This window comes from Lygodium microphyllum, chromosome 22, assembly GCF_053477565.2.
Source record: "Lygodium microphyllum isolate KBCC chromosome 22, Lygodium_microphyllum_v1.1.10, whole genome shotgun sequence".
Taxonomy (NCBI): Eukaryota; Viridiplantae; Streptophyta; class Polypodiopsida; order Schizaeales; family Lygodiaceae; genus Lygodium; species Lygodium microphyllum.
The window spans coordinates 66,915,906-66,987,994 of NC_141156.1; positions in this window are offsets into that span (position 1 = coordinate 66,915,906).

Genomic DNA, 72,089 nt, shown 5'->3' on the forward strand with positions numbered 1-72,089 from the left:
AGTCAAGATTTTCAAGAGAAGAGAAGATTAAGAGTATGCACTTGAAGCATTGGCAGAAGAAGAGCAGGGAGAAGAAAGTCTAGCAGAAGAAGCAGAGAATATGGATGATGAAGCTGATGGAGAAACAGGTCTACCAGAAACGGATGAAGGACTGGACCTGTTTGTGGACTTGAATGATCCTGGATAGTTGGCTCATCCAAAGGATGTGCATGTTTAGAGGGGGTGGATGTCGTGTTGCTACGCATCCGAGCTGTAAACACCTCCATTTTTGTTGTGCATCTGTGTTATCTTTTCGCGTGTGTTTCATTGTGTGTGATTGATGCATTATCTTTCCGTCCTTTTTAGTAACCACATCCAATGTACATACTCCACTTGTGTGTTTGTGTGTATTTTAGTTTGTATGCATGTTGTGTGTGTCAAGATTGTGGGAGAGAAGGAAGGAGTCTCACTTGTAGCTTTCTTGCTTGCACAATGGGGGAATACACACAAGGGTGGAGGCTGAAAACAGTTTTCCTCTTCTTAGTTGTGTAAGCCAAAAGAACTCAAGTACAAAGAAATAGAAGAACCCTATATATGGGTCTCAAACCAAACTCAACTAACTAAGGTGGCATACTAACTGAGCCACGAACTAGAGTAGATAAGGATAGCTATCATGTAGCTATTATTCATGGGCGGTCTACCAACCGCGTCTGCAACTGACACGTCGGTGACATAAATACACAACGGTCACCCTGGCGTATCACGAGTGGAGCTCGATATCTCAACACTCCCCCTCGAGCTCAATCCCAATTCCTGTACACCAAGCAGGTCTCTGAACTTGCGCAGCTTCTTTGCGCCCAATGCCTTCGTGAATATGTCAGCTACCTGATCCTCTGTGCTCACATAAACTAGATCAATAAGACCTAGTAAAACCCTCTCTCGCACATAGTGATAATGCACCTCAATGTGCTTTGTTCTAGCATGATAGACTGGGTTATTTGCCAAGTGTATACTACTCATGTTGTCACAATAAATGACAACTGGCCCATCTGTAGACTGATGCATATCATAAAGTAGCTTATGCAACCAAGCTACCTCACATGCAGCCATTGCTGCACCCCTGTACTCAGCCTCTGTGCTCGACAAGGCAACTGTAGGCTGTTTCTTGCTGCTCCAAGTGACTGCAACACTCCCAAAAGAGAACACATATCCATTGGTAGATCGTCTATCAGAAATACTACCAGCCCAATCAGCATCAGTGTATCCATGCAACTGTATCTAAACCCTAGTCTCATAAAATAGTCCATACTGCAATGTGGACTTCACATACCTGAGTATGCGTCTAGTCGCATCCAAATGTGGTTTCCTTGGAGCCTGCATAAACTAACTTACCAATCCAACAGCATAGCTCAAATCTGGCCTGGTAATAGTCATATAAATCAAACTTCCTACTATGCATCTGTACATAGTAGGGTCTTCTAGAAGCTCACCTGCATCTGTGCTTAGCTTCACATTCTGCTCCAAAGGAACTGAAATAGGCTTACAGCGTGTCATCCCATATTTGGACAGCATGTCCAATCCATACTGTCTCTGCAAGAGCTGTATCCCACTTGGTGAGCTAATCACCTCAATGCCCAAGAAATAACACAGCTCTCCCAAATCCTTCATCTCAAACTTCTGCTTCAATAGCATTTTCACATGAAGGATATCTTCATCACTGTCACCTGTCATAATCAAATCATCAACATAAATGACAAGTAGAATAATACCTTTCTCTGTTTTTCTCACATAAAGTGAGAAATCTGCCTTGGAAATCTGAAAGCCAATAGTGACAAGATACTGTCCTATCTTGTCAGACCATGCTCTAGGTGCTTGGTTCAAGCCATACAAGGCTTTCTTCAACCTGCAAACAAACTCAGGATGAACAACATGCACATAACCTGGTGGCTGCTCCATATAGACCTCTTCTTGCAAATCACCATGCAAGAAGGCATTCTTTACATCCATCTGATGTAAAGGCCATCCCTTTGATGCAGCCATAGCAATGATTGCTCTTACGGTTGCCATCCTTGCAACTGGACTGAATGTTTCTTTATAGTCAATGCCATATGTTTGTGCATACCCCTTGACTACTAATCTTGCCTTGTATCTGTTCACAGAACCATCTGCATTGTGCTTCACCTTATAAACCCACTTACAGCCAATTGCATTTTTACCTTTAGGCAAAGGTACCAATTTCCATGTAGCATTTGCTTCCAAGGCATCCATTTCTTCATCCATGGCTTTCTCCCATTTTTCTTTTCCCATGGCTTCCTCAAAAGAAGTGGGTTCTGGTTCCTGTATCACTTTAACCATATATGCATAGTGAATGGCTGTAAATCCATCATATTTCAGCTTATCCACAGGATACCTAGCTCTCGTAGACCTGCGCAAAGTAGGTTCACTCCCAGGTGCTCTCAAAACATCCATGGTCTTCCTTACTCCACGTGTAACAATAGAAATACCCAACTCATCATCAATGCTCTGTTCTGAGCCACTGGATTCACCATCCACATAAGAGTGACCTGCATTCACATCAAACATGGGCTGATCAACCTTTTCTTTTCCTTTTCGTGATACCTGCATACCACTATCTGCATTGCTTTGAGAAGATTCTCCTGATCTCAATCTGCCTATCCATGGCGAAGAATGTGAACCACTGCTAGAGGACGCTCCAGGTCCACTAATATTTTGTGACTGCTGTTGTGAATTCTGTGCAGCATTACCATTTTGTGCATCTACATCATCAATCACATTTACTGGTTTATACCAGCTACTCATCTCATCAAAAACATCTCTGCTCACTGTAAACTTACGAGTAGAGGGGTTATAGCATCTATACCCTTTTTGCTGCAGAGAGTAACCAATAAAGATGCACTTCTCAGCTTTTGGATCCAACTTGGATCTCAACTCATCTGGCACATGTACATAGGCAATGCAACCAAAAATTTTCAAATGAGAAATATCTAGTTTCCTACCAGTATACCTCTCCTCTGGAGTCATTCCATGTATTGCTGCAGTGGGAGTCATGTTCATTATGTAGACTGCTGTAGCAACTGCCTCAGCCCAATAAAAATCTGGCAGGTCTTTTTCATTGAGCATGGCACGAGATACCTCTCCAATATGCCTGTTTTTCCTTTCTGCAATTCCATTTTGTTGTGGGATATGACTGCATGAATATTGCTGCTTTATGCCATGCTCCTGCAGGAACCTTGCAAACTCATTTGAGAGGTACTCTCCGCCTCCATCTGACCTTAGGCATTTTATCTGCATGCCTGTTTCTTTTTCAACCATCGCTTTAAGAGTTTTGAAATGCCCAAAAACTTCACTTTTCTTTTTCATAAAATACACCCAAACTTTTCTGCTATAGTCATCAATAAAACTGACAAAATAATGACAGCCTCCAAGAGATGCAGCTTTAGTTGTCCACACATCAGAGTGGATTAATTCCAATGGCTTCTTACTCTCTTGAACATGTCTAGGAAATGGTTTCCTTGCCTGTTTTCCAAACTGACAGGCTTCACATACCTTATGCATTTCTGCAACCTTGAATTTTGGCAAACCTGCAACAATATTTTGGGCCTGCATTGATTTAAGTCGTTGTACATTAACATGACCAATGCATTTATGCCAGATATCAATATCTGCAACTACACCGGTCCCATGTGCAAACATTGTTGCACTCAATTCAGACATGTCTGCATCCAATGTAAACATTCTGCCCTTCTTCTTTCCTTTTGCTATCAAGCGACCTTTATTTTTCATATCCTCAACAAAGCATCCATGAGGATTAAATCTGACCTGCAAGCCCTGCTCAACCATTTGACCAATAGAAACCAGATTCTTGGTGATATTCGAGACATGAAATACATCGGTCAGGTATTTCTTTTTCCCATCCTGCATAGACAAGGGAATTTTTCCAATTTGCACAATAGGATGTGCAGTATCATCACCAGTCTCCACAAATCCTGGTTTTTCCATTTTTCTTGCATCCTCCATCCATTCTGCATGACCTGTCATGTGGTTTGATGCACCTGAATCAACATACCATACATCATTGCTTTCTTCTACACTTGTCACAGAATTGTTCATGTGCTACACCATAAACAAGTGCTCATTTCTGTCATCACCCTGTCTACTAGAAGATGTATAATTTCCTTGTTGCAGTTTTTCATTCATGATGTCATTCTGCTTTTTATAGCAGTCTTTAGCCATATGACCCATTTTACCACAGTAGTAGCATTCAACATTACTGTTTGCATTTTGGCCTCTTTGCCATCCACCACGACCTCTTTGGCTCCCCCAGCCTCTAGAATTACCACGTCCTCCTCCACAGGACTGGTTTTCTTGAGTTTGCTGCATATTCTGATTTCTGCCACGGCCTCCAAATCGGCCTCCTCTACCTCTGCCTCTACCTCTTCCAGCATTTGAGTAGAAGACAGCTTCTTTTGAAGTTCCTCCTGAAGAAGATGCACCACCATTTCTCTGCTCCTCAGAAATTAGAAGAGCAATCAACTCCTCAAAATCAGGAAATCTTTCACGGACGGAAATGGATGTTCGGAACTGTGCACAATCCTTTCCTAGACCATTCAAGGTCACGGAAACTAAATCATCATCTTCCACTGGCGACCGAATGGAAGCAAGTGCATCTGCAATCTTCTTCACCTTCATGTGGTAGTCGTTGATGCTCATACTTTCTCTTTACACATTATGCAACTCTTGCTTGAGCTGCATTTTCCTGGCTTGCGTATTTGTGCTATACATTTTTGACAAAGTATCCCATGCCTCCTTTGGCATACTTGCATCCTGAATATGCACAATCATAGAGTCTGAAATACTGATAGACAGCCAATACATAACTTTCCTGGCTCTCTCATGCCATGTTTTGAATGCCTGCATTTGCTGTTGATTGGGAACATCAGGAAGAACTGGTTCTTCTTCATTTCCGGCAACAAATTCCCAATATTCTTTTCCCATAAGGAAATTTGTCATTCTAAACTTCCATGCTTGGAAGTTGTTCTTGTCAAGCTTTTCAGTTACAATCTGTGAAAGAGAATCAGATGCCATTACAGAACACTGTAAAAAATTCTGTCACTGCAAAAACTCAGCTTCACCCTCACAAGGGCAAATCTGCAAAACTGGCTAAAGTGGTATTTGACCACACAGTCACTTCCTAGTGACGATTTTGCATAAACAAGAACCAAGGATGATTCTGAAACTCCCAATGTCTCTGCGCACAAGCATACGATGCAATTTCTACAGTAACTTTTCACCAACCTGTAGAACAGTGGCTGCACAGCATAAAACTGAGCCTTTTTCTGAGTGCGTGCAGAAAAATTCCGTCTGCAAAACAGGCCCCGAAATGGCCTCAAATCAAAAAAACAAGGTCGCCGAGGGCTAAAGCCCTCGCCCGTAGCATATACTGCCCTCTTGCTTCACCGCGAAGGGCGTCTCAACCTGAGACAATGCACTCTTGCAATTTCCGGCTGTGCTACCTACAGAGATCTGCTCCCAAAACAGAAAATGAAAGCAGCACTGCTCCTCTTACCAGAACACCGCGAGCTTGGCTTGCTTTCTTGAGCTCCTTACCACGAACAAGGCTCTGATACCATGTCAAGATTGTGGAGAGAAGGAAGGAGTCTCACTTGTAGCTTTCTTGCTTGCACAATGGGGGAATACACACAAGGGTGGAGGCTGAAAACAGTTTTCCTCTTCTTAGTTGTGTAAGCCAAAAGAACTCAAGTACAAAGAAATAGAAGAACCCTATATATGGGTCTCAAACCAAACTCAACTAACTAAGGTGGCATACTAACTGAGCCACGAACTAGAGTAGATAAGGATAGCTATCATGTAGCTATTATTCATGGGCGGTCTACCAACCGCGTCTGCAACTGACACGTCGGTGACATAAATACACAACGGTCACCCTGGCGTATCACGAGTGGAGCTCGATATCTCAACAGTGTGTGTGTCAGAAAAATATGAAAAAATGATGCCAAAAAGTAATATTATGTTGTCAATTTCAATGATGAATTCCAAGAAAAGTGCAAGATATCGTGGAATCAAAGGAAGCTTTGTAGAAGCCAACATTTTAGCTATGAAGATCAAGGTTGCACGTGAACAAGGCCAACGTAATATGCGGGATAAAATATTTTTGAAGAAGATACATTAGCACTATCTCCCATGGAGGAGAAGGGTTCATATGCCTTTGCCGTAGACTTTTTGATGGGAGGAGTCTCTGCGGCTATCTCAAAGATTGCTTCTTTCCTCCTTCTTGTGTATTCCCTTGATTATGCTAGAATTCGCCTTGCTAATGAAGTCGAGACTGCAAAGAAAGGAGGGGAACATCAATTCAATGGACTCTTGGATGTTTACAAGAAGACTCTTAGAAAGTTTCTATAAATTTGGGGTTTTGATGGTAATGTCACCCACAGAGGATCTTCAGATTATCGACTTAAAGGTGCCCATCTGGATGGATCTAGGAGAAAAGCCTAAAGAGCCTGCTATTTTGAAAGAAGGCTTTTTGTTTCGAAAAACTGCCCAAAGGAACATAATATTGTTCCAACATTGAGATCCAGGAGGCAGTAAGTTGGAGGGAAAGTTCAAAATCTTCGCATCCTCAATATAGCCTCTTTCCTTGTTGAATCTTGAACCCTGTGTTCAGCAGCTCTTACACAAACTCTACTACAACGTAACTACCAGAGAAGAAGAAGAAGAACAAGACCGAGAAGGAGGAGGAGGAGACTAAGAAGAAGAACAATGAGATAGGGAAGCTAATGCTGGTATTTTCCTCTATTTCATTCAAGGTCTAGGCCAGATTGTGCGAGCTACTTTGATTTCGTCTGTAGCTCCGATTAGACATAGAACAAGACAAAAGGAGAAGAAGACAGACAAATAGACATGTTGCCCTTCCATCTACGTAGAATCAGTCTGGGTAGTTTTCGATGAGTAGTGCCTTGTTGGATGCCAAACCTTGGTGATGAACTGCATTTTTGGCAAGATTCCTAGGATCGATCTCCACCAATTCCTTCTGCACCCAGGACATGTCCAGTATCCTCACGACCTCATCCACATGGCAGCTTGCAAATCAGTCCTAGGAATCTTGAAAGGTCCTTGATGTTAACAAAGTTTGTAGTGTATGGCGGGAGACTCTGTTCGTAGTGCACCTGTTTGTGGACTTGAATGATCCTGGATAGTTCTCAGAGGCCTGCACAATGATGAGAAGAGAAAAAAACAGGAGATAAGGTTTTGAAAAAAGAAATAAAGATAAGAAAAGAACCCTAAGGTTTGATATTGAGTCGCTAATGAGATAGAGTATGAGAGCATGTGCCCAAGCTTGTATCAACCTCTACTCTTGCCATTATGTACTCATGGAATGCTACATAATAAAAGAGACTCACTCATAGCTTACCTCAAAGAGATGGACTAGCCTGAGGGTGTTCTAGAGTGCTCTCATGTGCTTTTCATTGTGTTTCTTTACATCTCCATGGACACATTATATATCTTCCATGATGGATTAGATTAAGCTAATATTCTTGATTAACATAATCCTAGATTATATATGGCATCTTTGAAAATATGGAGAATAGTGGATGGGACAAGTCCCCACCTTGGTCATCATGCAAGAAGCTAAGAGTGGTGGTAGACAATATAGAGAAAGGGAGCTAGATTACAAGAGGTGGATGCCCAAAGTAGATTATTATAATACATTTACAAGAAGGATAAAATGGGAAGTTGATATGATAAGGTGAAAGAGAGAAGCAAATTGTGTGCAGCCAATAGTCTGTGCCTTGGTAACTTCAAATCGGTGAAGAATCTAAAAAAAGTTTCTTTTGCAACTTTGTAGACCAGGTCGAAAATGGTTAAGCTACGCGGGAATTTTCTTGAAATTTACTCTTCCCTAGGATTTATTGAAATGATAAGAAACGGCTTCCAAAAGCTGCTTTGACTTTAGTTTCTTATATATATATAAATACATATAAGCATATGAAAGAGGGGTTCCATGCTTGTAAGCTTTTGTATAAAATCCAAATGACACCATGATGCGGATATTGACTTGTGCATAAGGGTGAGGTGTCCTCTAATGATGGTGATAGATTCCAAATCTTGGTGATACAGGTGGAATCCACGTGTAGTCGGAGTCTAGTCCTTTGAAAAAATCTATGTACTCACTCAACCCCTAGGTGTAATCCATTTCCATCTTTACTATGATAACACATCCCTTTTACCCTTTACATTGACATCCCTCCCAATAGCTTATTCCCCCCACTTGCTAGAGTTTTCATAACCGAGAGGCAATGTAGCATATCTAGTGCTTAAAGAGTAAACCCAAAGTGATAAGATGTCGGGTTTAAGCTATGGGTAAGTCTCTTCATAGGGGTTTTGGCCAAGTTTTGTGGTAGAAACCCGGTTTTAAAAAACCCAAATCAATATCATCCCATTCTTGGGAGGATAAGATTGGTAGGATAGACATTTAGCCATTAAAGCCAAAAATGTTTCAAAAAGACACTTGTAAGAAAATGGTTAAGTTGCTAATTAGAGGAGGTTTTGAAAGAAAAAACCTCCAAATTTGGCTACATGGATGTGATTAATGAGAGAATATATGATTCATTAAAGAAGTTGGCCATTAAATATTTTCATTCTTTAATGGACGCTAAGGGTCACCTTTTTAATCTTATTCTCTTGGGACTCACAAAATTTTGTATTTTTGAATTTTTGCACCAAAAGACACTCGTTTGTTCCTCGACATTCATTTTTTGCGCTTCTGTTCTTTTTCCTTCTTTGCGACATTGTTGCCCCATTAAGGGTTCTCCATCAAAATGTTTACTAGTACCTCTTCTAGCAACACAAGCAAAGCCCCACTATGCAAGTATAAACTTACTATTCAACTAGATCTTGTTTATTCATATTGGAGAAGTATACACCATCAAGCATTATTGGACAAGGACAAAGCTAACAGGTCACGATTACAAGGAAATAAGCATATAGACTTATGGGTGGATGGAAATATTTATCCATCGAACCCTTCTTTAGGTAAACATCCTCCTTTTTATAATATTCATGACTTCATAAGGTACATTGGAGATGGTTGTGATGGGATTCTTGGCTATTGTATGAGGTTATATTCTACATCTTATGCATTTAGAGAATAGGCACAAAAAACTATTTCTAAGCTAACAAACATGAATGATGTTCCCAAAAATTCTAACAATTCACTACAAGAAAAATTATTACTCTTGAAGTAAACTCCAATAAGATTTAGACAGAGAAAAAGATCGCTAAAAAATATAATTTACATGTGTAGTTGGGTGAAACAAAGGAGACTAAATCTTGCAAAGAGATGTGTCTCTAATATTTCAAGCATTAATATTCGAGAGAACGATGAGAGAATCCAGCTTATTAAAGAAAGCATGACCAAGAAGGACGTTTTAGGGTTCTAAAATCACATGAAAATGTAGACTTGAGAAGCCAAACTCTAAAAGAGTTAGTGCAAGATTTAAAAGGAATAGTCAAACCGAATGAAATAGTGGAAATGTGTGATAGTCTGGGTATCAACCGTTGAGCATACCAAGAAGCACAAAACCAAGGTACGGAGTAGCAAAGTATATGCTTGGAGCTTTGCTCCTCACCATGAAACCTACAAATATACCTCTCTTGCCATGAATACACACACACAAAAGGCCCAAGACACACCCTCACTGATGATCAAGAAAAAAGATCAGGAGGCTCCTCTTTCCAATACACACACCAAGAATCCATAGTTTTTTGCACAAAGAAAGAGTAAGAAGAAGGATGGACAAAGAGAGTTTGGAAAAAGAGGGAAGAAAGAAGTTAAAAAGGCACCACAATCTGATGTGCTCCAACCTCCTCAACCACTATTTCCCAAGAACCCCAATTGTACCCTTTTGAATCTTTATTAAATCAAATATTTTTTACCATACAAAAGTAAAGGTTGAAGGCCTTATGTTTTGCATGCATTCTAGGCAATATTCCTAAGGTTTTTAAATAGAGAAGACATATGCAATGGCTCTTATAGCTCCAAGCCAAGCATTTACAAATGACAAAAATATATATCAATGAAATACAACTTAGATGCAATAGCACAAACATTTTTGATAAAGTGAATAAATTGTCGATGTAGAACCCCAGAGCTTGTAGCCTTTTTTTGACAAAATTGGAGGCTATCATTCCTCCCACACTTAAATTGGTGAGCTCCCGGCAAACAAAAGAACCATGGTACACTTCCCTTGTAAGCTTCAAGAAAAACAACATATCCTTCTTCTCATTTCTTCTCACTTCCGTGGATCATTTGTCCACTTCTTCAACCACCACTATCTCTTCACATCAATATTTTTTCTTAATTCCAAACACCCATCACTGACTAATACAGTGGTAAGGATGAATACCACAACACTTTGGTTTTGGGAGACACACTATCTCTGTGAAAAAGAAACATTGAAAATCAACCAATTTGACACCAAAAAGGTGAAAATCCGAAAAAGATCATCAAAGTAGCACTTCCACTTCATCAGATTTATCTTTAAAGCACTCCCACCCATGTTACTTGAAGCTTGGATTACTCAAATAAATGAACATGAAGCATTTGTAAGATAGTTGCATATGAACATGCTATTTTTTTGAAAGGATAATCAAACATTAGGGTTCTTTTCTTATCTTTATTTCTTTTTTCAAAACCTTATCTCCTGTTTTTTTCTCTTCTCATCATTGTGCAGGCCTCTGAGAACTCGTCTCCCGCCATACACTCGCCATCTTCTTTCTTATCCATTCTGCTACTACGAACTTTGTTAACATCAAGGACCTTTCAAGATTCCTAGGATTGATTTGCAGGCCACCATGTGGATGAGGTTGTGAGGATACTGGACATGTCCCGGGTGCAGAAGGAATTGGTGGAGATCGATCCTAGGAATCTTGCCAAAAATGCAGTTCATCACCAAGGTTTGGCATCCAACAAGGCACTACTCATCGAAAACTGCCCAGACTGATTCTATGTAGATGGAAGGGCAACATGTCTATTTGTCTGTCTTCTTCTCCTTTTGTCTTGTTCTATGTCTAATCGGAGCTACAGACGAAATCAAAGTAGCTCGCACAATCTGGCCTAGACCTTGAATGAAATAGAGGAAAATACCAGCATTAGCTTTCCTATCTCATTGTTCTTCTTCTTAGTCTCCTCCTCCTCCTTCTCGGTCTTGTTCTTCTTCTTCTTCTCTGGTAGTTATGTTGTCGTAGAGTTTGTGTAAGAGCTGCTGAACACAGGGTTCAAGATTCAACAAGGAAAGAGGCTAACAAGAAGAAATCGAATTTTTGATGCCAAAGTTCACTATATTCCTTGTCAAGTAAATTACATTAAATCCATACTATATAATCAAGAATTATGTTAATCAAGAATATTAGCTTAATCTAATCCATCATGGAAGCTATATAATGTGTCCATGGAGATGTAAAGAAACACAATGAAAAGCACATGAGAGCACTCTAGAACACCCTCAGGCTAGTCCATCTCTTTGAGGTAAGCTATGAATAAGTCTCTTTTATTATGTAGCATTCCATGAGTATATAATGGCAAGCTTCCTCTACCTCTTCTCCTCTTGTCTCCCTCTCCTCTCATCTCTTTCTCTCTCTCTCTCTCTCATATTCTAATATGATGTCTAGATCATATGTACTCTCTTCTAAATCTCCCTCTACATTCATAAACTTATTAATAAGTAAGAATTGCCATATGCTCTATTGGTGGGGAATCCTTATTTTCTCATGTTATATATATGTTCATGGGAGAATTTAGGAGCCATCACCTCTGTTAACCTTCTATAATCTTCGTTTCCATTAAGATGGCCTACAAATTCTCTCTCGTGAAGTTGTGTTTTGGTTCATCCCATTCTCTTTGAGGAAAGGGATGTCCTAGCTCATCCTCCCTTTGGCTAGGTGGGGCCTTCTTTAGCACTCTTAGTGAGGATTGGAGGTTGGATGGGTGAGAGGTAACCCACTCATCTTTTCAACTCTCAATATAATTTTGTATGCTTAGGCTCTATCTCAAGGCACACCAAAAATTCATATCAAGAGTAGAGGTTGATACAAGCTTGGGCACATGCTCTCATACTCTATCTCATTAGTGACTCAATATGAGACAACAAGATCCTCCCCCTTAAAGAAAGGGTTGATACAAGATTGAGCATGGCTGAAGCTTCCTAGTCGGGACTCTTCTTGTTGGCTGCAAAATACTCCATTCTTTGGATCTCAAACTCTCCATGCAATAAAAACAAGGATATTTTGCATTGGCCCCATTACTTACTCCAAGCATACATTTGATAGTTTTCAAGTCACCACTCATATGCCACTCAACATTAAAACTACCAACACCATCGACTATTAACATTTTTCCTTCACTTTGAGACTTTATAGTATTAGAAATACCTGTATGAGAGAATAACCATTTAAGGATTTCATGCCTTTCAATTGGTACTTGGGCCGCACCAATCTACCGAAGTTCCATATGGGATTGTATCTTAAATTTTTGTTCTTTTCCCTTACCATTACTATAATCCAATGCAGTATTCATGATACAAATGATGACTCTTTCTATATTTTCTCCCCTTTGAATCTGTGCTTCATCCAATTTTAGTGCAAACTTCAAAATACCTTCATATTGTTGAAAACTAAATGTATGTATACATACCATTGCAATTTGGACTCTTTTAATATCAATCCAAATATTATTAAATGTCTTGTATTCAAAAAAAAACTTTGTTTTATGCTTTTCATAGGGCATAGATCCTTCTATATGAATATACTTCCCAAAGACATTTGGAATCCTATGATTCATGACTGTCCTAGAAATTAAAACTGTAAAAGGTCAAGGCAAACCAAATTCACTTATTCTATTATATCTAAGATCTATAAACCACAATTTTGAGAGAGCATGATAACCTTTACAAATGATACCCATACTGTCACATGTCTTCACTATTTCATTTGGTTTGACTATTCGTTTTAAATCTTTTACTAACTCTTTTAGAGTTTGGCTTCTCAAGTCTACATTTTTAGGTGATTTTAGAATCTTAAAAATACCCTTCTTTGTCATGCTTGCTATAATAAGCTTAATTCTCTCATCGTTCTCTCGAATATTAATGCTTGAAATATTAGAGACACATCTCTTCGCAAGGTTTAGTCTCATTTTTTTCACCCAACTACACAATCACATTATATTTTTTTGTGGTCTCTTTCTCTCTCTAAATCCTATTGGAGTTTCCTTTAAGCATAGTAATTTATTTCTCTTGCAATGATTTGTTAGAAATTTTTAGAATATCATTCTTATTTGTCAGCTCAAAAATAGTTTTTTGTGCCTATTCTCTAAATGCATAAGATGTAGAATATAACCTCATACAATAGCCAAGCATCCCATCACAACCATCTCCAATGTAACTTATGAAGTTGTGAATATTGTAAAAAGGAGGGCGTTTACCTATGGAAGGGTCTGATGGATACATATTTCCATCCACCCATACTTCTACATGCTTCTTTCCTTGTAAGTGTAACGTGTTAGCTTCTTCCTTGTCCAATAATGCTTGATGGTGTACTTATCCAAGATGAATAAAGAGGATCTAGTTGAATAGTAAGTTTATACTTGCATGGTGGGGCTGCGCTTGTGTTAATAGAAGAGGTACTCATAAATATGTTGATAGAGAACCCTTAATGGGGCAACAATGTCGCAGACAAGGAAAAAGAACAAAGGTGCAAAAAATGAATGTCGAGGAACAAACGAGTGTCTTTTGGTGGGAAAATTCAAAAATACAAAATTTGCATGTTCCAAGAGAATAAGACTAAAAAGGTGACCCTTAACATCCATTAAATAATGAAGGCATTTAATGCCCAACCTCCTCAACCTCTTCAGTTAATCATTTATTCTCTCATTAATCACATCTAGGTTGCCAAATTTGGAGGGTCTTTTCTGTTGAAATCTCCTCTTATTAGCAACTGAACCATTTTCTTTCAAGTGCCTTTTTTAAACATTTTTGGTCCCAATGGCTAAGTGTATATCCTAACAAGCTTATTCCCCCAAGAATGGGATGATATAAGTTTGTATGCTCAAGCTCTATCTCAAGGCACACCAAAACCTCATATCAAGAAAAGAGGTTGATATAAGCTTGGGAACATGCTCTCATGCTCTATCTCATTAGCAACTCAATATGAGAGGGGGGAGAATATCTCATAGGGAAAGGGAAAACTATCTGGACAAGATGCTCCCCCTTAAAGAGAGGGCTGATACAAGCTTGGGCATGGTGACTGAATCTTTGTCCCAAGAGGTACACATATAAAAAGAGATGGTTGAGCATGTGCTCAAGATATTTCTCACTATCTTGCCAAGCTTCCCTACCCCCACCCTAGAAATACATGGGTAATATAGACTCTTGCAAGTGCTCAATCTTTGTCAGAAAGACACCTTAAAGTCATATCAAACAAACAAGCTTGATACAATCTGTCTCAAAGACATCTAAAAGATCAATGAGAAACTAGGAATCTATCTTCCAAAGCTCCTTCCCTAGAAAGGAAGGATTGATATAAGCTTGAGCACATACTCAAGCTCTATCTCAAAAACATTTCATAAATTCATATATAAAAGAAAATATTGATACATGCTTGAACATGTGCTCAAGCTCTATCTCATAGACATCTCAATTAGACAATGAGAGATTAAGATAATATTATAATCAAAGATAGAGTGGAAACAATGTTTCCAAGATCCTCCCAATAAAGAGAGGGTTGATGTAAGCTTGAGAAAATGCTTAAGCTCCATCCAAAAGAGATCTCAAGTAAGGGGGTCTATATAGGTTTGAGCATGTACTCAAGCTATGTACCACTATCTCTCCAAGTTTCCTTCCCTCCCCCCATGTTGAGTGTTGAAATGACTTGTTTTTTGGCTGATTTTTGTGGTTTTTGAGAGCTGAATGGTTGATTTTATGAGATGATTGATTGATTTGGAAGTGGTTTGAGAGTGTTTTGGATGATAATGATGGTGTTTTGGAAGATCATGATGTTTATTGGTGGTTCTATGATGTTCTGATAGGTTCTGATTGGTTCTGTATACCTTCTGTTTTGCTCTGTTTTGTTCTGATTATCTTCTGTAAGGAGGGATGGAGTATTGATTGATGAAGATTGAGATCTTGTGAAAGCTTATTGAATAGTTTGTGAGAGTTTGGAATGATTTGAGAATGAGTTATGAGGTTTTGATGACCTTCTGTAACCTTCTGTAGATCTTCTGTAGAGCTCTGTTCTGTTCTGTTCTGTTCTGTTCTGTACTGTAGCTGTTCTGGTACTGTTCTGTGACTGTTCTGTATGCTTCTGTATGTGTTTTGATGGATGAGAGTGTAGCTTGGGAAAGTTTTCTAGCCTTGGAAAGAGGTGAATACAAATGCAAAAGAGCTGAAAGAAGTGGAAGAAGTAGCTGCTGAAGACTCAAGTGAAGACTAGAGTGAAGTGACAGTAGTGAGCTATGAAAGGACACTTGTAGTGGTTCTGGTGACTCTTCATATCAGACATACCTCTTGGGAGGGGTATCCACGACCTAAGAGGGATTATTGATAGTGATTTTGAGAGATTGTAGTGAGGATATGATGTATTATTGATGGAGAGAGAGAGAGAGAGTCAGAGATAGCCAATTCTACTGAAACAGAGTGATTGTATATGAGAGATTGAGAGAGAAGACTATGAAGATATTGAAGATGAATACTATGTGATGTATTTCCATTCAAAGATGGTGTATTCCTTTGCTTTCTTTGTTCTATTGATGGATTTTATGAAGATATTGAAGAGTATGGTTGATTCTATTAAAAACCGTGGGAGATCTACATGATGCTGTATGAAGATTTGTTGTGCCTGGTGTTCTTTTCTTCATTGTGATCATATGAAACATGATAAACAAGCTTGTTGATGTTACAAGATATATTTTCCTGCAAGAGAATTCCCTTTTCCTTGGTGTTTCTCTCGGGGCACCATGTTTTTGGTGCGCAGCCGGGGAAACTTGCCATCAACAAGTACCAGAAGAGGCTGAAAATGAAGGAAATGGCATTGCCAAGAAGAGAAGAATTCAATGGATGTTTGTAAAGTTCCTTCTTCCACTGAAGAGTTGGAATTCCTCATAATCAAAGCCACTTTCCACAAGAAGTTCATCCCACAATGGCGGAAACACATCACCATCATGATGCATACTCTATGTGGTGGACAGTTTCCTCTTCCTGTTGAAGCAGCAGAAACTTGCATCTTGGTGGCAAACTGTTTGGGAACAAACTGAAGAGCAGAAACAGAGAGAATGACCATCCATGGAAGATTTGGTATTCATTGAGAAGTTTCCAGACAACATCAAGTGGGAGATTGTGAAGAAGCTTCAGGAGTCTTGGTCTGTAGAGGTTCACAGGGACAAGAAGGAAAAGAGTTGGAATTGGTTCGTGGACGCTCAACATCAAGATACATGGGATGCTTGGTGTACTGATAATCTTCTGTTTGTTAAATTAGCAACCCACTGGAAGTTGGTAGACAGAGTGTTTTTCACAACATACACTGTTGAGACCATCAGAAGCTGGCATTACTATGATGATGGCACTACCACAATGCTCAGACGTATGCATTTTGACACCTTCAGAACCGAATATCTTCCCCTGTGCAGTGGCATGAAAGCAGAATTCAGGGACGTTGAAAAGAAAGAAGTAGAAGAAATGTTGGCAAGAGAGTCCTCCAGAGACTGAAGTCTTCTGTTAACCCTATGCGGAGCACTAACAACATAGTGGAGCCACACCCCTGATGAATGACGCAATAAAGAGGCAAGCGTTAGAACGAGTCCAGAGATACGTGAGAAGAGAGAAAGTAAAAATCAAGGCTGAGAACGAGCTAGCAGCAGAAGCCGCCTTTGACGCCCTTGCAGAACTCTTTACAGAAGTCCCAATGGCACATCAAGCCCTTCCTCCTGCTGGAGGTCCACTTCCAAGCCAGATCCGTCCTGGAAATATTGATGACAGACCAGCGAATGTAGTCCCATTGCCAGTTTTTAAGGGAGAGTACAATGAAGACCCCGATCTTCATGTAGCAGAGTTTATGGTAGCGTGTGTGGCTAACAATGCCAGAACCCCTGAGCATTGGTTAGCAATATTCCCCGCCACTTTCAAGGGCGCGGCGTTTCAGTGGTATGAGAGACAAGCAGCAGGAACTTTTGGCACATGGGACGACCTGAAGTTGGCCTTCCTCACTAAATTCAGGCATGAAGGTTTTGAAGAGCGGATGAGAGAGGAATTTATGAACCTAAGTCAATCCTCTGGAGAAAGAGTAGAAGCTTATGTCTCACGAATGGAATCCATCCTGAAGAGATGGACTAACCATAATCTAGATGATGGCATTTAGAAGGGGGTGTTTCTTAGAGGATTGCAACCAGAAGTCCGTAAGTTTGTGGAGCTACAAAGACCAGCCACCCTGCAAGCTGCAACAGAAGGAGCAAGACTGTACAATGAAGTGAAAGCTAGATTAGCGATGAATACAAGAAGAGGAGTCCTACCTCCTCTAATGCCAGGAATGATGTACCCACCAAATGCAGTTCCTGGGACTGTTCCCTACCCCTACCAACAGATGTCCCCGGTATCACAGTACAGTGCACCAAATCCACAGTGGCCACAATCCATACCTCAAATGGTGGTTCACCCACAACAACAATGGTCCCAATCAATTTCCTCACTACCAAATCAGCAGCAACAGTGGAATCCTACCAACTGGAGCCAACAGCCAACAGTTCAAACATGAGCTCTGAATTAGAACCAGAACAGAGACCCCTCTGTACCAGCCCAACCCGTTTATGCAGTGATTACAGAGACTCCTCAAAACCCTCCTGCCAGTGCCTCAGGAGGAGAAAGCTTGAAGGACTACTTATCCAACTCAGTTGCAAACATCAAAAAGGAGTTGATGGATGTGATTACAGAGCAGCTACAGACGCTGAAAGTGAACACCGCGAGCATATCCAACGTTGCAGGAGCAGGAAGAGATGTGATGCGGTCAAATACTTGGTGTGGTAAGTGTCATCAAGCAGGCCATTTAGCCACTGAATGTACACGAAAACCAACCATCCCTGGAGCCTTCTGTTCCTACTGTTTGCGGAAGAACCATACCGAGGACATTTTCTCTCTGAAGGAGATGCATGATAGGAGAAGAAAGGAAGAAGACGCAAGATTTAACTTGCTGGAATCCAAAATGACAACACAGGATATTGGACCCAAGCCTAGAGAGTTTGGTCCTAATTTTGGACCCAGAAGATTTCCCTCTCAAATTTACAGAGGAAGACAGTCTGGCGGTAGTCAGAGATCAGAAGTGGAATGTTATAGATGTGGAGAAAAGGGACACATTTCACCAAATTGTCCAAATCCTCGAAGGTCAGTGGATTACAAGCCCTTATGCAGTCGATGCAAAGGAGAAGGCCACACTGCAAAAGACTGTCCAAGCCCAGCCCCAGTGAAAAACAGTGCTACTAATAGTCCGGCCAAGGCCCAAGAGCCTACCTCCAATTTGGTGGAATTGGAAGTTGCTGCCATCATGCGTGCAAAGTAGAAGGAACCACCTGTCCAGAAAGAAAATAACCCTCCAGCCAGAACACTGAAGTTCAATCTTCCATCAGAAGAACAGAACAGAACAGAGCCTAACAGTGCCGTACAGAGCACTACAGTGCCACAGAGAGTTACAGAGACACTTACAGAGACAGGACCAGAGGTCCAGGATACAGAAGAGGAGGAAGTGCCACAAGTGGCAGAGGAAGTTCCTGTAATTCCTCTGTTGGAAGAAAGAGGGAAAATGAAAATGGGTGTTGCCCCATTCCCTAACCGGTTAGAGAAGCCAGTGGATCCTATTAAGGAATACGATCTAGTTAGAGATCTAGATACCTTTAGACCAAACCTCACATTCCGACAATTATTGATGTTGTCTCCCAGTTGCCGGAAAAGGTTCAAAAGTATACTGACAAGAAGACGTGGTTTAAGGATTGCTCCCTCAACAGCAACAAAGTCCAACAAAGCTACAGAGCCTGTAAAAGAAGTGGATGTGGTTAACGCTTTCCTAGATCCGGGTACCCCAGAGACTGGCGTGTGGATAGAAGGTTCCTTTATTGCAAATGCATTGATTGATGGAGGTTCATCAGTGAACATTATGACGGATGTTACAATGAAGGATCTAGGCTTACAAGGCGTGCAACCAACCCAATGGCTCATCAGACTGGCGGATCAGAGTAGAATCAAGCCTTTGGGCATTCTTCCATATGTGAAGACTACAGTGGCTGGAAAAGATTATTGGCTAACCTATTTGGTGGTGAAGCCAAACTCTTATGGTACATCCTATCCTCTGTTACTGGGCAGACCATGGCTTTTTGAAGCCAGAGCAAGGACGGATTGGTTCAAAGGAACCTTGACCTTGGGTAGAGGACCCAACAAAGTGGTGCTGAAACTGTTTGGTTCTCAAAAAGGACATGGATCCACCTCCTTGGAATTATCTTCGGACTCCCCTAATGAGGCTACAGATGGAACATCAGCAGACAAAGATGCTGTCAAACAGATCCTTCCCAAGAAAACAGTGGCACGTTCCTTAACAGTGGATACTGTAAGCTGACTTCCAAAAGATGCAAAGCCATTATCAATGGGTGAATACTTCCTGCCTGAACCAGGAATGACTTCTGAAATCACTTCTGACAGTGAGATAGAAGCATGGATGTACTGCTCCCCCTGTTACATGGCCATAACAGAGACAGAGACAGAAGAGGAAACAGAGAATCTGTTCTTCTGTTACAGAGCTCCTACAGAGACAGAGGCAGAAGCAGAGACAGAAGCAGAAACAGAGACTGAAGCAGAAGCAGAAGCAGAGACTGAAGCAGAAGCAGAAGCAGAAGCAGAAGCAGAAGCAGAGATAGAGACAGAAGAGGATGGATATGATATGGACGAAGAAGATTATGAAAGTGAAATGGAAGAGTCTATCCCACCTGAAGAGGATACATTTGAAGAAGAAGTTCCAGAAGCATCAGAAACAGACGAGCTTATGCTATGGGACAGAATGGCAATGGTACCATTTGGTCTGGTAATTGGATCTTCTCATATGCAAAATCTTTATAAGAAATGGATTAAGAAGAACGAGCCGTCTTTCAGCAGTGGCTCATGCCGTCCTAACCCATCCTTGCCAAAGAAAGATGATGATGTTGCACCATGCCAACGAGCACCAGTCCCACAAACCCAACAGGCATCAGAGGGTCCTTGTTATGTGACGTTCCTGGATGCGTTATCAGAAGATGAGTCTTCAAGCCAAGAGGTAATCAATCTTGAAACCAAGCCCGAAATGGCTCTTATCCCATTCCAGCATCTCAAAGAGCAACCTAAGTCTCCACCAAAAGAAGAAGTTGGTTCTAGTGGGACATCAGAAGAGGATATCACTCCCTTGAAGGAGTCAGATCTGTATCCAGAAGCGGTCCGCGGGACCTTCATCCGTGAAGTAGAAGGTGAAAGGCAGTTAACCTTTGTGGATGCAGAAGGCACTGAACGCCACTTGAAGGTGGGTAGCAGCCTCCCAGAAGAGGAGTTGTCAACTTTGTACAACTTGTTGAAAGAAAATTTGGACGTGTTTGCGTGGTCCTACAAAGACCTAAAGGGGATTGATCCTACAATATGTCAACATCATATTGACTTGGAGCCTGATGCCAAGCCAGTACGGCAACGGCAGAGGCGAATGAACCCGAATTATTCCACATTGGTGAAAGCGGAGCTGTTGAAGCTTCTGGAAGCCGAGTTCATCTATCCAGTGGCAAATAGTGAATGGGTTTCACCCATCGTGGTTGTACCCAAGAAGAATGGAAAATTGCGAATATGTGTGGATTTCCGAAAGCTTAATTCCAAGACAAAGAAGGATCACTTTCCTATCCCTTTCACAGACCAAGTATTGGACACAGTGGCAGGACATGAGCTTTATTCTCTTTTGGATGGATTCTGCGGATACAACCAAGTCCAAATGGCAGAAGAAGACCAATCCAAAACAACCTTCACCACAGAATGGGGGACCTACGCTTACCGAGTGATGCCGTTTGGGCTCTGCAATGCCCCTGCTACTTTCCAACGAGTCATGATGGCCGCATTTCAAAATCATCTGCATGACTTTATTGAGGTATATTTGGATGACTTCTGTGTCTATAGTTTGATCCGTGAACACTGGGAACACCTGGAACAATGCTTTGACCGATGCCGAGAGTATGGGATTTCCCTCAACCCCGACAAATGCATCTTTGGGGTCTCTTCTGGAGTTCTGTTGGGCCACATTGTCTCTGCACAAGGGATATCAACAGACCCTGCAAAGATTGAAAAGATCGCAGCTCTGACAGCACCCACCAACCTCAAACAGTTGAGGGGATTCCTAGGCCATGTGGGTTACTACAGAAGGTTTATAGCCCATTTTGCGACAAAGGCAACTTCCTTGCACAAGCTTCTGAGGAAAGATGCAGAGTTTACTTGGACGGAAGAATGTGACAAAGCCTTCCATACTCTGAAGCAGTGTCTGATTGAGGCACCCATTCTGCAACCTCCTGATTGGACGAAAGAGTTCCATGTACACACGGATGCATCAATTGAAGGCTTAGGTGCTATCCTTTTCCAGAAGGGCTCCTCGAAGTTGGATCAACCGATCTACTACGCAAGTCAAAAAGTCACTGATAGGGAACGAAACTATATAGTGACAGAGCTAGAGTGCTTGGCAATGGTGTTTGCCCTGGAAAAGTTTCGCCACTACCTCCTATCTACCCACTTTAAATTTTATGTGGATCATGAGGCCCTGTCCTTCTTGATGAACAAAGCAGATGTGAAAGGACGAATGATGAGATGGCTCCTTTTATTTCAGGAGTTCGACTTTGAGGTGATTACTAAGCCTGGTCGTTCCCATGTTCTGGCTGATCATCTGTCGCGTATCCCACAAACTACAGATGAGGAGCAGGATGATCCAGACCTCCCTGATGCTTCCCTATTTTTGGTAGAAACTGTAACTCCCTGGTATGCAGACATTGCCAATCTGCTGGCAACCCAACAGTATCCTCCTGGTATTTCTAGTCGGGAAAGGAAGAAGCTCATGCTAGAATCAGCCCCCTACACCCTGGTGCACTGTACAAGAAAGGCAAAGATGAAGTGCTCAGAAGATGTGTTGCAGGAGAAGAGATTGGGATTGTTCTGAAGGCTTGCCATGACGAGCCATGTGGAGGTCACTTTGCAGGAGAAGCTACAGCCAGGAAGGCTCTACTAGCAGGTTATTGGTGGCCTACCATTCACAAAGATGCCTATGATTACTGTAAAAGATGTGATGCTTGTCAAAGAATGGGGAAATCCACGAAGACAAGTGCCATGCCATTGCAACCTATTCTTCCTTTGAAGCCGTTTGAGAAGTGGGGCATCGACTTCGTAGGTCCGATCGATCCTCCTACCAGAAGGAAACAGAACCGATACATCCTCGTATGTACGGATTATGTTACAAAGTGGTGTGAAGCTAAAGCCCTAAAGCGGGACAATGGTAACAGCGTGGCCCTGTTCATGTACGAGAATATCATCACCCGTTTTGGCAGTCCCTTAGAGCTGGTCAGTGACAGAGGCACTCATTTCCTTAATAAAGTCATGGAGGAGTTGACAGAGTTGTATAAGATCCGCCATCGCAAGTCCACTCCTTATTATCCCAGAGCCAACGGCCAAGTCGAAGTCACGAATTGCATCCTCTGCTCGATTTTGACAAGAACAATTGGCGCACATCATCGTGATTGGGATGATCAACTTAAGAGGCCCTCTGGGCGTACAGAACCTCCCATAAAGCAGCAACAGGACAGACACCCTTCCAGCTGGTGTATGGTACAGAAGCTGTTTTTCCTGTTGAACTGGAATTACCCTCTTTGAGAGTGGCTATCAAAGAGCGTTTGGGAGACGATGATTCACTGCAACGCCGTCTCCTGCACTTGGAATGTTTGGACGAAATTCGTAGGATGGCTCTCCAGTGCATGGAAGCCACACAAGCTCGACGTAAGGCTTACCATGATAGCTTCATCAAGCACAAGGAGTTCAAAGAAGGTGATTTGGTCCTAACCTATGATTCACGATTTGGCAAGTTTCCTGGCAAGATTCAACAGCGGTGGATGGGCCCATATAAGGTACTTGTCGTCAACCCTAATGGTTCTGTCCAAGTGCAGACCATTGATGCCTCTGATGATCCCTTTCTGATCAATGGATATCGCCTGAAGAAGTACTTCCCTCCTTGGGGATCTTGACAATTACGGTCACTTGATCTTTTCCTTCCTCTCCCACGGGTGGCGGCTCCTTGACCGCGGCCTGCACCTTGGAAAGGCGTTTGACGATGTCCCCCGCTGAGCTTGGGACATTGCCTCTTGAAGTGACCGAGTTCGTTGCAGTGGAAACATCGGAGGTTTCGGCCATTACTTTGAGTAGGAACAAAGTTGTTGACGTTATTTGTCCTTGCTCTCTTCCTTTGTCCCTGATTGTGACCTTGAACTCTCTTTACTTGAGGTCTGAATGCTCCTCTGTTCGGGTCACTATAGGACCAAGTTTTGTTACCCCTTGGTCTAGCTGTACATCTAGTTTTACTTCGCAAAGAGAACTTGCTAAATCAAAATCATGATAGGTAGCCAAAGCTCTCTTTTCTTGCCAAACCATTCTTTTCTTTGGTCTTGGGACCGGCTTTGGGGCTTCTTTCTTGGCACTTCCTCATCCTTCTTAGGATCAACTTTTTTGTCAACAAGCCTTAGAGGTCCACCTTCTATGCTAGGATTTAGGACTTGCGTCCCCTTATCCCCTTGCTTAGGGTTTCCAACCCTCTGTCCCCTCAAACCCCCCTTCCAGCCTTGATCTCTTATCCTCTATTTTCCACCAGCGATAGTGGCGAGGTTGGTCTTGATACATGGTCTTTTTACCATTCCCTTGGTTATTTCAAAGAGAAAGAAAAGAAAAGAAAAAAAAAGAGAAAATTATACATATCGGTCATGGGAGAAAATGACTTAGGTTCCTGTCATGCCAACCTATTCTTCGAGAAAAGGTGGAAACACCCTCGGGAATAGAGGAAAACAAGAAAAAGAAGAAAAAAAAAAACAAAAAGAAAAACAAATCTGTTATGAGAGAAAAGGAAGCAATTCCCTGTCATAGTAGGCCTCGTTCCAAGAAAAGGTGGTAAACACCCTTGGGCGAGAAGCTGGCTGTGGAAAAGGTGGCAACACCCAGCAGTCCAGAAAATGGATTCATTAATTGATATTCCCAGGATCCAATTCCGAAGCTGCCTCCCTTGGTACGCTGTGTCCTGGGTTACTCTGCAAAGCGTCTAACTGTCCTCTAGCAGACGACATGTTCCTGTCCAATAAAACGTTCGATTTGATAGCTACCTCCCTGGGTACACCTCTTCAACAACTGACGACGCGATCTTCATCGACAAACAATCGAGTGACGTGAGCTTTCATCCTAACCGGATGGGGAAGTGAGTATGGTTGCCCTCTGTATCTATCAACAGAGAGTGAGACAGAGGGTGGGGCGAGAGACCAGTCTTTTCCCTTCAAATCAAATGAGAGGTGAGTAGTGTGAATGAAGTGTTGCACCCACGGGATGGGCCTCTCAATGCACAAAGCACAATTTGTTTCTGTGCACTGCACCATAAGGCTCCCTGGCCTTCCTTTTCGCACCCTATGCCGGCACAGGGCGGGATGCACAGTTGCACCATCAAATGCGCACACGGCATACAACCTTTGCACAAGTGATTGTGAGGATTACATCAACGGGTTTCAGGAAAGGCTGCCCTCCTGTATCTATCAACAGAGCGTGAGACAGAGGGTGGGTTGAGTGTGACTGGAGTTTCTTCAATCAATTACCGAGAGGTGAGATTGAGGGACGTTACGACACTTGGAGTCAGGTATGTTCTAGTTTCCCTGTGCACCCATGGGATGGGTCTTTACCGTCATCACAAGACACATCACCCTGTTCTGTACATTGCACTGTAAGGCTCCCTTGCCTTCCTTCTTGCACTTATGCCAGACGGGTTGGACGCACTACTGCACCATCAACTATGCACCCTGGCATACTCCTTCTGCACCATTCCCCCTTGTTGATTCCTCAACCGGGTATGAGATATGGGTTTCAATCATTCTTCCTCGAGTGATATTAGTCATGGGGCGAGTGACTGTTCTTTCATTCCAATTGAGTGACTGTGAGTTGAGTGCAATATCCCTCATCATCGACAATGCATTTCCTGAGATTCCTTCCATCAGCTACCTCCCTGGGTGCTGCTGCGTGGTCCCTTCCATGACGGACGTGTACAGCGAAGATGCCTTGGTACCTCCAGAAGCCGACTACAACACTGGACGTGCCATCGACACTCACCCTTGCTTCTTGACAAAATGGGCCAAGTTTTTCTAACCCTCCCACTTTGGTTTCTCAGTGACGGTCATGTTTTAAGTGTGGGGACGTTAGTGGATGGTCTGTGGCATGGTCCTAGGTCCCTGTTGCTCGGTTAACCCTATCCGTTAAGGTCTTAAGTGTGGGGACGCGTCCCTACGCGTCTACAGTGCATACCTTTCTGCATATGCCTTACCCTATTCATGCATGTATGCCATGACTTGCTTTTACCCTAATGGGATCCCTTCCCACCCATCCGGTTATGTTCCACCCACCTTTGGGGCTGTTCCCCTGCAGTTTTCCTTCATTCCCTGATTTTGAGGTCCTGCCATGTGAATGCATCCTACATTCACCAAAGTCCAAATCCAACCTTATTGCCCTGTTCCTCCCTTTGAACTAACTATTTTTCCTTTTTACCTACCCCTATTCCGGTGCACGGTTTTTGAGTTATTAATTTTTGAAGCATTTTGCGTAATTTAGCCGGTTTTCCATGTGAACGCGCTTTTCTTGCTTCGGAACCGTGATCTGACGTCATAGCCCTGACAACCACTTTTCCCCTGACATTTTTCCTTTTTCCTCCACATCATTCCGATACACGGTTTGTCCACTATTAATTTTCCGGTTTTTTTAACGACTTTTTCATGCGTCTTTTTGATATTTTTCCATGTGAACCTGCCCTGTTTGCATCGGAATTCCAATTTGATTTGATAACCGTGTCCCCTATGTCTTCCCGCCCTTTTTCCTTTTTCCTCTACCCTCTTTCGACTTTCGAATTTTTACTTATTAATTTTTAAATATATTTTCGGGAGTATTTTTGGTATTTTTCATATGTGAACCCTTCCTACTTCCACCGGAACTGCGGTTTAACATGACCATCCTATGCCATTCCTTCCTGCGGACATTTTTCCTTCTTACTGCATGTTATTCCGGTGCACAGTTTGTCCGATATTAATTTCCGATCCCATTTTCGGGTTTGTTTTTTGGGTTTTTCCCATGTGAATGCGTCTTATCTCCGTCATAATTATGTTTTGATGTGATAGGATTGTCGGGTACATCTTTCTGTATAGTTTTCCTTTTTTCTGCACCTCATTCCGGTGCACGGATTTTTTGATATTAATTTTTAATTGCGTTTTTTTGGTTCGTTTTTTGTGTTTTTTGCATGTGACCGCCCTTTCTCCCCCCCCGGAACCTCTGTCCCGTATTTTCCTTGTTTTCCCCCTGTCGTCCTGCCCACTTTTTGTTTTTACGCTATTTCGTTTTGACGTCCGGATTGGGAGTTATTAATTTTTTTTTATTTTTACGTGTATTCGCGCGCCCGTTTTGCGCGTGAACGCACCCTTTTTCGATTTTACGCGTCGCCACGCGCCCCGGTTGTGTCCGCATGACCCGTACCGTCATCCCGGTGCCATTTCAATCCCGTCGTGGCAAATTTTTTTACCCCGGCCCGCGCACGTGCGCGGGACGGGGGTACGCGCCCATCCCTTCCCACCCTTACCCTTCCCTCGGGCACCCCCTATCCCCCTTGGGCCCCTGCCCATCCACCCTTTCCCCCGGCCCATTGCCCCTGCCCATCCACCCTTTCCCCCCGCCCATTGCCCCTGCCTACCCCCCTTGGCCCTGCCCACCTGCCCACCCCCAACCACCCGACCCCTTCCCTTCTAACCACCTTCCTCCCTCCCCTTCTTTCCCCTTTCCTCCTCCCTCTCCACCTGCTTCTCCATCCCCTCCCTCTCCTCCTGCATTCCTCTTCTTCCTCCCTCCTCCTCCTCCCCTCCTCTGCTCCCCTCTTCTTCCCCTTCCCTTCCCTCTTCTCCCGCCTACCCTCCCTCCCTATTCTTCTCCTCTCCTCCTCACCCTCTTCCTCCCTGTCGCCGCCTTCCGCCCTGTGGCCGCCGTGCAGCTTGCAGCTCCTCCCCACCGTCGATGTCATCAGCTCGCCGCCTCCTACCCTCGACGCCTGCAGCCCTGCCAGGTCGCCCTGTGGCACCTCTGACGACACCCACGCCTGCCACCTCGTGCCCTACGCCGTGGCCACCACTGATGTGGTGCTCGCCTGGACGCCCGCACACGTGCCCCGCGCTGCCTCCTGCCTTGGACGCCCGCACACGTCCCCGCGCCACCGTCGTCGACGCCCTTCAGTCGCTGCTGCACGTCCGCCGCGGCCGCCAACCGCCGCAGTTGCCGCCCGCCGCCGACAACGCCCACTCCTGCCACCTCGTGCCCTGGCCGCCGTGACGACCGCCTCCACGCCGCCGCTGACGTCGGAGCCCGCCACGGTCTCCTGCCCCCTCACCCGTTGACTTTTCCTTCTCCACGTGGCGCTCTCCTGCCCGCCCTCCAACCGTGACGTGGTCGTGTGCCATGATGTGGGCCTCCCCACTTCCTCCCGGGCGCCCCTGTTTATCCCCTCCACGTGCCCACCCTAACTCCTTCTAAACCCCCCTTCCCACCCACTAACCCACCCTTCTAAACCCCCCTTCTCACCCACTTTCCCCCCACCCCATCTAAGCCCCCTTTCCCCCATTCCCCACCACACCCTCCCCTTGCCTACCCAAGAATACCCACCCCCCACCTAGCCCCCTGTTCACACCCCCCACCTACACCCCCATTCCTCCCACTAAGCCCTTCTTCATCTACTTTCCCACTCCCACTAACACCCAACCCCCCAACCCTCTCTAACCCCATTCCCACCATTCCCTCACTTTCCCCCCTTCTAAACCCTCATTCCCCCATTACCCACGTGCCCCCCTAACACACACTCCCCTATACAGCCCCATGTCCCACGCTGCAGCCCCGTTGCATGGCGGCACCACCGCAACCCCCTCCATCAACCCCCGTCCCACCTGTCAACACCCTCGTGACATCGACATACGCATCGGTGTGTGCGCACGTGCGGGAGCTGGTGATTGTTCATGATTGATCGTGCGTGGGTGCGGGACGTTGTTCGTCCGTTGCTGCCACGTAGCTGCCACACAGCCTGTTGCTGGGTATTTTTCCCAGATTTTTAATTAACACACCCATCAATCCTTTTTCCATTTCAATAACAAATAAAAAACACACAAAAACATTGACAAATACAAAACAACTCATTAAAAACTCCTTTCAATTCTGAAAAAATCCAGAAAAATCTCATAAACTTTCCTTTTATTTTTGCAATCCCTGGCCATATTTTTCTCAACCTGTAAATTTCCGAAAAAACTATTTTTGCCCATTTTAAACTTCTAAAATCTTTCAAACTACCCAAAAATATGATAAAAATTCATTAAAATACTAAAAAATTTCCACTTCATTTTTGAAAAATTCCTAACCCTTTCCTTCCCATTTTTATTTATTTTTGGTATCTTTTTCTCAGCTATCATAATATTTCATTTCACACCTAAATTCCTTAGAAATAAACCACAAATCAATAAATTAACAAACAACCTTTTTCATCCAACACCCCCACTAACCGTCTCGAGAAAAAATCCAGATATTTTTGGATTGCGGAGAGCGCATTTCTGCATTACATACACACCCCTTCCAGGTATTTATTTTATGTGATTTATTTATTTTCATTTCCCCCTTAATCACAAATTAATTGTTAAAATGAACTATTTATTCACCCACCATTTCCACACGCATTCGCGCTATACACACACATACTTTTTAATTAAAATCAATCCGCCGTTCACTTAGCATGCGCTACGTGTGCTACAGAGGCACTTTAATTTTTAATTAAAATGAACCAGCCGTCACAAGAGCACGCGCTGGCAAAAAAGCGCTCCACATCACCTTAATTTGTAATTAATGAACTTGCATTTAGAGACCCAGTCGGGTATCGCAGTCCGGGATTCGAATAAAAGCACCGTCTTAACCTAATAATTGGTAATTAAATTTATAATAAGGAACCGCCGTTTTCTTGCTAAGGTTTATCACCTAATAAAAATTCACCCATTCTTAATAATTTATTAAAATCAACCCTTCATTAAATTAATTCCCCCTCACTGCACTTAATTCCCCTTTTTAATGAACCGTTTCGTGGGATGGGTATGCGCAGTCCTTAGAGTTATTTTCCTGGTCCAGTCTTGGTTTATCAATGATGTAGTATTGATATGTGTCGGATATGGTATTGTTTTGGTTTACTGTCTTTGCTATGGTTACGGGTACGGTATGCAGTTTTCTTTTCTTTTATTGCCTGATACGGGGTTCTGGGTGTTTGTCTGATGCATAGCATGAAGCTTTCGGTCGCATATGTCTCAAGGTCATGTCAAATTTTTTCTAGGATGTGGTTTGCTTGGGGTTAGTTGGTCGAGTCACATTTTCTTGTTTGGTTATTCTCTTATCCTTGGTTTTTTGTCTGTTGCTTTGCAGGCATTCTCCTTGATTGTCTGTGTTTGTGGTGTGTGTGTAACCATCTGAATGGTGCCTTCTCATGCTCCTCCCCCTATCCAGTACGTCCCACTAGTTAGTAGGGATTACTCTTCCCTACTTACTTTTGAGCCTCTCACGAAGGCGGGACTTGCTGCTTTTGTGGCTACTTCTTTTCCATTGCTTCCAGAGGATCCATCGTTATGTGATGAGTTTCTGGCCTCTTACAGCAAGAAGACAGGACTAGTCCAAGGAATTTCTATGACTTTGACACCTCGAGGCTTAGGGAAGGCTATGTCTCTTCCCTTCAAAGGTGAACCTTTTGTGACCACTCGTCAGCTTTTCTCTAATGAAGAGATTCTGAAGCTGTTGCAAAAGCAGACAAGGAAAATGCTGGATGTTAAGAAGGTGATCAACTCTTCAGGAGTTTCCTTTTCTATGATCACTGATCCCGTATGGAAGACGATCTGTCAGTTTCTTCAGGACAGGTTTATGCCTGCCAAAACGCCATCCCAGTACTTGTCCAAAGAGCTTTTCACAGCTTCCAGGATGGTGCTGAAAGGAGTTGCTATTGATTGGAGCACTTACCTCCTCACTAAAATGGATCAGCACTTCGTTAAAGTCACCAGGGGTAATGTTACCAATGTCACATATGGATCCTATTTGTCTGCCTTCTTGACCTATTCAGGTTTATAGAAGACTGTGCCTCCACCTCCTCCATCAGATCCAGTACCTCCTCCTCCACCTTCAGATGAGTCAGAACCCATTGACATAGAGGATGATGATTCTCCGCCTCCCCTGGTCATACAGCGCAAACGCTTGAAGAGGGTAGCGGATACAGCTCCTTTAGTACTTCCTTCAGTGTCCATTCCTGCTACTTCTGGTAGTGAACTCCCTGGGTATCTCACTTGTACTAACCTGTTCAGAGCACATCGAGAAGGATCATTGGACATCTCAGTTCCCTCCCTGAACAATCTAGTCTCAGGAGATGCCATTCCTTTCCTCTGTAAAGATATTCAAAGTTCCATTGAGTTGTTAGTGACAGCCTGTGTTCAACAGCTGTACGTATCCTTTTATGAAGAGCTCATGCAGTCTAAGGACCAGTTGCATAAGGCAACTTCTGAGTTAGCTTATGCTAAGGATACCCTAGCAGATTTATTTAAGCAAATGGAACAGCAAACCCAACTGGTTGCCACCCAAAGCGATGAGATTTCTTCTTTAAAGATCCAGTTATTAGAGGCTTAATCACAGGTTACTAGCATTTTCGAGGAGAAGGAGAGGATGTCCAGAGAAGCGAAGGAGTTCCAAGCTATCTTAGATGACAAACTTTCAGCTTTACAGATTGCTAATGACACAATGGCCAACCAAGCCTCCCAAATCCAGCAGTTGCACGATCAACTTGCAAAGTCCCGCTCTGTTCCTCCAAGCCCTAATGTTCCCTTGATTCCTTCTCTTTCACAGCAGGACTTGGTTGCTCTTCAAAGACAGGATACTTTGTGCCCTCTATTTCAAGATAAAGTGGAAAGATTGTAGTCCCGAATAGACTTGTTATGGTCTACCTTTGAGCAGTTTCAGGAATATGTTTCACCAGACCATTCTTTCTTTGTCCACTACTACTTACATAAGTTGGTCTTCTACATGAAGCTTTCCACGATGGATTTACCTTTTCCAGAGGATGGCTGGAGTGGGGCTTGGTCTGCTGAGTTGTTGACACAGGTTATAAGTTGGGGTCGTGGTGGATGGATTCTTTTTAAGGAGATATTGAAGATCAAAGTTGAGCTTTTCCCTGAACTTGTATTCCCTTTTTCCTGGGTCGCGAGGACGCTTCCTTATTAAGTGTGGGGATATGTTGAGTGTTGAAATGACTTGTTTTTTGGCTGATTTTTGTGGTTTTTGAGAGCTGAATGGTTGATTTTATGAGATGATTGATTGATTTGGAAGTGGTTTGAGAGTGTTTTGGATGATAATGATGGTGTTTTGGAAGATCATGATGTTTATTGGTGGTTCTATGATGTTCTGATAGGTTCTGATTGGTTCTGTATACCTTCTGTTTTGCTCTGTTTTGTTCTGATTATCTTCTGTAAGGAGGGATGGAGTATTGATTGATGAAGATTGAGATCTTGTGAAAGCTTATTGAATAGTTTGTGAGAGTTTGGAATGATTTGAGAATGAGTTATGAGGTTTTGGTGACCTTCTGTAACCTTCTGTAGATCTTCTGTAGAGCTCTGTTCTGTTCTGTTCTGTTCTGTTCTGTTCTGTACTGTAGCTGTTCTGGTACTGTTCTGTGATTGTTCTGTATGCTTCTGTATGTGTTTTGATGGATGAGAGTGTAGCTTGGGAAAGTTTTCTAGCCTTGGAAAGAGGTGAATACAAATGCAAAAGAGCTGAAAGAAGTGGAAGAAGTAGCTGCTGAAGACTCAAGTGAAGACTAGAGTGAAGTGACAGTAGTGAGCTATGAAAGGACACTGTAGTGGTTCTGGTGACTCTTCATGTCAGACATACCTCTTGGGAGGGGTATCCACGACCTAAGAGGGATTATTGAGAGTGATTTTGAGAGATTGTAGTGAGGATATGATGTATTATTGATGGAGAGAGAGAGAGAGAGTCAGAGATAGCCAATTCTACTGAAACAGAGTGATTGTATATGAGAGATTGAGAGAGAAGACTATGAAGATATTGAAGATGAATACTATGTGATGTATTTCCATTCAAAGATGGTGTATTCCTTTTCTTTCTTTGTTCTATTGATGGATTTTATGAAGATATTGAAGAGTATGGTTGATTCTATTAAAAACCGTGGGAGATCTACATGATGCTGTATGAAGATTTGTTGTGCCTGGTGTTCTTTTCTTCATTGTGATCATATGAAACATGATAAACAAGCTTGTTGATGTTACAAGATATATTTTCTTGCAAGAGAATTCCCTTTTCCTTGGTGTTCCTCTTGGGGCTCCACCCCATCCCCCTTTCCTCCTGAAAAAAGATACGCTTGATACAAACTAGGCCACATATTCATTCTCTTTTCCAAAGTTACCTAAAAAATATTAGAAAAATGTGATGATGGACATAAGCTTCCACAAGTTCTCAAGCTCTGTCTCAAAGGCATCTCAAAGATAAAGTAGGAACAAGGAATTTATATTGCCAAATTCCACCCCATGAAGAGAGAATTAAAACAATCTTGAGAACATGCTCCAAGATCTATCTCAAAGACATGTCAAATAGTCATATGTATTCAAAAAAATAGAGTTGATACAAGCTTGAGCACATACTCAAGCATTATCTCATAGCCATTTCAATGAGAAAGGATAAACTATGGTGCCATGCCCTCAAAGGGAGAGTGATACAACATCATGATAAGCAACTTTCCCATAAAGAGAGGGTTGATATGACACCTTAAAGTGACATGATAAAGGAGAGGGTTGATACTATCTTCCAAGCTCTATCATCTCACTTTCTTGCCAAGCTCCTTGCCCCCTAGTGAAATAGAGGGCTGATACAAGCTTGAGCACATTCTCAAGCTCTAACCTAGAGAAAGTGAAATAAAGAGAGAGAGAGAGAGATAGAGAGGGTTAATAGTGCTTGAGAAAGTGTTCAAACTATTCCTCAAATATGCCTAAAACATAGGGGAGAAATCTATCTTGCCAAGCTCCTCCCTAGATAGAGAGGTCGAGACAAGATTGAGCACGTTCTCAAAGCTCTATCTAAAAAAATATTAAAAATCGGTATGAAATAGCAACTGTTGATGTAAGCTTGAGCATGTGCTCCAGCTCCATCTCATAAACATCTCAATGGGGGAGGAGAAACTACCTTGCCATGAAGCACGTTCTCAAACTATGTACCACTATCTTTCCAAGTGCTTCCCCTCCCCCCTCCCCTGCCCTCTCCCCCCCTCCCAAAGAAAGAGAGGCTTGATATAGATTGGAGCATGTGATCATGCTCTTTTCTAAAGTTATCTCAAAAGTCTTAGTGAAAAGAGAACATTGGCACAAGCTTGCACCCATTCTCAAGTTTTGTCTCAAAGGCATCTCAAAGATAAAGTAAAAACATGAATCTATATTGCAAAGCTCCTCCCCCATAAAAAGAGAATTTAAAAAATCTTGAGCATGTGCTCAAGCTTTATCTAAAAAATATTTAAAAAATCATATTTAATCATATAGTATAGATACAAGCTTAAGCACATGCTCAAGCACTATCTCATAGCCATCTCATTGAGAAAGGAGAAACTATATTTCCATGTTCTCAAAGGGAGATTAGAAATCATCATGCGAGCTCCTTCAACATAAAGAGAGGGTTGATATAAGCTCAAGATCCATCCATAAAACATCTTAAAGTGATATAATAAAGGAGAGGGTTAATGTTGGTGTGAGCATGTGCCAAGCTCTATCATTTCATTTTCTTGTCAAGCTCCTCATGCCTTAGGGAAATAGAGGGTTAATACAAGCTTGAGCATGTGCTCAAGCTTTATCTGAAAGAGATCTCAAAATCACATAGAGAGAGAAGGGGGGGGTTGATATGGGCTTGTGGACATTGTCGTGATGCTATGCAGACACAGTGTGAAAAAGCATGGAATGCATCATCATCCGACTTCTTTATTGATGTAGAGAGTTAATGTGATCTGAGTCATTAGTGCTAGTGTGTGTGGCATTTATGGTCCAAAATTACTAGATTTCTTGATAATTTTAGCCTATTATTTATTGTAAATATCCAAAATAGCTAGGAAAGCTTCTAAATTAGGATGGCATGCAAAAATCAAGTTTCTTTCTCTAATAGTTATGAGATTTTTCATAAAAAAGAGAGTTTGGCAAAATTGTACGCGTTGCAATCGCTATTAACATGTTGAAAAATGCACTTTGAACTAGAAGAGGAAGAAGGAGTGATCTAAGAGATCCTTGAGCAGGTGTTTTGGGGTTTTACCCCCCTTCCAAAGCCAACAGAGCCATTCAAATTTGGGTTCCCAGCAGCAGAGAAGAAGTTGTTATTTTGATGCACATTTTGTTCTACGAAGAAGCTCCAGGAGATCTAATGCCCGGAGATTGCTTCTGAGAAGTGCAAGGATTCCAAGTTCTTTCAATACATATTGATTCAATTTCTTATGCTTTTTCTTTGTTGTGTTTACCTCTTGTCTATTCTCTTTCTTCTCTTCCATCTCCTATCTCTACTTCCTTCTACCTCTCATCCCCGGTGGATACGACATTTCCACAAAAACCCCTCCGACATTAGTGAACCCGATGTGAAAGGTCATCAAAAGAAGGAAAGAAAAGATGGGAGAACCTTCAAACACAATCTCCAGTGATGTTTTTCAAAAATTGGCACAAAATATGAATATGCTTATGAAGGTACAACAACAACAACAGGTGATGCAGGTTTCTCCTCATAGAGAAAGTGTTGTGATGAATGCTCTGGAAGCAGTTGAGCCTAAGATGAAGTTGTTCAATGGCAGGAATGTATCTGCATATGTACATACCTATACTCAGAAGATGGAATTATTTGGGGTGGCTCAACCTGCATGGAGCTGGTATTTTGTACGTGTTACTATACATGAACTGAAAGCACGAATTACTGAATTATATTTACAGGATGCTAAATAGGGTACCTTTCAAGAAGACACACAGGGAAGAATTTTACATGGAAGAAGAAATCATTGGGCCAGAACTACCAATGAAACGGTAGTGAAAATAGGAGAACGTGAAACTCCTTATGTTGCTTTAATTGACCATGGGTCTGAGATAAATGTCATTGAGATTGGATTGTATAAAAATGGTGCATGGCCTATAGATAGTGATCATGGTTGGCATATAAGGGCTACAAATAAATCTTTGGGAGAGATTTATGTTGAATGTCCTGATGTGAAAGTGATGATTGGTGATGTACAAGAAGAGCAAAAATTCTTTGTGCAATATAATTCCTCATATGCAGTGATTTTGGGACAGCTCTATATTACAGGAGTGCATATGGAAACAAAGGTGCTTGATGATGGTTCTGCTTATGCAAGAGTCAGAAGCAAGGATGGGAGGAAAGTAGTCCAATTTCTTACTGTTTGTGTTAATCATCCTAAAAATTCAGATACGCTTCGAGATTCTTCTTTGGCTCCAAATGCAAGGGATTTCAAAGACCTGGATTTTCATTAAGCACTGCTATAATGCAAGGCTACAATAGTGTTGTTCAGAGGGTGCACTTGCCTCTTGATGAAATGAAGCATGTATTTTCTATTGTTTATTCTCAATTTACATCAAACAGTTCATATTGTTGGTTTAAGCTTATGGAAGCTATGTGCAAGGCTGAACGCATATCTATGAAATGGGCTACTAAGGAACTGAACGCATTGGGTTTGTTAGCTGAAAATGAAGGCATTTCGGGCATCTTTTATGGGCTGAATATTAATGACACTATGGCTGAAATTTCAGCCACTATACATGCAGAAAATGAGGCTGGAAACAGAGTGTTGTCAGTATGTTCTTTGGACATCTATGATGTTACAGCATTGTTTGTTCAACAGGAAGGATTACAATGGGCTAAAGCACTTGTGGAGACAAAGCATAAGACATTTGACAAAAAGGTGAAACCAATTGCTTTGCCACTTCCACTAGAAAGTGAGGGTTTGTATAAAAAAGTATCAAGATAGCCAAGCTTACGGGATCCTAAAGATATAGATAATCAGTTTACATCTGAAACATTACAAGAATTGAAAGTTGGTGCAAAAGGGTTTCTTTTACCTGCTGAGAGAGACTGTTTTATGCAGATGTTGGCTAGGCATGGAAAGGAATTTGCATTTTAGCCAAGTGAAATAGGTTGTGTGGATCCAAATGTTGTCTCTCCTATGGTAATGTTTACTGTGCCACATGCACCATGGAACTTGAGGCCTATGCTAGTGCCTAAATCTTACTTGCCAAAGCTAATGGATTTGCTGAATGAAAAGATTCGCATGAAGAAGATCTTGGAGCCCTCTTTAGCCCCACCATACTCAAATAGTTGGTTAACTATGCCCAAAAAGAATGGGCCTTTGAGATTTATTCAAGACATGCAACCGGTCAATAAAGTGATTATAAGAAATACAGTGGGTGCAAGTCTTGTGGTTGATGAATTTGCAGAGACTTTTGTAGGTAGAGTGATCTATTCTTTGGGTGATCTTTACTCAGGGTATAATCATTTCAACTTGCAATTGAAAGCAGGGATATCACAACCATGAAGACTCCCTTGCAGGTAGTACGGATGTGTACTCTCCCACAGGGTGCAACAAAATCAGTGGCATACATGACAAATGCTATGAATAGAGTACTCAGGGATTTTATACCACAATTGACAATGCCTTTCTTAGATGATGTTCCAATCAAAGAGTGTACAGTGGATGAGAAGAATGAAGAGATGGATGCTCATGAGTGTAGACAATTTGTTGCAGACCATATTGTGGATTGTGAGAGGATTTTGATGTGCCTAGAAGAGGTACATTTAACTCTTTCTAGTATGTCTTTGGAGTTGAAGAGGTTTTGATTGTTGCACATATGTGTGGGCCTTATGGGCGAAGACCATCACCAGCAAAAATAGATGGAATTTATAGAATGTAAGATGTATGCACGAATATATCAAAGGTGCGTAGATTCTTAGGTTTATGTGTTTTCTATTTGATATGGATTCCTCACTTTGCACATGTAGCTGATGCTCTATATCAACTTCTAAGGAAAGGTCATAAATTTCATTGGGAAAGGAAGCATCAGAAAGCAATGACGAAATTGAAGCAACTCTTAAAATCTGCCCCTACATTGAGAAAGGCTAACTATTCACATGGAAAGCCTATCATTATTACTACTGATACAAGCCCAATCAAGCAATTGGGCAAGATGAAGAGGAAGGGAAAAGATATGCAATTTTCTTTGGTGCTAAAGTATTGATGGAATGACAAAGAAGGCATCCACAGGTTAAAGAGAATTATGGGGAATTGTGACACCACTTAATTGTGATAAGGAGTATTTTATGGGTGCTCATGTAGTCATTGAGACCAATTGTTTGCATGTATTGGGTATGATTACTAGTTGTGCTACCCTGGACATTGCTATGCTCCAGTGGATTGCATACATCAAATCTTTGAACCTTGAATTTTAGCAATATTGCAGGAAAAGATAACCTAGTGATGACAGACATGTTATCTCGAGCACGCTATGAGAATGAGGATGGGATGATGGATGAGGAGAAAGAAGATGACTTTCTTGCAGCTAAAAATGATGTTGTAAGAGTGAATTTAGCAATGCAAGGTGTTTCTACAACATTAACAGAAGCTTGGACAGCAACAAGAAGACACTTTAGATGTTTTGCATCTTGTGTAGAAATATTTCTGGAAGACAAATATGTAGGAGAGTGGCTGAGAATTGGTCAATACCTCAGTATATTAACAAAGAGAGATGAATGGTCAGATGAGAAGTTTAAGAAGATCAAGAGGAAAGCCTATGGGTTTTTCTTAAAAGATGGATACTTATGGAAACATGTAAAAAGAAACAAGGTATACCATTGCGAGTTTTGGGTGATAGAGCTTCACAAGTAAATGTTATGCAATAATTTCATGAAAGCTTGTGGGCTAGCCATAGAGGTGTTTGGGGCACTTTTTCAAAGATCAAAGAAAGATATTGGTGGTAGGGTATCTATAAGGAAGTTTCTCACTTTGTGAAAACATATACGACATGTCAAATGTATTCATCTGTGAGACATCGGGATGGATTGCAACCAACATATCCATTATCTCTTCATTTTAAGTAGGTGGTGGATTCAGTCATGATGGCTACATATCTTTGGAAAATGAGGTATCTTGTACTTGCCCATGAAAATTCGACTAATCAAGTGGAAGGGAGAGCTCTACATACTAAGACAACAAACAATGTGTGTACTTTTCTCTTAAAAGAGATCTTTTGTCGGTATGGCTGTGTGGAAAAAATTACTGCAGATAGGGGTGAGCTGGATGTAGATGAAGCTCATTATATCTTTGCACGGTTGGGGATAAAGCTTGCTTTAACTTCAGCCTATAACTCTGAAGGAAATGGAAAAAGTGAAAGAGGTCATCCACCTATTGTGAAGGCATTGGCAAAAGCATGTGCAAAGAAGGTAAAAGAGAGTGGCCATGATTGCTCCCTTATGCTTTGTGGGCTGACAGAACAAATCATAGTGCTATTACAGGATATATGCCTGCAGAATTGATGTATGGTCAAAAACCTATCATACCGATAGAAGAGATGACAGTCACATGGAGTATGCTACCTTGGGAAGAGGAGTTGAATCAAGAGGATTTGTTGGCCTTACGCATTAGAGAGTTGGAAAGAAAGTCAAAAATACATAGAGGCATCAATTGCAAAATTAAGGACATCAAGGATACAAAAGAAGAAACAGTTTGACAAAAGACATAGATTGAGACCATGAACCATACAAGATGGGGACTGGGTATTGGTTTATGTTGATAGTAGTTTAGACAACTAGCATAATGCCATGCGTAAAGTTTCTAAAAGATAGTTTGGACCCTATGTGGTAAGACAAGTGTTTGATAATGCTACTTATGCATTAAATGAGCTAGATTGAACATTCATACAACTTTTGGTAGTAGCAGGGAAAAGAATCAAATTATTTACAAGACGGGAATCTAATATCTATGAGTTGCCAGAATTGGAAGAAAATAGTGGCCATGATACAAGGGCTAGCTAGTAATATACAGAAGATGAAGAAGCAAAGGATATGATTGTAGAGGATAAGGAGAACTCAACATCTAGTGACAACTAGGATTTTGGCACATACCAGAGGATGTGTAGGTTCAGAGGGGGTGGATGTCGTGATGCTATGCGAACATAGTGTGAAAAAGCATGGAATGCATCATCATCTGACTTCTTTATTGATGTAGAGAGTCAATGTGATCTGAGTCATTAGTGCTAGTATCCATGGCCTAGATGGTCCAAAATTACTAGATTTTTGGATAATTTTAGCCTATTTATTATTGTAAATATCTGGAAAATCTAGGAAAGCTTCTAGATTAGGATGGCATGCAAAAAGTAAGTTTCTTTTTTAGCTAGTTATGAGATTTTTCATAAAAAAAAGAGTTTGAAGAAATCGTGCGCGTCGCGATCGCCGTTGAGCAGGCTAAAAACTACATTTTGAACTAGAAAAGGAAGAAGGAGTGATTTGGGAGATCCCTGACTAAGTGTCTTGGGGTTTTACCCCCCTTCCAAGCCAACGGAGCCATCAGATTTGGGTTCCGAGCAGTTGAGAAGGAGTTGTTATTTTGATGCACATTTTGTTCTACAAAGAAGCTCCAGGAGATCTAATGCTTGGAGATTGCTTTTGAGAAATGCAAGGATTCCAAGTTCTTTCAATACATATTGATTCAATTTATTGTGCTGTCTTTGTCGTGTTTACCTCTTGTCTATTCTCTTTCTTCTCTTCCATCTCCTATCTCTACTTCTTCTACCTCTGATCCCTACTGGATACGACCTTTCACAAAAACCCCTCCGACAACGTATTAAATCTCTTTCCAAAGGACACCTCAAATATAGAGGAGAGACTAGGAATCTATCTTTCCAAGCCCTTTTACACAAAGAAAGGGTTTAGATACGCTTGAGCAAATTCTAAAATCTCTATCCAAAATACATATAAAAAGTCCATATCAAATAGAAATCTTTGATGCAAGGTTAAGCATGTGCTTAAGCTTTGTCTCATTGATATCTCAATGCAAGAGGGAAAACTACCTTGCCATGGTATCAATGAAGGGAGAGGAAAGACAATCATACCACTACCCTACCCTATAAAGAGACAGCTAACATTGAACATGTGCTCAAGCTCTTGATCTCAAAGTCACATAAGGATAGAAAGATAGATGGTTAATACAAGCTTGACCACACACTTAAGTTCTTTCTCACTATCTTGACAGCCTCTCTACAAGGAAAGAGAAGGTTGATAGACACTTGAGTACTCACTCAATCTCTACCCCAAAGACACATCATATAGAGAAGAGATAGTTGATATAGTCTTGTGCTAAAGCACTATCTAAAAAAGATATCTCAAAGACAAAGGGAAAGCTAAGTATCTCTCTTCCCAAGCTTAACCCCCAAGAAGAGTAGGTTGATACAAGTTTATATGCTCAAGCTCTGTCTCAAAGGCAAATCAAAAAGTCATGTCAAGAAAGTAGGGTTGATACAAGATTGGGTGAATGCTCTCAAGATCTGTCTCATTGATAATTCAATATGAGAGGAGGAAGATCTGTCTCATTGATAATTCAATATGAGAGGGGGAATATTATCTTAGAGGAAGAGAGGGTCGATACAAGATTGAGTGAATGCTCTCAAGATCTGTCTCATTGATAATTCAATATGAGAGGGGGAAGACTAACTTAGAGGAAGAGAGGCAATTATCTTACCAAGCTCCTCCCTCATAAAGTGAGGGTTGATAGAATCTTGATGAAGCTCAATACCAAGATTAATCTCAAAAGGGTCACATGAAAAAAGAGAGGGTTGATATTGGCTTTAGCAGAGGTGCTCAAGCATTGTCTCACTATCTTGGCAAGATCCCCCTATCGAGACCTAAAATGGGCCTGACACTGGCTATAAGTAGTAGTCAAGTCTCTCTATACTCAAGAGCACAATCCCTCGGCCTTGCGGCTACTAGGAGCATATAAGGGACACACTGCCCTAACTACTATCGTGAATCTTGCATTTGGTTTGAACTGTAGTCCAATGATTAAGCTCCACACTCCTTAGAGGAAATCCCTACACATAGATCATTATAAAATACCTCGTAATACAAACATAACGAGGCATACCAATGGTTGAATGCCGTGGCCCCACTATAGCTCTCCTACACTGAGGGATTAGCCCCTTGATGCACTGCTAACACAAATGACACAGACGTAACAAGCTCCACTCTTATTTAAAATGATCTAGGAAATAAGATATTTCCTCACTTAATAGTTTCCCATGAAACCCAAACGCCTAAACCTATAGCTTACTTGCCTCACAACTCAGCGTGGGTCATGTGTATAAGAAACCAATTTCAATGCATCCAGGAATTACCATGTGATATGCTCAATGCAACTATGAATGCCATAGTGCTCAAATATTCTATAAATTCAACATTCTGTAGTGCAACAAGCAATTCTTTTAATGATTTTAGCCTATACGTCGTGCTTCGTTACTAAGGGTCAACACTGAGCCTTCTCGTGCTGCTTAACCCCTTTAAACTTAACTTATCAACATCCTATATGGTATGCACAAAGAAATAGATCAAAATTTCATATATTCTCAGCAACTAATCAACATAAAAATTTCTCTTTCCCCCTACTCTTTAGGTTGTGCATCATTGAAAGGTGTAAAGTGTGGTTTTATCATGTGTTTTTTTTGTAAAAAGTTGTAAAAACAGACTTTAATATAGAGACACAGCTGAGATATGGCTCATCCCTCATGCTACAGCCATGCCATACATTCACGGACATATAACATATTTTTCCTTAATTTTCTAGTGCAAAAAACTAAAATTTTCCATTTTTTCATTAATTTTCTTTATTTATTTAAATAAAATTTTTGATATTTTTGACTTATGATTTGGGACTAATCACAATAACCAAACATTAATTTATATTCATTTACACTCCATATGAATCCCAAAATCACAACAAAACCCCAAAAAATTATCATTTTCATGAAATCTATCTTGTAACATCAACAAGATTTTGTTTCATTCTTTAGAGAGTCATAACAAGGAAGAGAACACCACTAGCAAGAAATATTTATGCAGCATCATAGAAACAATCCTCCCATGGTTTTATCTTCAACAAAATTCATCATTTTCTTCATAGTTTTCATAGAATTCATCAACCAACAAAAAGAAAACAAGAGAAACACCACTTTGCATGGAAAAATATCATGTAGTATTCATCTTCATTTTCTTCATAGTTTTCTCTCACAATATCTCATAGAAAGATACATTGTTTTGTCTATCTTTGACTCTCTCTTTCTCTAGACTCAATCAATAGTACATAATCTCCTTATAACAATACTCAATAATCACTCATAATAATCCTTCTTTGGTCGTGGATGCCCCTTTCAAAAGGTGTGTCTAATATGAAAGGTCACCAAAGCCACTACAATGATTCTTCATAGCTCACTACTGCCACTTCAATCTAGTCTTCTCTTAAATATTTAGTAGCTACTTCTTCCACTTCCTTGAACTCCTTTGAACTTATATTCACCTCTTTTCAAGGCTAGAAAACTTTCCCAAAGCCACAATACATTCCATAGAATACTTAGTGAAGCACACATATGGTTTACAGAAACTCATAGAAGATCAACAAGAAGATTTCACAGAAGGTTTCACAGAAAGCATAAAAACCACATAACTCATACCAAAACCATTCCAAACCATCAAAAACTATTCAATGAGCTTGGAAAAGACCTCAACTTTCATCAATCATCAATCCATGCTTCATACAGAAGAGAAACAGAACAAAATAAAAGCAAAATAGAACTAATCAGAACCTCAATAGAACCTATCAGAACATCACAGAACCTCATATTTCTACTTAGAATCATCATGAGTGTTAAAATATGTGGGATCTAGAGCATGGTAGATGCAGAAGCTATGAAGGTTGAAAGAGGAAGAAGAAACTCATGAACACATTGATCATGACAAAGACAAATTTTCACACAAGTGAATTAGGTTCCAAGATTGAGACTCGGATGCATAAACACAATCTTGTGTGTGGATAGTAATATAGACACTTTATTGGAAAGAAAAGAGTACTATCATTGCGTTAGAAAAAGAGTGCAAGTACAATGCTTTATAGGAATTGAGTGATGGCACTTTCTCCTACTATGCATATGGGATTCTAGTCCTCAGCCCTCACTACTCCTTACAGAGGGACTGAAGTAGGTGTGATTGCAAATATCTCAACACCCCTCCTCAATTACCACCAGAAGTACAAAGTGTGTAGAAACTTTAGTGAGAGGAACTCCTACAAAGTGTGGGCACACCATAAACATGGCAAAACACCAAAGGTTGTTGCAAAAAAGGCTAAGTTTGGGTACCATAAACATGATGGTCATCCAGAGGCTATAGTAGGGGCCTCACAATAGGGGCCTCACAAAGTCTATAGAGGTTGTAGTACAAGGCTAGTTGAGGAGTTAATAATTTAATGTTGATTCGGGTTTTCTAGAAATCGGATTTCTACCACAAAATTTGGCCAAAACCCTTATCAAGAACCTTACCCATAGCTTAAACCCTACATCTTATTACTTTGGGTTTACTCTTCAAGCACTAGGTATGTTACATTGCTTCTCGCTTATGATAACTCTAGCAAGTGAGGGGAACAAGTTCTTAGGAGGGATTTCAATGTAAAGAGTAAAAGGGATGGGTTATCTTAGTAAAGATGGAAATGGATTACACCTAGGGATTAAGTGAGTACATAGAACTAGCCTCCAACTACACATGGGTTCCCCCTGTAGCATCACACAAACCGTGACTAACTATGGTTAGTCATGGTCAACACCGACTTATTTAATGTCCCACACATGAGTTCAACTAGACACAGCTGTAGGTAATGTTGGTCACACACACACATACATATGAGTAGTTGAGCTTGAAGTCTCAACACTCCCCCTCAAGCTCAAGCTAACTGCTAAACTCCAAGTAGTTATCTAAAGTAGATAAACTTCTCTTTACCAAGTGATTTGGTAAAGATATCTACTACCTAGTCTTCAGTCTTCACATGCAATGAGTTAATTTGCCCTGCAAGTACCATTTATCTGATGAAAAGTAATGAACCTTGATATGTTTGGATCTAGCATGATAGACACAATTGCTAGCTAACATCACACTATTGAGATTATCACAATGCAATCTAACTTTGTTGTCCAACTGTATCCCCAAGTCATTCAAAAGTTTCATAAACCAAACTGCTTCACATGCCGCTAATGCTGCACCCTTGTATTCCACTTTTGTGCTAGACAGTAGGCTATTTTTTACTACTCCAACTGATCATACTGCTTCCCAAACCAAATGCACAACCATTGGTTGACCTCCTATATAGGCACAACCAGCCCAATCAGCATCAATGTAATCTATCAAGTTAAGGGATTTCCCATACTCATAAAACAACCCATCATCCCTATTACTCTTCACGTACCACATAATCCTCTTGACTACATCTAGATGTGGCTTATGAGGATTCTACATAAATTGACTGATCAATCCCACTACATAACTCAAGTTAGGATGAGTGATAGTAAGGTAGATCAAATTTCCCACCATCTATCTATACATACTTGCATTCTCTATTTCAGTCCCAACATCAATTGCTAGCTTGACATTTTGATCCAAGGGTATCTCCATAGCTTTACAATCCCTCATGCCATACTTCTACAACATATCATGAGCATACTATTTTTGCAACAATCATATACTCTGTAGTGTAGGTATAACTTCAATCCCAAGTAAATACTTTAGCTCTCCAAGATTTGTAACTTTAAATTCAGCCTATAGAAATCCCTTGTTCATCATCTCCATGATGATAAGATCATCCACATAAACCACTAGAAAAACATAACCATGATCTGTCTTCTTCGTGAATAGACTGTGATCTGCATGAGCTATCTAAAATCCATGCTATTGTAAATTACTGCTTATCCGAGCATTCCATGCTCTCGGTGCTTGTTTCATCCCATATAAAGCTTTTTTCATCTTACACACATATGTCAGAAAATCAGGATAAACATAGCCTTCAGGATGCTCCTTAAACACTTCTTCAAGCAATTCACCATTCAAAAAAGTATTTTTAATATCCATCTGCCATAATTTCTAGCAATTAGATGCTACCAATGCAATGACCATTCTCACTATTGCCATCTTGGCAACTGGAATAAAAGTCTCTTCATAATCCAAGCCGTACTTTTGTGCATATCCCTTTGCAACCATCCTAGCTTTATACCATTCTAGTGAACCATCTGACTTGCATTTTACTTTAAAGACCCATTTACAGCCAATGGGTACTTTGCCGTTAGGCAACTTGACCAAATCCCATGTTTCATTTTCAACTAGTGTTGCATATTCTTCATCCATGGAAGCACACAAAATCTCATATGCAACTACATCATCAAACTTCATAGGTTCTTTGAAACCTGCTACTCTAGTCATGTTAGCATAATGATGTGCTAAATATCCACTATATGTCAACATGTCAACTAGTTTTCTGACTCCTTTAGAACTTCTTAATTGTGATTCACTCTGAGCTTGCCTCTCATGAGATGGCACATACCTACTATGCCTTATACCAGGCATCATAACTGAAGTCACTATTCAAAATGTCACTGCCAGGTGACTCATATCGTGATGTAAACAGACCAATCACATCATCAAACATATTTTCTTTTCCTTTATCCAATCTCCCCCTCATTGACATATCCGTGTTAATGAATGTAGGAGTACGATTACGTAGTCATCCTATTTAAGGACTCATTGTAGATGAAACATCACCTGTAGGACCACTTAGAGAAGTACTCGTTGAAGAAGAATTTTTAGCCTTAGTAGTGCTCGCTGATCCATTAGAAACCACTACAGTAGGATTACAATTCCATGAAGCCCGCTCATAAAAAACTACATCTCTACTAATCAAGGTCTCATGAGTAGATGGTACATAACATTTGTAAGCCTTCTTGTCTTGTGCATAACCCAGAAAAACACTCTTGGGAGCTTTTGGATTCAGTTTCTTCCTCTTTTCATCAAGAACATGCACATAAGCAAGGCAGCCAAACACCTTAAGATGCCAAATGCCAGGCTTGTGCCCATACATATTCTCATAGGGAGTTACATCATGAATATCGACTATAGGAGTTCTATTCACCACATAAACAATAGTAACCACTACTTCAGCCCAATAAGCATTTGGTAAAATCTATTCATTAAGCATTTCCCTTGCCAATTCCATAAGAACACGATTTTTCCTCTCTACTACACCATTCTACTATGGTGTATAACTGCAAGTAAGTTCTCTTTTTATACCATATTTGGCAAGATACCTGTCAAACTCTTTGGATACATATTGTCCATCTCCATCTAATCTTAAACATGAGATATAACAACCCAGTTCATTTTCAACATGCTTTTTGATGTCTTCAAAAGCATCAACCACCTCATCTTTGTGTCTCATAATGTACAACCATGTGTATTTGAAACGTGCTTGCCTATCGGCTGTCCAGGCACTTTTTAGTAGTCCATCAAGAGACGAATCTAAATGACACTGCCCGGCACTCCCATAGAATGTTACGGATTTTTTGGCCTAGGGTTTCTCGAGTCTGCCTCGCAATGGCACATTCATGGAAAACCCCACTAAGATCGACCTGAAACTTGGGCCCTCAATGGTCAAGATCTCCTTAGAGCATTCTAGCATTGGGTCTTGGATATCCTACTTTATGCAGCGATACCCATGTTGAAGCACACCCATGCTGCACTTGGTTCAAAGAGAATGGAAAACGAGAGGGATGCACTGATCAACCTCTTTGCCCATAGGGCATAGTCTCATTCTGGTTCCCTAAAACGGCATGAATTGGATTCTAACCTAACAATAATTGAAGGCCATATGATGTTAGAACCTTCTAAGAAGCCTCTTAGTTCTCTGGGACCACTCTTTCATAGGACGGACCCGTTGGGGTTCCGCCCACCAAGCTTCCCTCAGTAGCCATTCTTTAGTTATCTAATTAGGTCCCATCACATTAATGCGTGACATTTAAAATCAACTTCCTTAATTAAGCCCTTTAAGAAATAGGGTTTATTCATGTGACTTAAAGCACAGACACGAAAATAGAGCAAGCACTTCTTTTGACAAACAAGTTCCTTAGCTTATCTTCAAGTTAATCTTTGTCTCTTGCCCATACAAGAGAAATTATATATCCCTTTTTCCCAGTAGAAGTACATGGTCCAAATCACATGGCATCATAATTTCCATCCTTTATATAGAATATGATCTTCCAATGCCACAGACATTCGGCTCACGACAGTCTTCAACTCCATTTCGGACTAGGCAAGGGGTGTCTAGAGCTCCACTTGACCCACAAAGTGACGTAGGAGTGAGACACCATTTCCGTGGTTGACCTTTTCACCACTTGACCTCCGGCTTGTGAATCGAGCAGTGCCCTTTTGAGATTAATCTCTGGTATGACCTTGGATATGATCCACCCATGCAGAATATAATTTCCTTAATTAATCCCGTTAAGACTCAAGCACAAACAAGGCGTTCAATCCTAATATCATTTTACAAGAAAAAATTCCTTTAATTCCCATGGCAACTTTTCATCATAGACCCTTGCCATGGATTTACCACATCAATCACAAGAACTTGGAATAATCATCCAAACCACAATCCAACAATCAATTGAATATAAGAGCATTTAGGGTGTTGTTCAATCAACCAACAACCAATTGTATCTTTTTCAGACAATGTTGTAAAAGTTGTGATAACATTTCCATTTGCATATTTGCTCTCCCCCCTTGGGATCTAAGTAGTTATATGCAAAGTTTTACCTAACACTCCCTCCCTTTGGCTAAGGAATATGTTAAGGCTTCAAACATTGTGCATTCCATAGGTCACTTACATTGGTCGATAACTCACCCTTCTTTCCAACAAGTACAAAAGTATCGGTCTTTTGACTTTGTCTCGAGGTTTCTTAATCCTTGAGCTCTCCACTTTCCATCTTGAGCTCTTCACTAAGGCCTGGAGTCGTTGTTTGTGTCTACTTTAACCTCGAATTGGCTTGATGGAGGTAGTACTTGTCAAATAGATCTCAAGACATCTTAGTTTTATTCTTTATGATTAATTTCTTGTACTAGCTCTTAGTCAGCCATGAAGCAAACAAGAAATTGTTCTCATATATTAAGCATGTTATAGGCCTAACGTGTAAATACTTGATAAGATGAGTGTGAGATGATCTCAAGTAACTAGACCTCGACAAGCCTTGCATTGAGCTAGAATCTAGTTTTTCTTAATATTTGGGCTCTTATGCTAAGTACTTTTGAAGTATCCAAACTTTAAACTAGAACTTTCAATTCATGATTCTTAATGTCATATTCTTTTGGCAATTATGCTAATTGTAACCCTTAACTATGCTTTAACCTAGCACTTGCATGCACAATCTTCTAATGTCGTTCTTTTAATGACTATACCATTCATAACCCTTGATTAATTCTTCCTTGTAATTGCACTATCAGCAAATAAGCTGTATGCCACTAAGTTGGGTTAAAAGGAACAATTAGAATGTCAAATCATAATAATAGGGATAAATTCAAGCTACTCCTTTACATGAATTCATGCACATGTCGAAGTGATATAGGCTATGACTCACGAATAGAGAGTATGGCAATTAGTACCTAGGTATTCGGAGATGACTTAACCATACCCATCCTTGTATTCATATTGACGGTAACACCCTAACCGGTGGCTCCACTGTTGGACACGGGATTTCCATGGGTGCGTGTCACCCTCCATTTTGGGGCCATACTCTCAGCTTCTAAATCTCTCTCTCTCTTTCTGTCATCAGAGTGATGGCATGCTGGGTGACTTCCTTCTATCGTGATGGGAGGGGGATAAGTTCGTGGAGATGAGGATAAGGGTAATCGCATGTGGTCACCCTCTAAGGACGGGAAGAGAACAAGAACCTTCTTGGAGGGTTCTCTCTCTCTCTCTCTCTCTCTCTCTCTCTCTCTCTCTCTCTCTCTCTCTCTCACCCTTTCTCTCTCTCTCTCTCTCTCTCTCTCTTTCTCTCACCCTCTCTTTCTCCATAGCACGGGGAAAGAGGTGGTATCTCCTCCTCCTCCTCCTCCTCCTCCTTCTTGTCCACCCTCTTCCCACCTCTCTCTCTCTCTCTCTCTCTCTCTCTCTCTCTCTCTCTCTCTCTCTCTCTCTCTCTCTCTCTCTCTCTCTCTCTCTCTCTCTCACACACACACACACACACACACACACACACACATAGGTAGGCAGCAAGGGGGAAAGAAAATTTAATGTGCTATTGTCTCATTAAGGGGGGGAATATTTATAGTAGGAAAGGAAGGTTATTATTGGAAGGGAGGGGAGGGAACATGGAGAGGGGGTGGAGTGGTGGTGGTCTCCCCCACCCACCAACTTTCGGACTGCATGGTGCTGTGGAGGGATAATAGGCTTGTGGCCTCTCCCTTGTTGATGTCATCATTCTCTTCCTCTTCCACTTCATCATTGATGGCGCCATCGTCTCCTCCCTCATAGTAATTGTCAACGGCTTCCTCCCTCCTCATGTCATCTTCACGCCATCTTTTCTTCCTCTTTCTCCCTGTGCAACGAAAAGGGGGAAGGATTAAAAAAAGTTACACTAATGGTTAATAGTTAAGGAGGGGGTGGTTCCCATGCTGGAGTGGGGAATTACATCCTCTCCCCCTTATAGAGAACTCGAGATGTCCTCATCTCGGAAGAAACTAGGGAAGACAAGCTTTAATGGGGCTTAAGGCATGTGGGTTAGGACCCACCATGCATCCACTGTGTTACTCTTAATGACTCAAGCAGTGTAAATCATATTATTGCAACTAATTGTAGGTAGAAGGGTAGGATTTATTCCCAATATAAGTTGTATTCCATGTTGATAAAATTTTCTAATCATCCTAAAAAGGTGTTGTGGGTTCTAAGTCTTCGTCTTTGTCTGATTCCTCCATATATCCATAGATTGTGCTTGTATAGCCTCATTTTCTTGGAGGTTTAAGATCTTAGACTTAAGTCAGGGAAGTCGGCTTGGACATGTCCTAGCTCATTGCAATGGAAGCATGAACAGTAGGGACATCTCCTACTATGGATGTGCCCTATCTCTCCACACGTGTGGCATCTCTTGTCTTGATCTCGGGAATCATCTTTGTCACAATTGGCCAGTTTAAGTTCTTAGAATGATTGGCTTTGCTCAAAGTAATGCATCTTGCAAGTCCTTTGGATACATTGCTTCAAGACGTTGGTTCAAAGGAGTGTTCAGGCCATGGAAAAACTTGGATACTTGTTATGCAATGCCCATAGGTGGCGCGTATTTTAGTAGGGTTACAAACTTTGAGTAGTAAGCTTCTAGGGTTAATTCTAGCTGCTTGACCTTGAAGAATTCATTCATCTTCAAAGTCTGGAAGGTATTTTCCACGTACATCATCTTTCAGCTGAGCCCAAGTAACAACGGCTTCAAAAATTCCTTGATCCTTGGACCATTGCTTCCACCATATTTGACCCTGGCCAACTAACTTAAGTTTGGCTATCATTGCTTGATTGGTAGCAGCAATTCTCAAAGCAGAGAAATAATCATCCATTGACTCAATCCATATCTTTGCATCTACTGTGACGTCTATACCTTCTCCATCAAACTCAGGTGCCTTAATCTGCTTGAGAAGGAATTTCTGCTCTTGCATGTTAGTATTTGTGGGTGCAGAAGGTGCCTAACAATCAAGCCATACCACATTGTTATTTTTCTTAGATATTTCTATGAACCATACATTAATCAATCACACATCAATACGAAGTTTTGCTCTAATACCAACTGTAATGTGCCTCTATCATCTAGGCATGTTTTTAGTAGTCCATCGAGAGACGAATCTTAGTAATGCCGGTTGGCGCTCCCATGGAATGTTACGGGATTTGTTACCTAGGGTTTCTCGAGTCCACCTCGCAACGGAACTTTCATGGCTGCCGAACCCACTAGGATCAACCTGAAACTTGGGTCCTCAATGGTCAAGGTCTTCTAATAGCATTCTACCATCGAGTCTTGGATATCCTACTTTACGCAGTGATACTACCCAAGCCAATGCATACCGTGCTACACTTCATTCAAAGAGAATGGAAAACAAGAGGGATGCACTGATCAACCTCTTTGCTTGTAGGGCATAGTCCCATTCTGGTCCCCTAAAATGGTATGAATCGGGTTCTAACCTAACAATACCTAAAGGTCGTACGATGGTAGAACCTTGTGAGAATCCTCCTAACTCTCTGGGACCACCCTTTCATAGGACAGACCCATCGGCCACTTGCTTCCCTCAGTAGGCGTTCTTTAGTTATCTAATTAGGTCCTATCATATTAATGTGTGACATATAAAATCATATTCCTTAATTAAGCCCTTTAAGGAATTGGGTTTTTTTGCGTAACTTAAAGCACCCACATGAAAATAGAGCAAGCACTTCTTTTGACAAAAAAGTTTCATAGCTTATCTTTGTCTCCTGCCCATACATGAGAAATTATATATCCCTTTTGCCTAGTAGAAGTACCTGGTCCACATCACATGGCACCATAATCTCTATCCTTTATCTAGAATAGGATCTTGCAATGCCATAGATGTTGGGCTCACGATAGTCATCAACTCTGTTTTGGAATAGGCAAGGGGTGTCTAGTGCTCCATTTGACCCCACAAGCGGCCTAGGAGTGAGACACCATTTCCATGGTTGGACTTTTCACCACTCAACCTCCGTCACGTGAATCGAGTAATGCTCTTCTTCTGCGGTGGTCGTTGTGCTCTATGGGGAGCACCTGCTGTTGTTGCACTAGAGGAGGCTCCACCTTGTGCTCCAGGTGGTGGACCTTGGCATGAGGTCTTCTCGGAGCCAAAATGGTGACATGCTTGCTTGGTGCGTGCCATGAAAGCTTGAGGAGGGGAAGATGGAGAAGAGATAGAGGTTGGGGGTGTGAGAATGGAGGAACCAAAGAAAGCAAGATGTGAAAATGAGAAGAAGAATGCCCTTTTTAGGTTATTTCGTGGTGTGACCTTGGAGATGATCCACCTGCAGAAAATATCCATTCCTTAAGTAATCCCATTAAGACTCAAGCACAAACAAGGCATTCAGCCCTAATATCATTTTCCAAAAAAATATTCCTTTAATTCCCATAGCAACTTGTCATCATAGACCCCTGCCATGCAATTACCATCAATCACAAGCACTTGGAATAATCATCCAAACCACAATCCAACAATTAATTGAATGTAAAAGCATTTAGGCTGTTGTTCAATCAACCAACAACCAATTTTATCTTTTTCAAACAATGCAATAAAAGTCACGATAACATTTCCATTTGCATAGTCACTCTTCCCCTTTGGGTCTGAGTGATTCTATGCAAGTTTTACCTAACACTCCCTTCCTTGACTAAGGCATTTATTAAGGGTTCAAACACTGTGCACGACTTAGGTTCCATAGGTCACTTACATTGGTCGATAACTCACCCTTCTTTCCAACAATTACAAAAGTATCAATCTTTACTTTGTCTCAAGGTTTCCTAATCCTTGAGCTCTCCACTTGCCACTAAGGCCTAGAGTCATTGTTCGTGTCTACTTTAACCGTGAATTGGCTTGATGGAAGTAGTACTTATCAAACAGATCTCAAATAATCTTAGTTTTAATAGTATAATTAATTTCTTGTACTAGCTCTTAGTCAAGCCATGAAGCAAGTAGAAAATTGTTCTCATATATCAAGCATGTTATAGGCGTACCGTGTAAATACTTGATAAGATAAGTGCGAGATGATCTCAAGTAACTAGACTCCGACAAGCCTTGCATTGAGCTAGAATCCAGTTTTTCTTAATATTTGGGCTCTTATGCTAAGTACTTTTATAGTATCCAAACTTTAAACTAGAACTTTCTATTCACGGTTCTTAATGTCATATTATTTTGGCAATTATGCTAGTTGTAACCCTTGACTATGCTTTAATCTAGCACTTGTATGCTCAATCTTCTAATGTTGTTCTTTTAACAAATATACCATTCATAACCCTTGACTAATTCTTCCTTGTAATTGCATTATCAACAAATAAGTCGTATGCCACTAAGTTGGGTTAAAAGGAACAATCAGAATGCCAAATCATAATAATAGGGATAAATTCAAGCTACTCCTATGCATGAATTCATGTGCATGCCGAAGCGATATAGCCTATGACTCATGAATAGAGAAGATGGCAATTAGTATCTGGGTATTTGGAGATGATGTAACCATACCCATCCTTGCATTCATATTGATGGTAACGCCCTGATTGGTGGCTTCATTGTTGGACACAGGATTTCGCTCTCTCTCTCTCTCTCTCTCTCCCACCCTCTCTTTCTGGGAAGCAACAAGGGGGGGAAGAGGGGGTATCTTCTCCTCCTCCTTCTTCTTCTTCACCCTCTTCTCACCTCTCCCTTTCTCTCCCTCCCTCTCTCTCTCTCTCTCCCTCTCTTACATGCCGGTAGCAAGGGGGAAAAAAAAGTGCTATCATCTCATTAAGGGGAGGGAAGATTTATAGTAGGGAAGGAAGATTATTATTGGAGGGAGGGGGGAATGTGGAGAAGGGGTGGAGTGGTGGTGGTGTCCCCCATCCATCACTTGTCAGGCTGCATGGTGTTGCTGAGGGATAGTAGTCCCATGGCCTCTCTCATGTCAATGTCATTGTTATCTTCCTCTCCCACTTCCTCATTGTGATGATGCCGTTGTCTCCTCTCTCGTAGTCATCATCCCTAGTTTCCTCCCTCCTCACGTCATCTTCATGCCGTCTTTTCTTCCTCTTTCCCCCTGCCATATGTTTGGCAACAATAGGGGGGAAGGATTTAAAACAATTGCACTAACGTTAATTACTAAGGGGGGGTGGTTCACATGCAGGAGCAGGGCATTATAGTATCTGAAATCATCAATGAAAGAGACATAGTATCGAGCACCACCGAAAGAAGCATTATGAGATGGACCCCATACATCTAAGTGTACTAACTACAATGGAACAGAACTGCTCCTAACATGTCTCATAAAAGGAAACCTTGCTTGTTTTCTGAATTGACAAGCAGAGCATACATGTCCAATATCATTGTATTTGACCTTAGGTAACCCAAGTACAACCTCTTTTTACTGCATAGATTTCAACTTCTAAACATTTGCACAACTTTCAAATTTTGAAATCTCGTATAGCTCCATCATCATGGGCAAACATGGCTGCCTTCAATTCCAAAATAGATGCATCCAATGTAAACATTCTAACATCCCTTGTGCCTTTAGTAATAAATTTGCAGTCATTACCATATTCCTCGATAAAGCATCCATCCTTATTGAATCTAACTTATAGATTCTACTCTGCCAATCAATAAAAGATTTTTAGTGATTGATGGTACATGAAGCACATCATTTAGACTCTTCTTCTTGCTCTTAGGCATAAGAAATGGGACCACACTTATATGGTGAATATCATGCTAGGTATCATCCCCATTGTAGATATATCCATGAGAACCTACAACCAACTCATCAAACCATTCTTTGTGGGGTGTCATATGATTAGAGGCCCCTGAATCTATGTACCATTTCTCATCTTTGCCTTGCTTAGGCACATTCCTTGATACATGCTGTATAGCAAACAGCCTCTCTCCCTGATCATCTTGAGCACCACTAAAAGATGCATAATTTGCATATTTTCTGCCTTTTTCTTTCATGTCTTCTTTCCTCTTATGGAAATCTTTCACGATATGCCCATATCTACCACAATAATGACAATCTTTGTCCTTGTTAGATTTCTCATTTGATTGCGAGGATCCAACACCTCTACCTCTAGGTGATCTCCCCCTACCTCTAAAGTTGCCAAATCCTTGTTGGCTCTACATATTCGAGCTATTCCATGCATTTTGCTGCTACTATCCATAGGTATTTTGAGTATCTTCTTGACCTTGAAAAGAACCATAGCTTCTACCACCATTTCCATGCTAGCTATTCCATGCATTTTGCTGCTACTATCCATAGGTATTTTGAGTGTCTTCTTGACCTCGAAAAGAACCACAGCCTCTGCCACCATTTCCATGCTGGCTAGAGTAGAGAACAATGTCTTTGCCTTGAGACAAACTGAAATGTGTATTAAGAACAAACTTTACTTGTTCATGCAGTAGTAATGCAAGCAATTCATCCCAATTAGGAGGTTCTACTCTTACAGAAATAGAAGTATCAAATGCCTTGTACTCCTTGCCAAGCCCATTCAATGTCAATGTAATCATATCATCCTCTGAAACACTCTATAGACCCAATAGTGGCCAATTGGTTAGCTATGGTCTTTATCTCTCTTGTGTATGCTTGAATGCTCTTGCCATTTCTAGACATATTATTTAATCACTGCTTGATTTGTATCTTACTTGGATGCATGACATTACCATAATTTTTCATGACTGTATCCCAAGCATCTTTTGGGGAACGACAAATGGTAATCTGCATAGCCATTGAATCACAAATGCACAAAGAGAACCGGTGTAGTACTTTGCTAGCTCTTTTTGGCCACTATTGATGAGTTCTTTGTAGCTCATGTGTTGGATTCCATTCAGGTAACTCGGGTTTAGCTTTAGTTCCTCGTGCATAAATCTAGTATCCTCTACGAATTAGAAAATTCTGCATCCTAAACTTCCATAATGAAAAGTTGTTATCAAGCTTATCACGAACAATTTGGGTGACAGTATCAGTGCCCTGAGCATTTTTCATATTTCATTAGACAGTTTTTAACCAATGCTTTACTCCCCGCAAACCAAGATGTCTTACTGACCAATTTCAGCCTTCAACTTCTATCACTGTTTTCTGCAACAAAATCCTTGCTGAAATCACAATATTTTAGCCCATAAACATGTCAGATACATCCATATATTAAAGTGCAGTATAGGTGTCATGAAGTTACAGCAACTTTGCTAATAGAGGTCTTGCAAAACCACACCACCTTGATCTAGTCTACTCACAACGTGGAGCTCTTCTTATGTGGAAATTTTATCGAGCAAGGTCTAAGAGTGGTCCAACTATCTTTACTTCATATACTGTAATATTTCCACTCAAAAAATATTATTAAACTTGATTCCCCACATGCTCCATAAAACCTGTGCAAGGTTATCTCCCACATCGTAATGATGAAATTGAGGCCGGTGTTGAAACTCGCGGGAGAACACCCTTTTTGAAGGGACAATTGGGATAATGATGAAATTTTAAGTCAATTTTTTTTATTATTATCCCTTCCCCCAGCCGATACATGGTTGGAGGAGAGGGAGTGTGGGGAGGAATGTGCTAGGTTGAGTGGTGTGGGTTGCATGAGGGGGGAGGGAGCCATGCATGATCCACGTGGTGGAGCCTTCCTTTCCCCCCCTTGGCTGATATAAACACCCCTTAGGAATTGGGGGAAGGCACATAAGGAAGAGGAGGATACTATCGTGCTGCACGATCGTGGAGGATAGAGGAGAACACTGCCATAGGCCGCCGTGCTGGAGACACCACCGCTAGGAAGACGCTGCCCTCATACGCCTGCTATTGCCGCCATTCTTTCCCCCATGCCATCGTCCTAATCACCTCTCTCTTCTTCGTCATTCCCTATCCTCCAATCATTGGCATTTTTCTCCCCATGTCACATCTGTGGCAGGCTGAAGAAGCTTCGTTAGAACCTTCTAAGGATAAGGCTACTTTAGGCCTTGTGTACACGGGTTTCACCCTGGGTGTTTAAAACCCACATTCATAATGCTCCTATTCCTATGCAAGGAGGAGGTATCCACCTATAGGCAGTCTCAGAGAGCGAGATAGAGGCTAGAAGGAATACGCGGAGTTCAAGTCATCAACGATGGCTCCCAAGAAATCGCAAGGCGCACCCGCACGAGGTTCTTCCCCGAATTTACACTTGGACATCACCGCGGATCCACAAGCCTAGGTTCCGCGAATTTATTTCCACATAAAGAAATGCTTTAAGCACGTTTAATTCAATAGGAAGAATTCATTTTACGCTTATCATTAATTCATGAAGTAGTGATAAAAGTACATTTGATAAATTATCTCTTTGAACGATTGACAAGGGTTGGTGCATGTCATGAAAATTGGATCGTTTGCATTTCCAAAAAGTTGCAAACATAAACTGCTTGTCCATCTTAGGAGCTTAGTCTCATGTTGCTATTTTGAGTGCATTTCCAAAGTAATGAGTCTAAACACCTATTGCTTAGTGCAAAGGATGAATTTGTTAGGTGCATTTTTGACTGGCCATGGAAAGAATAAGCGTATGTCGCATTTTAGGCAATATCTTCCTTGTAATGATTCGCATGAGGAAAAGTCGTTAACACCCATAGGATGTTATCCAAAAAGAAATTGCAAAGCATGAAAATGAATCTATGGACTTGCATGTTTCATATATTAGTAAAATCGAATAAGTCAACACTAGTCCTATAATATTCGCTTTGCATGAACTTCATTAACTACGTTGTAGCTAGGAGAGGGTTGCTTGTTGCATATTCGTCATGCAAAAAATTCATTCATCAAGAGTTGCATTTAGGAAAGGTTGCATGGTTTATCAAAGCATGAAATTCTAAAGCTTAGATAAAAGGGTTGTAGGCATGGTTCTTTGATGTAAATCCTAGAAGGTCCTAGGTAAGTTATTCTTCTAATTAGCATGTGTTTTGACTTTACCAAGGAAAGATAGGGTTATTGCGAACCTTGCGGTGTGTAGAAGCAATGATTCACATGTTTACATGTATTGTGTCATCTTGCAAACTAGTTTAGCATCTCTAGGAAAGAATCGTCCTATCACAAGACAAGTAGGTTAATCTACCCAAATCACTTGTGATATTATAACTAGTCGACATGATAAACACCTCAAGTGCTGGCTTGGCACGTCAGAAATGCAGCCTAGTATCATACTTGGATGACAAGTCGAAGCCCTCAAACCCAAAGGTCCTACCCACATTCACGGAATGTTTGGGTCAATTGGACGCTCATGCAAACAATGATCTAGGGTTTCCACCCTAAGGATCATTTGACCCAATGCTAAAACCCAGATTGAGTTTGGAAACCCTAGGACCGAATTAGGGTTGGTAAGAAGACACCCCAAACCCTACGTCTTTTCTAAATATAATTCCTTGACCAGAAAATGCCGTTCAATGGGTGAAATGATCCCATGAGTTAGGTGCAACACTTGTGCAACAAGTTGCAACGTCGCACGGCCTTGTGGTTTAATCACAAGGGAGATTTGCCATTCCTTGGAATGAGGTTGGCAAGTGCTAGTGCAAGTCTTACTTGCAAGAGGATGAGTAGACATCCTGTTACATCACCTTTCTTGGGCTGACTTGCCAAGTTAAGGAAAGTTACATTTTGCCTGGTAAGCAAAGGATCAATCAAGTTAGAGCAACGTGGTCGCCAAGATTCAGTGACTAAACTTATGAAACCTAAGGTAAACAGTTAATTTGTGTTGACAAGATATGGCCCTAACCCAAGGACAAAAGGGTGAACAAAAAGACCCTTGGGGATCTTGCCAAGTTGCAATTGATCTCGGATCGAATGATGGATGCATTCGGAGATAAGGATTCACTCCTTACCAGTTGGCCAAATAAATGACCATTGGATTGATTATTCTTGTAATAGTTTAGGAGCACTGTTTACATTGTTTGCTCAAGGAACTAAAAGATGGAAAGTTAATTAATGCTTCAGGTTGAAGGCCTGAAGGGAGAGGCAGCATCAGTTACCCCCAACTATCTGCCTGACCCTAACCAAGGGGGTTGTTAGCCGCATCGGGAACATGGACCAAACCCGCCATAAGAGGTCTCTCCGTTGGGCACTACTTGGAGCAGGAGGATGCTTGGGTGCTAGGGGGGACTCTGGCCATAAATCCCTTTCCTTCCGGGCTTGCACAAGAGGCCAACGTGACTTGGGATTGGATCTTGAGGCCCGCATACTAGTCTACGGGTGAAATCTTGGATTAGTAATCCCTGTGGATTGCTGGACAGCCCTCGGGCAGATTATGGATTAGCCTACGGGCTGGATTTTATGGATGTATTCCAGAGATAAGTAAGATAACTTGTTGAAAAGGAACTTGTTTGGCATTGTTTTTTTATGTCAAGTGCTATGAGGTATGCAATCCACTGGAGCATAGCAATGTCCATAGTAGCACAACTAGTAATCATACCCAATACCGGTAAACAATCGGTCTCAATGACTACAAGAGCACCCATAAAATACTCCTTATTGCATTTAAGGGCTGTCACAATTCCCCATAATTCTCTTTTAACTCGTGGATATATTCTCTGTTGTTCAGTCAATATTTTAGCACCAAAGCGAATTTTATATCTTTGCCCTTCCTCATCAATTTTCCCAATTGCCCATCCAATCCCGATTGGGCTTGTATCAACAGTAATAATGATAGGCTTTCCATGTGAATAATCAACCTTTCTCAATGTAGGAGTAGATTTTAAGAGTTACTTCAATTTCTTCATTGCTTTCTGATGCTTCCTTTCCCAATGAAATTTCTGACCTTTCCTTAGAAGCTGATAAAGAGCATCAGCTACATGTGCAAAATGAGGAATCCATATCAAATAGAACACACATGCACCCAAGTATCTACACATCTCTGATACATTTGTGCATACATCTTGCATTCTATCAATCCCATCTATTTTTGCTAGCGATGGCCTTTGCCCATAAGGCCCACACATATGCCCAACAATCAAAACCTCTTCAACTCCAAAGACAGACTTTTGTCCAGAAAGAGAAATGCACCTCTTCAAGACGTGTCAAAATCCTCTCACAATCCACAATATGGTCTACAACAAACTGTCTGCACCCATGAGCATCCATCTCTTCATTCTTTTCATCCACTGCACACCCTTTGATTGGAACATCATCCAAGAAGGGCATAGTCAATTGTGGTATAAAATCCGTGACCACCCTATTCATAGCATTTATCATGTGTGCCACTGAGTTTGTTGCACCCTGTGGGAGAGTACACATCCGTACTAACCCCAAAGGAGTCTTCATGGTTGTGATATCCCTACCTTCAATTGCAAGCTGAAATTGATCATAACCTGAGTAAAGATCACCCAAAGAATAGATCACTCTATTTGCAAAAGCCTCTGCAAATTCATCAACCACAGAACATGCACCCACATTTCTTATGGTCACTTTATTGACCGGTTGCATATCTTGAATAGATCTCAAAGCCCCATTCTTTTAAGGCACAATAAACCAAAGATTTGAGTACGAGGCTGAAGAAGGCTCCAAGATCTTCATGTGAATCTTTTTATTTAGCAAATCCATAAGCTTTGGCAAGTAAGCTTTAGGCACTGGAATAGACCTCAAGTTCCATGGTACATGTGGCATAGTAAATATGACCATAGGAGAGACAACATTGGATCCACACAACCTATTTCACTTGGCTGAAATGCAAATGCCTTCCCATGTCTAGCCAACATCTGCATAAAACAGTCTTTCTCAGCATGCAAAAGAAACCCTTCTGCACCAACTTTCAATTCCTGTAATGTTTTAGATATAAACTGATGACCTATATCTTTAGGATCCCGTAAGCTTGGCTGCCTTGACACTTTTTCATACATACCCTCACTCTTTGGTGGAAGTGGCAAAGCATTTGGTTTCACTTTTTGTCAACTGTCTTATACTTTGTCTCCACAAGTGCTTCAACCCATTGTAATCCTTCCTGCTGAGCAAACAATGCTATAACATCATATATATCCAAAGAACATACGAACAATACTCTATTTTCAACCTCATTTTCTGCATGTATAGTTGCTGAAATTTCAGCCATAGTGTCAATAATATTCAACCCATAAAAGATGCCTAAAATGCCACCATTTTCAGCTAACAACCCCATGCTCTCAGTTTCTTAGTAGCCCATTTCATAGATATGCGTTCAGCCCTACGCATTGCTTCCATAGGCTTAAACCAACATGAACAGTTTGCTGTAAACCGAGAATTACCAATATTAAATACATGCTTCATTTCATCAAGAGGTGAGTACACCCACTGAACAGCACTATTGTAGCCCTGCACTACAACAGCGCTTGATGAAATCCCAGGTCTTTGAATTCCCTTGCATTTGGAACCAAAGGAGACTCTTGAAGCGTATCCTGATTTCTAGGATGATTAACACAAAAAGTAAGAAATTCCCATCCTTGCTTGTGACTCTTGCATAAGCAGAACCATCATCAAGAACCTATGTTTCCATATGCACACCTGTAATATAGAGCTATCCCAAAATCACTGCATATGAGGAATTATCTTGCACAAAGAAGTGTTGCTCTTCCTGTACATCACCAATCATCACTTTCACATTAGGACATGCAACAAAGAGCTCCCCTGAAGAATTATTTGTATCCCTCATTCCCCAACCATGATTAGTGTCTACCAGCCATGCACCATTTTCATACAATCTCCACTCAATGACATTTATCTCAGACCCATGGTCAAGTAAAGCAACACAAGGAGTTTCACATTTCCCTATTTTGACTACCAATTGAGTTGTAGCTCTAGCCTAGTGATTTCTTGTGTTGTGACTTCGAGAAATAAATCCTAGAGTCTCTTCTCCATATTGTTGCATTTGCCTTACTCCACCATGCATAGTGCTACAAGACAATGCATTTTTTAATTATGTCAATGATCTCATCATAAAATTCTCGCTTGGCAATGCCAAGCACCTCTTCTAAGGTAAATTCCACCCAATTGTTTAAGATCCGTTCTTCAAGAACCTTCTTAAGATCTGTGGCTATCTCAAAGATTGCAACTTATATCCTCATTGCTTGCCCTTCTTTTTGCCCTCTTGTTTGTTATTCTATTTTTGCTCCTGACTGACCTCTTCCATAACATGCTCAGGAGGTGGCTGATTTGCAACCTTAGGCTGATCCACACTTCTTCTTGTCTTTCATTTAGATGTCCCTGCAATATCTTCCTCTCTTTTTCGTATTTCTTCCACAAGTACATCTGTGTTTTGCACCTTTGCTAAACATGCATACACTGAATATGCATCTACCGGTGATTCCTAACCAGTTATGCCACGAATATCTTGCCTTGCATGAGACATTTCACTGTGAGTGACCTTTCTCTTTTCAGCTGCTACCCGTCCCCTTTCCTCTTGTCCTTTTTCGTCTAATTTTGCAACCTTCAATTGAAGATCCTGCATGCCTTTGACCAATTCATCTAAGACATCTTCCCTAGCAGAGGAAACAATAGCAGGTACATCTATAGGGTTAGCCACAGAAGTAGGTGGCTTACTGGATATATCAAGTGTCTTGCCCGTAATGGTGGGCAAGCTAGAGACATGCAATCTTTCTCTTCTTCTATGCTTCTTCACAAGAACAGTAACAGCTTCCTTGACATGTCTCCACTCTATTTTCAAATCTGTCTCTATAGTCTGATCCTCTAGCAAAACATTAAGCTTCTCTTGAAGCTCAGGATCAGCTGTCTATAGAAACAATTCAATTTTCTGACTTGCAAGATCTTGCTGTTCTACAAAATCCAACTGCTCAAATCGACTTTCAAATTCTCTTAACAATTTCGTAGCCACAAGACCCTTATTGGGTTGCAAAACCCACTCTTGAAAAGTCTTGTGCGTAATCAAACTGGTTGCCTCAATGTAAAATTCTTCCTTGAGTATCTTCTTGAAGGCTACCCAGTTAGAATCCTGCAAGTATAATTTAGGAATCCGTGCTTTCAGTTCATGAACAGTAACACGTACAAAATACTGGCTCCATGCAGATTGAGCCATCCCAAAGATTTCCATCTTCTGAGCATAGGTATGTACATATACAGATAAACTCATGCCATTCAATAACTTCACCTCATGCTCAACTGCTTGCAAAGCATTCATCACAACACTTTCTGTTTGAGCTGAAGCTTGCATCACCTATTATTGTTGTTGTACCTGCATAAGCATATTCATATTTTGCACCAACTATTGCAAAACATCATTGGAGAATGTATTCAAAGATTCAATCATCTTGTCTTTCCTTCTTCTGATGACCTTTCACGTCGGGTTCACCAATGTCGGAGGGGTTTTTGTCGAAAGGTCGAATCCACCGGGGATCAGAAGTAGAAGGAAGTAGAGATAGGAGATGGAAAGATAGAGAATACCCAAATGGTAAACACTACAAAGACAAATCACAATGAATTGAATCAATATGTATTGAAAGAACTTGGAATCTTAGCACTACTCAAAAGCAATCTCCAGGCATTAGATCTCCTGGAGCTTCTTCATAGAACAAAACGTGCATAAAAATTACAGCTCCTTCTCTACTGCTCGGAACCCAAATCTGATGGCTCCGTTGGCTCCAAAAGGGGGGTAAAACTGCAAAACACTTGCTCATGGATCTCCTAGATCACTCCTTCTTCTTCTTTCAGTTCAATTTGTAGTTTTCAGCCTGTTTACAGCGATCGCGGCGTGCATGATTTCATCAATCAGTCCCTCTTATGAAAATCCCCTAATTGACTGAAAAAGCAACTAGCTTTTTGCATGCCATCCTAATCTAGAAGCTTTTTCTAAATTTTTTTAGATTTTTACAATAAATAATATTAAAAATAGACTAAAATTATCCAAAAATCTAGTATTTTTGGATAATCCATGCAACTCACACTAGTACTAATGGCTTAGATCACATTGACTCTCTAGATCAATAAAGAAGTCGGATAATGATGCATTCCATACTTTTTCACATTGTGTCCTCATAACATCACGACATCGTAAGTAATGGTTTCTTTTGTTTAATGAAAAATAATTAAAGAAAGTGATTGATTTTGATTGTTCTTAGATTGGCTTTTATAAAAATAATGGAATTTGGGGTTTTCATTGAGTGTTTTCAGGTCATATGGGATAGAAATGGATATGAAAATGATGATGAGTGTCCTTGATGAGTAAGAACTCGTCATTCTGAATTATCATTATTTTTATGAATAAAAAAACGAGAAAAAATAAAAAAAATAAGAGAAAAGTTAGTTTGTTTCTATGTTAGAGTATGGTTTTATTGATTTTTACATAAAAAATTACACAAAATGAACGTTACACCTACCCAATGAATGAAAAACCTGAATGGTAGGAGGGAAGAGGGTTTGTGGAATTGGTTAGTTGCTGAAAATGATTCAAATTATGATCTATTTGTCTATACATAACATATAGGACGGACTATCATTTGAGTTAAAGAGACTAGTAGCATGAAGAAATTCGGTGCTAGTCTTTATCAATGCCACACGTATGATTAGTTGGAAAATCATTGAAGGGTTGTTTTTTCACTTCACCTAGCTAGTTTCTAATGATAAAATTCTTGAGCACAATGGTCACCCACACTTGCATTGATTATAACATGGTATCAAACCTAGAAGCATTGGAATTGGTTTTCGAACAATGACCTACATAGAGTGTGCAAGGAAACCCAAGATATAGCGTAGATGAAGGGTTTCTTGGGGAAAGCTTGGTAAGGAAATATCAAATCTCCTAGATTGTTTGAAATATATAAGAGTGAAGATTGTTTGTATATTCTTTATATAAGAGCAGCTCATCAAGGGGCCAATCCTCTCAGTGTAGGAGAGCTGCAGTGGGGCCACAACGAAGGGGTGCCTCCTTTATGTTTGTATTACATTGATGTACTACACCAAGATGTGTGGGATCTCCCTCTGAGGAGTAAGGAAGGGCAATCATTGGAGTACGGTTTGCTACAAATGCTATATCCATAGTAGGAATTATAAAGGAATGTGTCCCTTGGAGACTCCTCGCCGCGAGGCCGTGTGGGATTGTCTTGTGAGTGTTCCGGCTAGTGCCTATAGCCAATGTTGGGCAAGTTTTAGGTCTTGACAGGTGGTGCATTTGCTAAGAGTTGCCTATAAGTGGCGGTTTCCAAATCTTGGTCATATAAGGGAGCTGTTAGCGTTATTCTATAATTGAGAGCTGCCTTGATGTTAAAACTGGCCAATTACAACCATGGTAATTCACATGACGACCAATCTAATGAATCCTTGTAACCCAAAAGATACTTTGTCCATTCGAAATGGTTTAGTGGGATTTTTAGATAGGCATGTTACTGATTACTTTATTCTTTGCCCTACAAGCGACACCATGCTCGAGTTTGGGTTGTTATGGGGAAGTAACCATGGAATAATCTTGAGTAATAATCCATGGATGTTAGAGGAAATATTAGGGAGAAAAAGCGAGGCTAGGAAGGCACAATCATCAATGATCCTCAATAATGGTAAGTTTTTAGAGGAAAAGACTATGATGCCATTTGTTGGAGTAAGACATCCTTATGACCAAGATATCATACGATGCTAGGGCCTAATGCAGCTGGGTAGTGAAGCGCAATTTCTCAAATCTATAAAGTATGGATGATATCTATATATGTGGAAAACCCTTGTTAGACAGGAAGGTTCTATTGGGACCTATCTTTGATTCTAGGGAAATGGTAGCAAATGAGGATAGAATTATTAAAACATCATCAGTAAGTGATGGGGTAGACTCCCTATTGCATAGCATAGGCCTCCCTAGACCACTTTATGAGTTGGCAGAATGGAATGGCAAGGATAACATTAGCCTTCCTATTAACACCAGAAAAGGTGGAAACGGAAGAGGCCAGATACCCTGAAAGGATGGAACTAGGTCATGTTAAATATGAAGATTTTAATGACCCAGTGCTGATCCCAAAGGAGAGGACTAAATTTCATTCTCCTTATAGGGATCTCCCAATGTTTCATGGGCTGGTAAAGGAGGATCCAATATTGCACTTAAAAGAATATGGCCTAACTTTCCTTGCAAGTGGGTTTAAGGATATACATCGAATGCTTGTATTCTCAAGCACCCTGAAAGGAGAAGTTAGGAAATGGTACTGGAGCCTCCCAAGAGGGTCGATTAAATCCTTCAATGAGCTATGCGATAAATTTTTAGATGAAAACGAAAAGAAGGTGCATATGATTGAGGTTTTAGGAAAGCTTCTACAGATTAGACAGGAGTCTTACCATTTTGCTAAAGAATACACTAGAGCCTTTGATGATATTCTCAAGCTTTGGCCAAGAAGAGCCACTACGTTGCCATGTGATGTGCTATGTGAGCTCTTTATGTGCTTGATACACAAATCCAAGTGAGAATGCAAGATCCTATCATTAAATGAGGCTAAGATGCATGCAATTGACTATGAGAAATATATTCAAAGATGTTGGGAAAATTTTTAGACTTTTCCCCGCTCACTACAAGTGCATCCTAGTATCCAGCTATTTCTACAAGGAGATAATTTATTTGTTGATATCCAAAAAACCTTAGTAGGAGATCTTGGTAGCCAAAATCTCCAAGTAGGAAGTGGCAATCCTATGAGCAGGGATAAGATGCCTCTTAGCGGTAAAAGATTTCAAGCCAAGCAAGTCCCATTAGGGCTTGCAACACTTCCACAAGAGGTAGCTATGGAAGCATTACTGATAGAACCATTGGGCCCACAAGTGTGGATAAGAGCGCTATGAGTGGTTCCAGTTGTGCTCCTAGTAAGGCTCTTGAAAGACCTTTTCAATTTAAGGATGAATCATGCTTTCAAGTAGATGTTATTCCTTTTAGTAAGAGCATGGTTCCTATGAATAATCAGTCTCACAGAGTGGAAAAAGGCAAGTAAAGACATCTAATATAAAGAAGGTACATGATCCCAAAGGTCCACCTATGCTCAATGGAAGTCATGAGGATATCAGGCCATCTGGTTATAACAATAAGCCCACATTGAGTCCATTAGACCAATGTGGCAAATAGAAAATATATAAGCATATAAAGAGAAATGTAAGATGGGTTTAGAGGTCCAAAATGCCTGAAAATACTATTGTTGCATTGTGGAAGGCAAGCATTCCATGTGGGCATGCTTTGATGAATTTTGAGGAGACCAAAGGCCATATTGATACATCTGATGATATGCACTACCCTAAGATGCATCTATGTGATGGGCCTAGGACTGAAGCTCTACCTAGTTTGGGTTGTACCATTGATGGATTCCAAACCCAAAACTCCTAAAAATACTACTGGTGCATTGTGGAAGGCCAAGCATTCCATGTGGGTATGTTTTGATGAATTTCGAGGTGGAGACCAAAGGCCATATTGATACATCTGATGATATGCACTACCCTAAGATGCATATATGTGATGGGCCTAGGACTCAAGCTATACCTAGTTTGGGTTGTACCATTGATGCATGTAATGATCCAAATAAGGAAGGGTTGAATGATCATAAATCTATGATTCTCCTAGTAGGAAAATTTTTTGGAAAGGTGGGACAACCGATCCATTTGAATAATAACCAAGGAGTTGAGATATATAAGCCCAAGAGGGTCGCTCATTCAACTCATAGTACCCAAGAAGGAATGGGCCTTATTGCTGAGATATCAATAGAAAGGCTTGGGCTAGTGGATCTATAAGATCCCAAGATCAAGCCTTGAGTTGCATCGCATAAGTAGCATGGGGCTAGCCCTTACATCTCATGACATATTTGGTTCACCCTGGCTAGCCAGATAAAGATGCAATATTTTTTCCAAGAAAAGCATGTATTTGGTTGATTAAAATGTTCTATTTCTTTTAGGCCAAGAGGGCCATATGTCTATTTGGTGTAGGTGCATTTAATGATTTTCTATTTTAGTGATTGCATCACACATGTTGATGAAGTCACTAGAGAGAGCCTTTGCTGCGGGGGACCTTCTTGTGGCCATTCCAGGTGGTATCGTCTCCTTTCTTTCTCTTAAGTAGATAATGTTATATGTGTATGTAGGGGTTAATATTTTTCCAGTTGCGGGGACTTGAAATCAAAGCATGAAGTCCTAGGGTTGGTTAGGTATATCTGGGGGAGGTTTGAGTAGTTGTCTGCCTCCTATCAAGACATTGTCAAGTGATAAAGACCTATGCTAGAGGATAGTCCTTGTGACCCTATCCTTCCTACTTGATAGGTAGTTATCCCAGGAGTCCATGCTTATGTGACACAGTTAGAAAAGCTTGTCAAAGTATTAAAGAAGAAAAAGTTCTGAATATATTTAAAGAAATAAAAAGTACATAGGTGTGTAAAAAGGGGTTCTAACCCCTCAATAAGAAAAGGAAAAGAAAAAGGAAAAAATAATTCTTACGAGGAGTTGATTATCACCTTGCTGAGGCCTGGTAGGTTCCTAGGGACCTAGGACCGCTGATGCCTTGTCATCCTAGGGGGCAGCAGCTAGCTGGAAAAAAGAAAGAGAAAGAAAGGTTGGAGTGTTCTTGTGCTTTGTTGATTATAATTTTTGTGGCAATGCTTGCTTTATGATTGTTGTCTGTGCAGATCAATTCGTGGGATTTGACGAGTTTAGTCACCCTATCCTGTGGTCGCCAATGAGAGCTGGATTTTAGGAGTCGATTTTGAGCTGTGCTTAAAGCATTTGAGGCCGTTTTTGGAGCAGAAAGTACCTAAGAAGCGCCAAAGACAAAATTTTCATGAAAAATCAAAGGGTGGCCAATGGTGGAGCTAGAGTTTTCCTATATGAATTTCAACGTCAAGAATCCAATGCAAATTTTGATTCATCAATTGAAGGTCGTTTGACCCCCCATTTAATCCCGGCAAGGTTTGACATTATAAAGCACTACTGGATCTAGGAGCTGAAAAGTGCACAATGAAGGCCAAGATGATGGATTTTGATGTTGCGAAGTCATCTGTCTAGAGTGATCTTAAATTTGTTTGTTTGCCCCCTCAAATCCAAAATATCCACTTACCAGGAAGTGTGAACAGAAAGGACATGAACCATATATTTTAATGTTTTAGCCTTAAGCTTTATTTAAATGATCTTAGGTTCTAAAAACTAACGAGAAAGAAGGAGGGAGGAATGCAAAAAAAATTTTGCGCCCTCTCAAAATGTGATTTTGATGGCTTTTCGATTCACAACCCTCTAGAGAGAGAGAGAGAGAGAGAGAGAGAGAGAGAGAGAGATTGTAGATCTACACAAAGAGAGGAAGATGATGACTATAACCTTGCCAAATTGTATGAAGGAATAAGAAAACTGATTTTTAGTCTTTCTCTCTCCTCTCTCCTCTTGTTGTTTGTTCGTATGCATCAATTCAAGAGAGAAGGGGGTGGGGTGTGATGAAGAATTTGGAGCAAATGATGATGCTGCAATGATAGAGATCATAGATCGGGCCAAGAGACTGCGTCAGAGGCTTCGTAACCACGACATACAAGCCTCAAGCCCACGGGTTTCTATGCATAAGTGAAAGTTTCTTTTGTTTTATGGAAAATGATTGAAAAAAGTGCTTGATTTTGATTGTTCTTGGATTTCCTATGTTGTATTCTCTTTGAAATGTGAAAGAAAAGTAGAAAATACAATGTTATAATAATTTTCTGCAAAACACAATAGACCCACAAGTTGCAATTTTTATAAAAATAATGGATTTTTGGGATTTTCATTGAGTGTTTTAGGATCATATGGAATAGAAATAGATATGAAAATGATGACGAATGTCCTTGATCAACAAAAACTTTTCATTCTTAATTATTATAATTTTTATGAATAAATAAATGAGAAAAAATAGAAAAAATTTTAGTTTTTGCACCTAAAAATTTAGAAAAAATACATTTTATGTTTTTGAATGTATAAAAAGACCGGAGCATAAGGATCAAGCCTCAACCAAGCCTTGTTTCTATGCTAGAGTATGGTTTTATAGATTTTTACATGAAAAATTACACAAAAATGAACGTTACACCTACCAATGAATGCAAAACCTAAATGGTAGGAGGGACAAGGGTTTGTGAAAGTGTTTAGTTGCTGAAAATGATTCAAATTTTGATCTATTTGTATATGCATAACATATATGATGGACTATCATTTGAGTTAAAGAGACTAGTAGCACGAAGAAATTTGCTGCTAGTCTCTAGCAATGCCGCACATATGATTAGTTGGAAACTCATTGAAGGGTTGTTCTTTCACCTCATCTAGTTGGTTTCTAATGAAAAAATGCTTGAGAACAATGGTCACCCACACTTGCATTGAGCATAACATGGTATCAAACTTGGATGCATTGCAATTGTTTTCCAAACATTGACCTACATGCAGTGTGTAAGAAAACCCAAGCTTTGGGGTAGATGAGAGGCTTCTTGGGGCAAGCTTGGTAAGGAAATATCAAATCTCCTAGATTGTTCAAAATCTATAAGAGTGGAGATTTTTTGTATGTTCTTTATGTTAAAGCAGTGCATTGAGGGGCCAATCCTCTCAGTGTAGGAGAGCTTTAGTGGGGCCATGGCATTTACCTGGGAGGAGTACATGCTTTATGTTTGCATTATGTTGGTGTACTACACCAAGATGTGTGGGATCTCCCTTTAAGGAGTAAGGAAGGGAAATTTTTGGGCTACGGTTCACTACAAATGCAATATCTATAGTAGAATTTATAGGGCAGAGTGTCCCTTGGACGTTCATGGCCGCGAGGCCATGCAAGGTTGTCTTGTGAGTGTTAGAGAGGCCCGACTAGTACCTATAGCCAATGTTGAGCCCATTGTAGGTCTTGACATGTGTGCATGAAGCATTTGAGGCCATTTGTGGAGCAAAAAGTGCATGGAAAGAAGCAAAGACCAACCTTTTATGAAAAATCAAATGATGGCAGATGGTAGAGCTGGAGTTTTTCTAGATGCATTTCGATGTTAGGAATCCAAGCAAGTCTCAGTTCATTGATCTGACCCCCTATTTAATCCCCACAAGGTTTGGCATTATACAGTAGCTATAGGATCTAGGAGCCAAAAAGTGTGCCATGGAGGCCAAGATGATGGATTTCAATACTATGAAGCCGCCTGTCTAGATGGATCTCGAATCTGAATTCGTTTACCTCCTCAAAACCAAAATATCCACTTGTCAGAAAGTGTGAACACAAAGGACATGAACCAGATATTTTAATTTCTTAGCCTTAAGCTTTATTTAAACAAGATTAAGCTCTAAAAATTGACGAGGCAAGGGGGTGCAAATTTTTTTGCGCACTCTCAAAATCTGATTTTGATGGCTTTTCGATTCACAACCCTCTAGAGAGAGAGAGGGATTGCAGATCTATGCAAAGAGAGGAAGATGATGACTGTAACCTTGCCAAATTTCATGAAGAAATGAGAAACCTGATTTTTAGTCTTTCTCTCTCCTCTCTCCTCTTGCTATTTGTTTGTATGTATCAATTCAAGAGAGAAGGGGGTGGAGTGTAATTAAGAATTTGGAGCAAATGATGATACTGGAGCAGTAGAGATTTAGATCAGGCCAAGAGAGTGCATCAACGGCAAAGAAGAAGCGTTAGTGGCCTCTCGACCACAACATACGAGCCTCAAACCTACGAATTTCTATGCGTAAGTGATCGTTTCTCTTGTTTTATGAAAAATGATTGAAGTGCTTGATTTTGATTGTTCTTGGATTTCCTATGTCGTATTCTATTTGAAATGTGAAACAAAAGCAAAAAATGCAATGTTATAATAATTTCTCGCAAAACATGAAAGACCTACAAGTTGCGGTTTTTATAAAAATAATAGAATTTGGAGTTTTCGTTGAGTGTTTTAGGGTCATATGGGATAGAAATGGATATGAAAATGATGCTCAGTGTC